We start from the raw sequence: 68,699 nt of genomic DNA, 5'->3' as shown, positions 1-68,699 counted from the left end.
CTACTCTAGCTCAAGTACGTTTAACTCTGGAGTTCTCTCAGGACTCTTAACTGAAAAGATAAATGCACTTTAGTGACATAGGTAATCAATTCTTTTAAACCTCTCCGCAAGTCTCTAAAACCGGGGTGTCACATTTCTATTCTTCTCTCTCAGTCTACTTCTCAACATTTGATTAAATCTAGATGTTGTGAAACAGCTAAAATTCAAATTAAATTCTAGAAAGTCATTTTTTCTTCTTTTCTCGATTCTCTGATAATTTTATGATTTTAGATGGAATCGCAGGAAAGTCTTATATATTTTTAATGTGGATTCTGGAAGAAACACTCGAAAAGGGCAAAGTCTTTAATCGTTTTATTTTTCTAGAGACTACAATACTATTTCTAGAAGAAGAAGCAATATCAATAACTAACGCATAACATACAACCTGTAAATGTTTCAAATTAATGTATATAGTAATCTTTAAAAGCTATAAGCAATAGTAGTCTTTTACATAACGAGTATTTCAAATTAATGTTTTTAAGATTACTATTGCTTGATATGAATTTTCTATGTTTAAGGTGAAAATGTTAAAAAAAAAAAAGGATATTAATACATTCTAGAAAAAAAATAGAAAAAACATTTCAAAAGAAAATTGACTAAAAAATCAATTTGATGGACTTTTTAAATATACATTTCTACCTAGATTGGTGCAAAATGATGATTTTCAGATGGATTCGTAGAAAACCTTCCATATTTTTAATGTGGATTCTAGAAGAAATACTTGAAAGGGAAAAGTTTTAAACAGATCTTCAATCGTTAGTTTTCTTCGAGACTACAATAAATTTTCTAGAAGAAGAAAGAAGTTATTATCGATTTAAGAAACTAACACAGTATGTACCACCCGAATGATGAGTGTTCTAATTAACAAATACATCAAATGTTCTAAAAATTACTTAACAAATACATCAAATGTTCTAAAAATTATTACTGTTTTATAGTATAGTATATTTTATGAATTTCCTATGTTTAAAATATTAAATGAATTTTTGAAATATACATCTGTGGCTAGATTGTTGCATACAAAGAAAATGATGAGTGTTCTAATTAATATCAATATGTGTGAAAAAACAGATGAGAATTAGTAATTAATTATAAAAAGATATATATGATCAAGGTTATTTTTCCAACATGATAATATAGTAGACCTTTGAAAAATTGGTGTCAAGAATGAAAACTGAAAAATAAAGATACGATATTAGTCTGTGTATACCGGCAAATTTTTGTTGATCTGGTAACTGCGAGACAATTTGAACTTCACATTAGTTCGGTGTGGAGATTCGGATCACCTAAAATTAGAAAAACAATAAACTAAAATAATAAATAAATTAGATTACCATTTATTATTGATCTATGATCCCATGATACCCTCGTGGTCGTGTCCATTTCCTAATTTCTCGGGAAATATTTTCATATCCATAATTTCAGCCAATGATTTTAAAATAATTTAACTATATATATTTTGCTATTCCAATAAACAAATGTGTTTCGTGACAAAGTCGCGTGGAATCCAAATATAGTAGGGCATATGGAAAATGAGAATGATTATTGATCTTTGTTATTAAAAAAAATAAAAGTAAAAATCAAATGATCATTGATTAAGTTTAATGATTGTTAAGACTCTTTCCTGTCCATGTAATTTGTAAGCTGAGTGTCTTAAATGTCTTTGTGGTTGAGAGAGAAACATATTGTGCGGCGGTATCTCTTATCTCTGACCAATTCTATTCGATCGCTTATTCCATTTATTTGTTGTTGTCGTAATTTTATCCAGAGAAGTAGCTTCGAATTTGATATTTTGTAGATAACAAAATTAATCAGCAACCAAAAGTATTTCGGCGTGGGTTTTGGATTGTCATATTAGAATTTTCCAATAGCGTTAAAGTTTTGAATAGTAAAACACTTTTTAGATATCCATCACCAAGTGGGGATCTTTTAGTTGCCTTTTGTATAGCTAAACTTATTTAATTAGCAACAATCAAAATTAAATCGTTAGAGATTGTTATATAAATGAATAATCTCAATAAACATTATTGAAACTTGATCAAATGTGACAAAATTGGATTATTATGAAAACACAAGAACCATGATGCATGCGTTATTAAGAGACTAAAGTCATTAATCATGTGTGGTGAAAAAAAAATCCTTTTTGGGGAACTAAAGGGGAAAGATTCTAAATCGGTGGCTAAAAACTTAAATACTGATGGTTGAAGCACTAAAACAATTCATATCTACGTACCACACATTTGCAGGAGCATTTCATATTCGATATTAAGTCTAACTTATATTATTAGTTTTGTCCAGCAGTATTCATTGAACCTTTATGGTGCATTTAGCTTATATGTCCATGTTACTACCTACTCAATCCTCAAGGATTTCTCTTTTCGTCTTTTTTTCTACAATCTTGTTTGATACTTGGACTTGTAAAATCATCAGCTAAGTAGGAACATTATAAATTGATTATTTCCTCTATTATACAAGAAATGTCGTTATGATGTATTAATATTGCAATAATGAGGTTAATTCGTTTAGGTTTTAGACTTTTAGTTTAAGTGAGCTTAATAAAGGCATTAGGCATATAGGTAGGTCCTATTTTTATGCCGTATTGTCTGTTTCATGCATGGGACTATATATCGCAAGCAAACAAATTTTTAAAAACATATCATATTCGACCCATGAGGTTGGTATATAACAAGGAGCAAAAATGTGAATCTTCTCGAGTTTAAGAAACCGGTCCAAACCACGCTTTATGCAATAGCAGCATTATATTGAATATAAGAATCGGATTACGTACTTGTAAATATATGTAACGACTGCATCACTCACACTCAGGTAAGAAAATGAAACGTAGATACATCGAACATACATCAAACGTAGACGCATCCACTAACCGGGATTCAAACACGTACGCAGTTGATCGAGCACATAGGATAGGGAGCTTAGACGACGTCGACGCACGTGACCATGTCTCTTCCAAAGTCAACATAAACGTACCGCATAAGGATAGAGACTACTTTTGTTATTTTACTACGTTTTCTACTTTTACGTGTTTAATTGGTAACCTAATGGCTAAATTAAAATGTCTCTCGTTATTAACCAATTAAACCTACAACCCGAGACCACGAAACGACAGAGAAACCCCTTAGACACTTCGACAGGGACAAGGTCCAATTATTATAATTACTTTGAATTATTGGCTTATATGCCTTAGTTACTTCTTAATTTTGTTGACCTACCAATATTTTTACAAATTTATATAACCGGGCGTTTAATGTTGAAATCCACACTAGCCATAGTTTTTAGTATTATTTTGCGACTATATGTAAATTTTGCAAGTAAATAGCTAATGACAAAAAAAAAAGGTTTGAAAATATCGGGTCTTTGGCTACAACTTCTAAAACCATGAGTACTTTTACCATACCTCGATCTTTTATTCAAATTGAGTTTGTAGTTACATTTTTATATCTTTGGAATATAAAATATCTCAACTCGTAGCATTATTTATATGGAGTATTAAATATTGATAAAATGTAAATGATGCACGCAAATATGTCGTTAAGTTATATGATACAAAACAATTTGCCCCACCCTTGCAATATGAAGTGTTTTTACTTATAATCCAAAAGTTTGGTTGGTTTAATTTGTCCTCATTTAATATCTAACACTTGTTGCTCGGGCCTACTATCACTACGTATATCGAAATTTACAAATTTATACTATGAAAGATGTTATTTATAAGAACTTCAAAGTTCAAAGCATCATCATGTTTGGATTTTTTTTCTTGGAGAATAGAATAACATTAATTTTAACTAAAAAAAAAAAAAATTCTTCATATTATATGAGGTAACATGCTCTAGTAAAAATAAATTTGATAAAAAAATAACGCAAAAATGTAACATTAACCACTTTACTAAAAAAATTCTAATAAAATCATTAATTTAAAGCTTTTGTTATCAAAACGTGGATGAGTAGCCCACTGAAATAATTAATTGTTAAATTAATATGAATAATGATGTAATAAAGGTTTAAAGATGTGATCATTAATTATTATTGGATAAAAGGAACGAACATATGTCAACAATATAAACATAAAAGAACTAAAAATGGAGATGATAAAGAAGGGATAATTAAGTCTTATATAATTAAGAAATGAGATAAATTTAGACTTTTAAAGATATGTTATGGTACTTAATATTTTCTAAAAAATACCAACATTAGCTTAAGCTTATCAAGCTTCTCGACCAGTGATGAAAATTCCAATAAAAGAAATTAAAATATCATTCACATTTGTTTTTCTTTAAAAAAGAAAAAAAGGAGCGGCCGTTTTTTTTATATAAGGAAGATAAGCAATTGGAGGTTGAAACAACGCTTTTTGTCTCATCTCATATCTCTCCTTCTTCTTCTTCTCCATCTCTCTCTCTCTCTCTCTCACAAATCTTTTCAGGCGTAACGAATCGAATCATAAACACTTAAAAAGCAGAAACAAAAACTAAACCGACCATAAGATTCGAAGGGTTCTTCTTAGTTTCGACAGATTCTTACCCGTTTTAGTTGTTACACTGATCTTTCCTTTTTGGTTTTTTATAAAACATCCTCCTTCCTTCTTTAGTATTCTGGACAAAACAAGAATTAGGGTTCTTTCAAAATCTTTGCTAAAGAAAAATGGGTGTTGAGAAAATGGTGTGTTTGGCTTCTCGCACTGGTCGTCAGTTTCAGAGATACAACAAAGGTCGTCGTCAAGTCGTTGGGTATGTTCGTTCATCTTTACATATAGATCTCTGTTTTTTTACCCAAAAAAGGTTAAAGTTTCTTGGTTTCTGAAACGGAAGATTTTTTTGTGGGCATTTGCAGATGTGTTCCGTATAGATTCAAGCTATCTAACGATGGGAAAATAAGTGACGAAGTAGAAGTTCTTGTCATCTCTTCGCAAAAAGGTCACGCCTTGATGTTCCCTAAGGTATAAATATAACAAATAAACAAATTTTTTTTTGATTTTTATGTTAACCCAAAGACAAGATTTGTCATTTAGAGGTTGTATAATTAATTGTAAATTATAAATAATATTATAGGGTGGTTGGGAGCTTGATGAATCTGTAGAAGAAGCTGCTTCAAGAGAATGTCGTGAAGAAGCTGGAGTTCTTGGCAACATTGAGGTATTTAAAAAAAAAATGAAAATCTTGTTTTTTTTCTTGTTTTGTTTAATATTTGTTGTTTTGTTTTGTTCTTAATTTTTTTTTTGATTATTGGCAGCATCAACTTGGAAAATGGGATTTTTTAAGCAAAAGCAGAGGAACATACTATGAAGGGCTAATGTTCCCTATGCTTGTTACAGAACAACTTGAGCTTTGGCCTGAACAACATCTTAGGCAACGAATCTGGGTCAGTTAGCTATAAAAAATAACTAAAATCTCTTTGATTTGTTTTGAAATATATCTTAGGAGCTTTTGTACTGATTAGTATGATTTTTTCGGGGGATTACAGATGAATGTAACCGAAGCAAGAGAAGCTTGTAGAGATTGGTGGATGAAAGAAGCGTTAGATGTTTTGGTTGAGAGACTCTCATCACCAATGAATCAACCAAAGGAAGAGAAGACTATCTCTATCTCTATTGAGACAATGTGCTGATGAAGTCATCCATGATTGCTAAAATTGCTGATTTGTGATGGGGAGTTTTTATAAAACTAATGGATCCTCTGTAGGTATAAAATAGATGATGGGTTTCAACTAGTTATTGAGACAGCTAAAAAATCAATTCGAAAATCAGATACAGAGCAGGAAAAAAAATAGATGGTAGAGTTTTTTCTAGGTTATGGTCCTCTGGAGCAAGTTTTAACATCATTGTGATTTAAGAAGTCTTGTGTGTTTGTGTTTATAATGTTTCTGCAAGAACTTCTTAAGGGTTTGATTAAGTTAAGTAAGAGGGAAGAAGAAGATTACTATAAACTTAGAGTGCAAGCAAAAACCTGTACAATTGTGTTTCCCTCTTGTTTATGTTTCCTCTATCTCTCTCTCTTTCTTGAATTGGCAATGGAGACATTTTGGTTTCAACTTTCATGATGATGCTCTTTGTGATTATAAAATTATGCAAGTAGGTGATACGTGTCGTGATGTGATTGATTACAAGAAAGAAACAAAGCAGGAATAAGTTACTCCAACCATATGCTAATATAGACTATATGAAAAGCAAAATTGTCCTTTTCAAAAATTTATTATGAAAAAAATATAAAAATAATGTTGATGAGTCATCATCATCATCAAAATTGGCTTTATCTTTTTGGAAAATTTTGGTTCACATTGTGAGTAAACTTGTTCTTTCCCCAACTACCTATTCATTGTCACCAACCAACATCTTAGTTTAGGCATGAAGTTAGATGGCAATACATAATTATATAACACAATAACTATTTTTAGTATGATAATTGTTGTTATCATAACAAGGTCGTTTGCATGCTATGTCGATTTTACTACTATTAATTTCAGGAAAATGTGGAAAGTTCATTGTCTTAAAACTTAATCCATATTTGTGGAAGCCTCTTTGATCTAGTGATTGACAAAGAGTTTCTATCAATTATTCATGCTTAATAATCAAAAATATACTGTCGAATTTGTACATTTTTCTATTCGTTAAAGATTTTTTAAAAAACCAATAATATTATACTGTATTTTTTTTTCTGAACAAAGTAATATTATACTCTATTTGTTTACGTATGTGCGTTGAATTCATCAATTTAATATCGGACATTGTAATTTTATTTGAATAAAAAGTTTGAGCTAGCCATGTAGGCCTAGTGACATGCATGCCGTGAGTCCGTGATCAGCTCCATTTGGGTTGGTTGAGGCCCGTAATTTAAAATTTGGGCTATATTGATTCCTCTGTAGCATTTGATCCTCAATCTGATTGCCGATCATAGAGTTATAGGTTAACATCTCGTTGTAAGTCGTAAGTTGTAATGGTAACTATCATTTAATGGATTCAACTATGATTTTGCTAGTGATAAAAATACAATTCCATAATACTCGAATTCTCAATGGTTATATTATATAATCCATGTTAATTATCTTCAAACGAAATTTGATCATCATGAAAAGAAGGGATGAGCCGATGTAAAATTTGGAGCTACTTTGAATCTTCGAACACACAAATTAAATTGTATTTCAATTTTAGATCATGACATAAGCTATATGATTGTTGAGTTCGCTATATGATTGTTGAGTTCGCCCTAGCTGCTCTCTTTCTCTCTGGCACAATCTCTGAGAAACCTCCTTCCGACGGCATCGAATCCGATCGGCGCTGCTGGGAAACTTCATCTCGTTCTCTTGTCCTTTATTGATATCTAAGCTTGCTTTTTACCTGTTTCTACGGTGAATCCACCGGAGGTTCACCGAAGTCCAAATCATCTACTCCGGCCATGCTTCAGCTTCATCCTCTCCCTCCCCCTCCGTCTCTTCCAGTGGGTTCTCTCGGTGAGTCGATTCTCGCGAGTTCCCAGCCATTCATCACCAAATCTGAGATCCCATAACATACTGCTAGCCTTATGTCTCGTCTCTCTCACCGACTCCCCTCGAAGTCAATCCTAACACCTCTCTGCGGTTGGACAGGAGCTCTGTTTTGACACTGGAGTTGTACAAGATATTGACGACGAGCCGTTACCCAAATCTTGTGCTTCAAAAACCCAGGTCTGTTCCAAATCTTTCTTTGTCTATCCATAGCATACCTCTGTGTTGATCCATGGTCTCAATTGTCCGAAGACTGCAATTAGAACCTAATCAACCATTGTTGCTATGTTGTTACAAAGTATTTTTGCAAACCCCTGTCATTAAAATCATCTAGAGCCACTATCTATGATTGTCAAAGGATGAAGAAGCCCAGCATTATGACCCTGTTCCTATGGAGCGAATTTTACCGGAACCTCTTTGATTTATCCTCTATGTTTAACCTGTTTCCTGAACCCTCTCAAGCGTTAGTGTTATGCCCTGAAACCGAAAGACCTAGGAAGTTCGGCATTATGACCTCTTCCTTTTGGAGAGGAGGTTACCGAAGCCTTCCCAACCTTCTCTCCACCTCTTCCATGTGTCCCGAGATTTGTCAAGTGCAAATCAAAAAAGCCAGGAAGATGGTTCCCCCTTGCATAAGTCTGAAGATTATCGGCATTATGACCCCAGCTCCATGGAGTGATGGTTACCGAGACCTCTTCAAACAAGCCTTATCCGACTTTCAACCTCCAATCACCCTCCTCCTTGCCTTTGAGCAGATCAATCCATTTTGTCTCTCGGCTTTGGAAACCCTCTCAACGTCCCACTATCAGCTATCTCCTATGTTCCTGCCTTAGTCTTGAATATGGCATCAACTTCCATTGGAATTGCTTGTGGCTTGGTGCTTTATTGCCCAAGTCTCCAATATCTCTTGGATATGTTGTTGATTTATCTATCTTTCATTTTGTTTCTTATTGTTGTATCAAGCTTTGTTTTTGGAAAACTCTTTAACCTTTATAACATTTTATCTTGTTGTTTGAATGAATACAAGATCTGTTTGTCAAAAAAAAAAAAAAGCTATATGATTGTTAATCTGGTTCTTATGAGGTGAAATCGTATTTACTATAAGTCTATACTTACTAACACTCCTATAGAACGACGCCTCTCATTGCCGTATTAATGTTCTTGTTCATTTTCGTAGATTGGAACCTATACTTTCAACAGAAGTTTCAAAAGGGATCGGAAACACCAAAAAATGGTGAAAACAGTTGAACAAGTCATATTTTTGGTTTAAAGATGAAGGTCAAAATGAGTTATATTGGTGTAAAAACTAGTATGTTACATATTGTGTTATTGGTTTGTTATATAATGGATTACAGAACCTTCTTAAAAATGGAGTTTAATGCTAATTAAATATCTTTAATTAGTGAGACGCTAGTTTTAACTTAAGTAGTAGATTTAATCAACCAAAACGAGTTAGATACTCTCTTTATGTGTTTAACTCCCAAGTCTTCCAATATGAGCGTTATAATTTTGAAGTTTTTTCTTAATGCAATCAATACTGCACCACCACTAACCACTTCAAAGAAAAGAAAAGTAACCAGATCATACTAGAAAGTAGAAAGTAGAAGGAGCAATTACACCCATTTTTAGAAAGAAAAGCTAATATTTCCTCTGTTTTAGTTTAAATGTCGTTTTACCACTTAAATTTTGCTCATTGTAATAAGTATTATTTTAGGCTTTTATGCAAATATTTGATACAATTTTCCAGTTTCGCCCTTATTGTTTTATAGTGTTTTGTAAATTTGTATAAGGAAAAAGTATATGATACAGTATACTAAAAAGTTGTTTTGAGATTTATGTGGAAACCCTTCAAAGACATCTATCTAATCCTAAAGGAAGGAAGAGAGTACTTTAAAATCTTTATATTGGTCAATAAATCTTTATACTGAGTTGAGTAAACATAATTAAGCAAGTTTTTCTGAAAGTAACTTTGTATCTATAACTTTAAGGTATATAAACTATAAACTATATGCAATAAATAATCCATGAATCTTAGCTCACTAATGACAATAGAAGTTCGTTTAGAAATATGATGAACAAGATGTAAGAAATAACAATAAATATAATTAATTTTTCTGGCATAGTTTGAATTAATCTTAATAACCAAAAGATAACAGTACTTACAATTCTGATAAATATGTTCATTTAACAAAAGTCACCTTAGATCGAGAATGCACTCTAGTTGTCCATATTTTTTTTCTCTAGTTGTCCATTAGACGAGCGTATAACTTATATCATGAGCGCATATGACTACATTAGCAATTGTAAAATAATATTGACCGTGTACAGACTACAGTATAGCACAATAGCAATTAGCAAACCAAAAACAAATGATAAGAAGTTTAATATATACACAAAGTGTTTCATAACCATATATTAATGCACCAACGTATTATATATCTCAATAAATAAATAAACAAAACGATAATAATAACGCACCTAGCATTTTAGCAAGCATAAAGAAGTTGCTACGTTCTCATATATTCTTGAATCATTTTAGACCATACTCCATAGTCCATACATACACCAAACAAAAAGAACAATAGGTGAAAGTCATGTTCCCGACAAAAACACTTCTCTTTATCGCCGTCGTGTCACTTCTCGGAACATTCACGTTCGCCGCCGTTGATACTTTCGTCTACGGTGGCTGCTCACAAGCAAAGTACTTTCCGGGATCACCTTACGAGTCCAACGTAAACTCACTGCTCACCTCCTTCGTTAGCTCAGCTTCTCTCTACACATACAACAACTTCACCGTCAACGGTATCTCCGGGGACAGCTCCTACGTCTACGGATTGTACCAGTGTCGCGGCGATCTCTCCTCCGGCTCCGGAGATTGCGCAAGATGCATAGCGAGAGCCGTTAGTCGCCTAGGGAGTCTCTGCGCCATGGCCTGCGGTGGCGCGTTGCAGCTCGAAGGCTGTTTCGTTAAATACGACAACGCGACGTTCCTCGGCGTGGAAGACAAAACGGTGGTGGTTAGACGTTGTGGACCACCGGTTGGTTATAACTCGGATGAGCTGACTCGGAGAGACTCGGTGGTGGGTTATTTAGCGGCGAGTAGCGGTGGTTCGTACAGAGTAGGAGTGGCAGGGGGGTTGCAAGGTGTGGCGCAGTGCACCGGAGATCTCAGTGCGACCGAGTGTCAAGACTGTTTGATGGAGGCGATCGGACGGTTGAGATCGGATTGCGGAGGAGCCGCTTGGGCTGACGTGTACTTAGCCAAATGCTACGCGCGTTACTCGGGCCGTGGAGGTCACTCTCAAGCCAACGGCTACGGTAATGCCCTTTCTTCTTTGTTCCGTTGCTTTCTTTTGTTTCTCTTTTAAGCCTTTAAGGTTCTTATTTGTTTATTTTAAAATTAATTAGTAGGTTTATTTTGTTAATTTTGATTTAGTGTTGGTATGTTTCTATTTTCAAGATTGTTTTTTTTTTCTTTCATTTATCTTCTTATAGAATTTCTAATTTTTTTAAATGTTATGTAACATATTATAATTGTATTGTTAAAATGGTTTGATTAATTTTCATTTATGGGGTATATATATTAGGTGGAAGTCGTAACAATGATGACGATGAGATAGAGAAAACACTTGCAATCATAGTTGGCTTAATTGCTGGAGTTACGTTACTCGTTGTATTTCTCTCTTTTATGGCAAAATCGTGCGAGAGAGGTAAAGGTAAATGAAGTGACCCATCTCCTACTAACTCATCTTTGTTTCAATTAACTATCTAATAATTAATCGAACATTATCATCACAATCAAAAACTTTTTATGATTAACGGACTAATTTGTGATGGACCCTAGACAAGGCACTATATATATATGGATTCCGACGTTTTATTCAATATCCTCTATTAATGTTTTTTTTTTTTCAATATATCAGGTGGCAAGTAATTTTCGTATATTATCAAAAAAGAATTAAATGGGTAAAGGAGAAAGAAAAGCGAAGAGATTCTTTATATTCTCCACTAAAACTCTAAAAAGATGTTTCTTTTTTGACCCACCTTTAATTTATGTTTTTTACTATTTTTCAAAATGTATATAGAAAACTCACGCCGTTTGGATTTGTGATCGTATCTTTTATGTTAGAACATTTTAAAGTGTGGCGCATGCAATTTGTTTTTGATATTTCTGATTACCATAACCATTTAACGTTGTCGATTAATGTTATATGTGTTACGGATCCTGACATTTAAAGCGTATGTTTCTGTTCTATGATGAATCTTAACCATGGCGAGCTATATATATTACTACAAGAAAACAATCAATTTGCTAGGAATATTTGCGAGGGAAATTATCCCTCGCAAATTTGCCTTGGAATTGCGAGACATTTGCTACAAACTTTAAATCCATAGCAAATTCCTCGCAAATTTGCGATGGGATGTGTCTTCGCAAATCCGCTGCAAATTTGCGAGGGATATACGAGAGATTTGTAAGAACATTAATATCCTCGCATATCTATCGCAATATTGCGACAGCTTTGCGAAGATAAAATCTGTAGCAAATTTGCGAGGGATATACGATGGAATTAAAAGTGTCATCGCAAATCCATAGCAAATTGAAAAAAAAATTATAAAAAAATTATAAAATATAATAAAAATGATTTTTAGAACCATTTGCTACAGTCACTCGCAATTATCTTGCAAAATTTCTGTAAAACATCCAAAAAAATTTTATTTACTTTTAAAACATGTTAAATAATAAACATTGGCAGTATTCTTTTTATGTAAATCTATGGATTTTAAAATTTGTTAGCAAAAAGTATGATAATTATTGGATTGTTTTCTTTTAAAAACAAAACAAACTTAAGTGGTAATAATGTTTTAAAAGGAGTTATATGGATTTTATTAACTTAAGAAAATGAAAATTTCCCATTGGCTAATCCATAAAGACAAGGATTGCACTTTAATAACATCATCCACTGTTGATAAGCTTAGATCCAACAGACCAAATCTACTCCTTCTTTTTCACTTCTTCTTCTTCTTCTCCTCTTTGGTCTCGTTTCTTCTCGTTGGTCTCCTTCCCCAGATCTCATGAATCAGTTAAGCCATTTACCATTATCCCTTCTCATTCCACAATTCTCGAAGCTCCATCTGCAACCTTCCGCCATTCAACGCCACCACATCTCGAAGTTCCCGTCGTCGTTCATCGAAACAAATATCGAACGCTGTTCACCACCACCACAGCTCGAAGTTCTCGCCGTCGTTCACTACATATCAAAAGTTCACCACCGTTGCATCTCATCCTCCGTCGTTGCGTCTCATATTATAAGCCGTCGCATCTCATATCCTCTGCTGCTGCCTCTTCTCTCTGCCACCATATTCCCGATCTCCCTTTGCCATCATATCTTCTGGCGCTATTCACCTTTGCCTCCGCCGCAAACCACAATCATCGACAATACATAATATATGTCTATATAAATCTGTATTTTTTTAATTAATTTTTAATAAAAGAAATCATTATTTATTCAATAAAGAAAAATCATTATTTTCTTTATTTTGGTAACATTATCAAATTTTAAATAGATTAACGTAGTTTCTTAAAGATTATTAATTATATTTCTTTTATAATTATTTATGGTCCCTCGCAAATCCATAGCATGAATATAATTTTCTTTTTGGGACAACAAATATATAATTACTTTTAAAAATGTCGTAAATCTATAGCAATTTTTCCGAGGAATTTACTAGACATATTTTGCGAGGGATATGTTACGGAAGATTTTCCTCGTAAATTTTGCGAGGGATTTACGAGATTTTTAATTTGCGAGAAGCGATTTGCGAGGGATTGTCTTTCTTCGCAAATCCCTTGCTATAGGCTATTTGTGAGGGAATCGCTAGGAAAACTTCCCTCGCAAATAGCTTGTTTTCTTGTAGTGTATACGTTTTTTTTTCCAGTATATATAAATTTCTTTCAAAATAGTTACTCAGCGCATTCTCACTAGTAAAACCTAGGAGGTAGTGTATCCATTTCTATTATAATCAATGAAACAATTCTATTTTTATTTTTCGATTCATGTTTTATACAACTAAGTTCTGAAACCCCCTTTCATTTAATCTTAACTCATCACAACGAGTTCTAACATCCACCATGACTTAAAGTAAAATACAATGTCTCAAATGGTAGGTATAGTTGATTGAATTAGATACTAATCATATCATACTATAAAATATGAATATTTAGTATCATTATGTTTCATACAAAAAAGTAGGGGAAACAAAAGCATAATTGGTGGAACAATCGGCTTACGTGACGCACTGTCTATCATCAATTATTCCCCCCTTTTTAGGTTCTAAAGTAGATTAAAATTTGTTTGAAGTATTTAACTTCTTTTGTATTTCTTTTCATTTTATGCGTTCGATATTATCCTAGGCCAGAAAGAAGCAGCAACACTATTTTATTTTTCTGTGGATCAAACATTGTTATATATACTATTTCCTTTATCTTCAACGTTATTTTATGTGAAACAAGGGTTGCTAAAAAAATGTGCCAGTGGCAAATGTGACACTGCATCGTTAGAATCTCTCCGTTGGAATGTTAGAAAAAAAACAGATTCTTTTATATGCCTATATATATCACCACCATTCATCTCTCTACGTCAAGTAATAGCACAGTGTGGATAATAGAAGATAACTAGGTAAGGTTCAGAAGCCATTCTCTTCATGGAATGTTTGGAACAACATCAGGGAACCTAACCCGTTGGTATAACTGTAACATGACAGAAAAATTACCCACAAATTACGCAATAGAAAATTCAACTTCTTCAAAATTAAAGAGTTTTAAAAGAGAGAGAAAAAAAAAAAAAACCAAGGCTAATGGAGAAATATCAAATTAGTAATTTTAACTTTTAAGGCTTTTAGGATGTATGTAGGTATTGGACCAGAAAATTTAGCCCAATAAAGCCCATCAAAGAGTTACGCCGCAGGTTTGATATGAAGAAAAGCAAAAAAAAAAAAAAAAACAGAACACAAATAAAAAGTCTTCAACGACCGGAGAACAAAACAGATCATTCTCTGATTTTTCAGACACAGATTTGTACTTTGTTTTTAGCTTGAGATTACACGGAGAAGAAGAAGAAGATGGATGACGTTAAAGATAAGCTAAAAGGGTTCATGAAAAAAGTGAGTTTATCTTCTTCCTCTGGCAAATTCAAAGGCCCAGGTAGAGTTCTCGGATCTTCTTCTTCTTCTTCCTCTGCACCACCACCCGTTAACCCGATTCATAACCGGTTTAACTCTTCCCAAGCTCCTACCAATCCCACTCCTAGACCCAAACCAAATCCGAATCCGACTCCGACGCCGACGCAGTTGCCTGACAAACCCATATCCTCCGATCAGAAGATTATTAGTGGGTCTACGAAAAACCCGGATCCTGACCCGGTTCGTGCTCCTCCGCAAGACGGGTTCGACCCGTACGGTGCGTTCATAACGTCTTCGAACAGATCTCAGAACGGATACTCTCTGAATATGTTCGAGTGTCCGATCTGTAAAAATGCATTTACCTCAGAGGAAGAAGTCTCTGTTCATGTCGAGAGCTGTCTTGGAAATGGGGACACTAACGGAGAAGAATCTTCACTTGAGAAGGATCATAATAATGATAATGATATATCTGAAATTGAGAAGCTTGTGGTTGTGTATCTCTCTGGGAAGCCAAGTGAGAGCTCGGTTGATGTTTTGCTTAGGTTGTTTAAGAACATAGTTAAAGAACCTGAGAATGCTAAGTTTAGAAAGATTAGAATGAGCAATGCTAAGATTAAAGAAGCTGTTGGTGATGTTGCCGGAGGTGTTGAGCTTCTTGAGTTGGTTGGATTTGAGTTGAAAGAGGAAAATGATGAGATTTGGGCTGTTATGGATGTTCCTGGAGAAGAACAATCGAAACTGATCAGTAAAGTTGTTGGATTTCTTGAAAACAGAAAGATTGAGATGCCTAGGAAAGATGATGAGAAGTCAGTATCTTCAGCTCAGGTTGTGGAACCAGTGGCTCCAAAAAAGATTGATAGAGAGGTAAGAGTTCTTTGCTTAATCACAGTGTTGGTTATGAATCGTTTGAGTCGTTAAGGTCTTTAGATTGGGAAAGAATCTGTTTTTTAGTTTGTGAATTGATCTGAGAGTGTTGTTCTTTTGGTTTCTTGGTTCAGATTCGTGTCTTTTTCTCGGTTTCTGAAAACGTAGCATCGAGAATAGAGGTACCTGATTCGTTCTATAGTCTATCAGCCGATGAAATAAAGAGAGAAGCGGACTTACGGAGGAAAAAGATTGCGGAGTCTCAGCTTTTGATTCCAAGGTCTTATAAGGAGAAGCAAGCGAAAGCGGCTAGAAGAAGATACAAAAGAAGTATGATAAGAGTGCAGTTTCCTGATGGAGTTGTGCTTCAAGGTGTGTTTGCTCCATGGGAACCAACCATTACTCTCTATGAGGTAAAAAAATGATATCTCTTTAAAATGGCACACACAATTCTGGTTTTAGTCTTTTTAGGCAAAAGTTTTTGATGATTTTTGTTTTTTCTTTATCAGTTTGTGAGCTCTGCTTTGAAAGAACCGAGTTTGCAATTCGAGCTTCTGGATCCTGTGCTGGTCAAAAGGCGTGTGATTCCGCATACTCCACCCCCGGGACAGAAGCCGATAACTTTAGAGGACGAAGAACTTGTTCCGTCAGCACTCATCAAGTTCAGACCAATTGAAACTGACTCTATGGTGTACACAGGTCTCTGCAATGAACTCCTTGAGATCAGCGAACCACTCTCGTGATTGTTTATGTTCCACAGAAGATTTGGCTTGAACCGTAGAAAAAAAAAGTATTTACGTTTCTCTCTTTTTAAGTTGTAGTTGATGATGATTTTGTGTTTGTGATTCGAGCACATATTTATGGAAAAATTTGTGTAAGTTGCACAATAATAACAATCAGATTTGAAGACTCATCATCATGTCCAAGGACCAAAATCATGATTTTGTTTTACTACTATAACAAAACAACAAAACAAAACATAAAAGCAACTTATGTCTACAGGACAAGATTAGATTTCCATGGAATCAGCCTTTCCCTTTTTCCGATTCCTTTTCTTGCTCCCGTTTGTGTTAGTCTTCTTCTTTGGCTTCTCTTCCACCGGTGGCTGTTGACTCTGCAAATGCTGAAATATCGAACCGATTGGATCAGCTTGGAAAGCTGGATGGTCTAGAACCTTGTTCAATCTTTCCCCTTCCGTCAACCTACACACACACACACAAGACAATCCTTTCAGATGCAAATATCACAACTAAAGAAAGTTCAAATAAACCACAAAGAAAAATGGAGATTATACACAAGCTTTTGTCGCCTTTTGCAATTCATCTTCAAGTCAGGTGCAGGAAGAGCTGATTTCTGCAAAGCATTGAACTCGGGAAGAAACTCCGAGAGGTTGGAGAGATCATACGCTTTTAGTTTCTTTTGACGACTGCGGATTTTCTTCTTCTGATCAAACCATAATTAGAGTTCACCCTAATTAGCAAATGATATGCATAACAATAGCAAACAAACAACACCATAGTAGAAGTAAAGGTAGCTCATTTTTAGAAATTCCCTGCAAATTGCAGTATTGCTAACAAACAAGTTGTAACAAAGATTTATACTTTCCTCTAATGGGAAAAAATGTTCAAAGCTTTCAAATTTGCAACAAACTAAATTAGTAGAAGTAAGCTCATTATTCGAAACTCCTACAATGCCTGAACAATAACACCAAAGAACTAAACAAACGGACTCAAGTAGCAGAATAGCAAATATTCTCAACAGTTTTAAAACAAAGATTGCAACTTTCTCAAATGGGAAACATTAAGTGATTACCTTGCCAATCTCCTTTTGGACAGCCAAAGAAGTAACTGTATCTTTGACCTCTGCGTTCACAAAACAAAGTTTTCAGAGACATTGCAATTTTGATTTTTTCTTTTAGAAGAACAAAACTTTAATTTTTCGAGACAATCAGGGCTTACTTGTGTAGAATTGAAGCTTCTTATCGAACTTCTTATCAGATTTCGTAGTCACTTCCGATCTGAAAGTGAAAAATAAAGCCAGAAACTAAGCATCGGAAACTCACAATCTCGAATACAAAAACCATTCTAGAACCCAAAAAAATAATGAGCGCAGATGAATAATCGTTGGAACAAGAGAAGACAAAGCCGCACCCTTTGCTCGGTTTGCCCATTCTGTCTCTTAAACCTTCGACGACCTCAAAATTACTCTGGTTAATGGCGAAAGCTGATCGAACTAAGTTTTTTATTAGGGTTTTAGATTTGAACAAATTTTGTGTGACTAAGACATTTTTTTGAATGCCTTGTAATTTCGGATCTTGTGACCCGACCCGGAAAAGAATAACAGTAATGTTGGGCCTTACCAGACTTATAAACCCATTATGAGCCCAAATGATAAGTACACAATAATGCGTGCTAAAAACCTTAAATCTTACATCATTTGTTTAAGCAAATCTAAAATAGAAATTTGTGTTTATTTCTGACTAACGTTTCCTTTTGGCTTTGCATGTTGACTAAAATATTAATGGCTTTGAAAGACTAAAACAACATCTATCAGTTAACATATTAACAAATATCTATTTTTATTTGATTTATCTATCAACATTGATGACCATGTATTCAAGTAAAATTTGTAGAGATACGAACCTTATTTCGACCCAAAATGGCAAGAAGAATATAACAAGGAAAAAATGAGAAAAGATGAGCAACAAAAAAGACTGACAAAAGCAACCAAAAAAAAAAGTTCCAGCCTGTAAATAATTAAGGAATCTCTCATATAAATTCTTTATAGGAAAAAAACACAAAATAGTTGACAAAAGAAAAAAAAAACACATAAAATAAATGATTACTCGTGTGGTATATAAATAGTAGAGACTCAAAATTAAAACTAAAAACGATTTTTTTTAAAAAAATGCATAGATGACCGTTGAACTGAATCAACTGTGAATCACTGCCACTACAGAGAACAATTAAGATTCACAACGACAAAAAAAATCTATTTATCATAAATTTGAAAAAAACAACAAAAGAATCCTATAACATTTATTAAAGGGTGATTGGTAAGTAGGAGTATATAAAAGCTTGTAGTTTCAATTAAACGAAAATATAAGCAATTTTTCTCCACCGAACAAAAAAATAATTGTTATTTAGTGGTACGATACATCTTTTTCAGCAAAAATAAAAATAAAAATAAGTAAATCAGAAACCCACCTTTAGGCTTTAGGCATCAGTTTATATATAAATCTTTTGAAGTGAACTGATTCTTAATTTTCTCTCACTTTTCTTTTGCTATTTCTATTTTTAAATAAATATTTTTTTTTGTCTTGGTTGGATTTTGTTCTCGTGGGTTACTTCAGAGAGAACCTCGAGACCTGTCTTGTCTTTATGCTTCAGAAGCAAAATCAAAGCATCTCCCAAGATTTGAAGCTCCATCAATGGCTTCCCTTCTTCTCCTTTTCCTTTTCCTCTTTGCAAGTTCTGCTCTCTCCCAAGGTATAACAAAATTTCTTCTCTTAACTAATTTCTTCAAAAATCAACTGAAAGAAACCCATTTCTTGATTAAATCTGTTGATTTTTTTCTATGTTTCTTCTCTCACTCTTGCATAGAATCTTCTTCTTCTTCTACTACTTTAGTGGTTAAAAAGTTTGTCTGTTTCTTTGTGTGTTCTTTCACTTGAAGGATCTCTCTGTGGTTAGACTGAATATTTATGGTTTACTAAATAGAAAATGTGGTGCCTTCATTTTGTAAATCTTTCTTTGGTAACAACTCCACAACTGTCTCCCTTTGATGCCAAAACAGTCTGATATTTTCAAGGATTTATTATGTTCTTTTTTCTTTTTAGATGATTCTGGGTTATTCTTCATTTCTGTAAGGGTTTTTACTTTTCCCTAAGTAAAGAACTAAAGATGAAGACTTTAATTGAAAATTTTAGTTTTTTTTAATAATAAGGGGTTATTCCAATCTTGCCATCTTTTTAATGGGAATGAGAATCTCAAGATATTGCATCCCAGCTCATATGCTTCCCAAGTAGTACTCTGCTATCTAACTGGACCAAAGTGTCCTCGGAGCTGGTTGAATCCTTACCCTTCATTCTAAGGGCATTTTCGATTTTTGCGCACAAGCCAATGGCTTCTCTTTTTGTGTTTCCACATACTTAGAATTGATTTTTGACTCTTTGCATTAGCATTTGGTTTTAATGCTTATTGAAAATTGGACCGACCAGTTGACGGATTATCATGTGAAATGTCTCGCAGCATATGCTAAGTTTGTTCTGTCATATATTTCAGATTCTTTAATCGGTGTGAATATCGGCACGGAAGTGACAAACATGCCAAGTCCAACACAAGTAGTAGCACTCCTCAAATCACAAAATATCAACCGCGTACGCCTCTACGACGCAGACCGCTCAATGCTTCTCGCGTTTGCTCACACCGGCATTCAAGTTATAATCTCAGTACCAAACGAACAGCTTCTCGGTATCAGCCAATCAAATGCAACCGCAGCCAACTGGGTCACTAGAAACGTAGCCGCTTATTACCCTGCCACCAACATTACCACTATCGCTGTCGGGTCAGAAGTCCTAACCAGCCTATCAAATGCAGCTTCTGTCCTCGTCTCAGCCCTCAAATACATCCAAGCTGCTCTCGTCACCGCCAATCTCGACCGTCAGATCAAAGTATCGACCCCGCACTCTTCAACCATCATTCTTGATTCTTTCCCTCCTTCGCAAGCTTTCTTCAACAAGACTTGGGATCCAGTCATCGTTCCTCTCCTCAAATTCCTACAGTCCACGGGATCGCCATTGCTGCTCAACGTTTACCCTTATTTCGACTATGTTCAGTCCAATGGAGTTATACCGCTTGACTACGCGCTTTTTCAGCCTCTCCAAGCCAACAAAGAAGCTGTAGACGCCAACACATTGTTACATTACACTAATGTCTTTGATGCAATCGTCGACGCAGCTTATTTTGCAATGTCCTATCTTAACTTCACCAACATTCCAATCGTGGTCACAGAATCTGGATGGCCATCTAAAGGAGGCCCGTCTGAGCACGACGCAACTGTAGAGAACGCAAACACTTACAATAGCAACTTGATACAGCACGTGATCAACAAAACCGGAACGCCAAAACACCCCGGAACTGCAGTTACTACATACATTTACGAGCTTTACAATGAAGATTCGAGGCCAGGACCAGTATCTGAGAAGAACTGGGGGCTGTTTAATACAAACGGGACTCCGGTTTACACTTTGCGTTTGGCGGGCGCAGGGGCTATTCTGGCGAATGATACAACAAATCAAACGTTTTGTATAGCGAAGGAAAAAGTTGATAAAAAGATGCTTCAGGCAGCTCTAGATTGGGCTTGCGGTCCAGGGAAAGTCGATTGCTCTGCATTGATGCAGGGAGAGTCCTGTTATGAACCCGATGATGTGGTTGCACATTCCACTTATGCGTTTAATTCTTATTACCAGAAGATGGGGAAAGCTTTAGGAAGCTGTGATTTCAAAGGAGTTGCTACAGTCACCACAACTGATCCAAGTATGTGAACACTATCATTCACCTCTTTGCAAATGAATATACCTATTGCCTTTGTATCTGAAAATTGACTTTCTGTTCTTTTGATTGTCTCTGTAGGTCGAGGAACATGCGTGTTCCCTGGAAGGTAACATTCTTATTCTTCTTCTCACAAAAGATTAAATTTTAATATCCAAACGAATCAAGCTCACTTCTTTTGCATCGACATCTCTACATTTTGCAGTGCGAAAAGCAATCAGACACTTGGAAACAACACCATGGCACTGGCCCCTTCAGCGAACTCTACAACCTCTGGATGTATCCCAAAGTACTATCATCACCCTCACGCATCTTTCGCTGACTTAACATTACTCTCCCTACTACTGATCGTTGCCTTAGTATTCTTGTAGAAACTCTGAAAGAACAACAACTCTCGATTCTTGTTTCTCTAAAAATTTAACTTCTTTCTTTGCAACACTTGAGAGACAGAAAAAAGAGCTCGGTGGTTTTGTTCTCTCTGTGTCTAGCTGTCTACCCAGTTTTGTTGACCATCTTCTTTAACAAGAAGTTCATGGAGGGTATAGCCTGTAGGTTCTCGGCTTCAAGATCATCGATGATTGTAAACTAATTCCTGTGTTGAAAGCTTGGACTCTTTCTTTTTTTTACTTTTACTCCATGAACGTCTCTGAATATATCACAATCCAAAGCTTTTCATATACAAAAAAAAAAGAGACAAAGTTGCAGAGAGAACAAGTTGCAATCCAAGCTTTTAGATTTGATAGTCAACTTCATATGGGTTTGTACCTGCCCTATAGTAACAAGCTTCACATTCAAACGAAGGTCTCGCCACAGCATCAGTGGTTGCAATCTCATGTCGACGACTACTGTGATTTGTGCAGTAAGGTTTGTTACAGAACCTGCACTTGGGAAGCACAAGCCAGCATTCAAGACACAGAACGTCGTCATTACCACACGCTGCTTCTTGACTCTCAGTGTCAGGTCCAAGGCACACAGAACACTCTGCACATCTAGGGATACAAAGCCAGCATCCCCGGCACTTGCGTTCATTCGTTTGCTTCCGGTTCTTCAACCCAAGAAAACACATGATATTATTAGTAGTATTATAAGAGTCTCAACTCAATCATCTCTAACTTGAGAGTTTTACTTACACATGACTCTCTTGAGCAAGGCGGGATCATCCTTACTTCATCGCATTTGGGACAGACCTCGAGGTCGATCGTTCCTCCCTCGGAAGAAAGGTAAGTCAAAAGTGATGAGAGATGTTGTTTAGTGAAGCCATTGACACCATTGATGTGAAGTGTCTCCAACTTATGATTGTTCTTGGACATGCTTACAACACATTCCATGATTCCTTCTGGAGTCAATCCCGAGCATCCCGGCACAATTATCTGAGAGAAGAGAGTTTCATATTCCAATTCCAGATAGATCTAAAACTCTAGGGTTCTAAATTTGGTTACCTTAGAGATGAGAGGATTCGAATCCACCACACGTCGGAGGCCCTTGTCGGTAACCCTAAGACAACGGCGGAGAATCAGAGTCTTGAGCTTTCCGGCGGATTTGGAAGTGATTTCCGATAGAATATCATCGGTAAGACGAGAGCTCAGCGGTGGTTCAACGGCGATGTTTGTCCACAAGGCGGTTTCATCTCTGATCGCGTCTCTGAGCGATCGCGAAACGCGAGTCATGGAGAGAAGCTCGAACAACGAAGGAAGATAAGGAAGAACTATCAACAAAACCTCGCGAGCTGATCTCCATTCTTCTTCTTCTTCTTCTTCCTCTGTCTTCATCAGTTTTGCTCTGCGCTTTTTTTTTTTCTTATCCTTTGAGCGACGATCAGATGAATCAATGCCACTCACTCGCAAACTTCTTACAAATGTTTGAATTATGTAATAATACCTCTTTTACTCGCCGAGAAGAGCTATTTGGGCTGCTTTGCCTTCAGCCCAGTTTTTCTTGTGGATTATAACACGTTGGGCCTAAAGCCCATACATAATTCTGCAAGTGATTTGATTTATTGTTTAGGAACTTCAAAACTTCCAAATTTGTGGAAGTAAGTAAGGTTTACTAGGGAGTTTTCCGCACACTTGTGCGGGCAAAAACTTTTTTAAAATAATTGTTATCTAAATTTTTTTTTGTGGTAAAATACATTACTAATTAAATTCTTTTATACGTTTTTGTGGATAAATATATTTTAACAAAATAGTTCAACTAATTTAACAAACCAAAAAGTACATTAATTCTAAGACTAAAAAGAATTCTAACAAAAATGTAAATGAAAAAAAAATTGACCAAAAGAGACGCTATGATTTAATTTTCAATAATAAGAAACGGAAATAGATTTTCTAATATAAATATAAAGTAATATAGTTAGGGGAGTTACCCGCGAGCATTCGCAACCAAATGTAATTAACAAAATTAATTTAAAATATATGTAGGTTAGCATCAGATAACTTACCATTCGTGGACATTATATTGGGGTATAACTACAATAAAAATAGGTTTATATTCATGCTAAAATCAGTTTAAAAAATAATAATATTTTAAAATTATAAATACAGTTAGAAATTCAATTCATGAAAACAGTAAAGCATATCAATAGCATCTCACCATAGATAAACAATCAAAATCACATAATAGTAAATTCGATTCATTAGAATCGAATGTTATGACTGAGTGCCTCTATATTGATAACAATTTTAAAAATAGAAATTTTCTCGAAACAAATATTTATAATAGATCATAGTATTTTTTTCATTTTTTTAAAATGGTAAATGGGATATGAATATTTGATTTCCAATTTTTTTTCTAATTTTTGTTTAAAAAAAAATTATTTGTGTTTATTTTCATTAGTTTTTTTTTTCTAATTTGTTTTCTTTGATCCTCCTCCTAATTATAATTGTCAGGATCTTCTATCTTATTTAGAGTCTTTGTTCATCCTTTTAGTGATGGAGATTTGTAGCAACCTTATGAGATTTTTTCGGGACTATAGAAAATTGTGCCATATCTTCAATTTAAATAGATATTTGTAGTATATCTTCTTGAGTTTTTTTAGTTCATTCTATCGAAGTCCAACTTTAATAATTATCTATAAGAATTTAATATTTTCAAAAATATAAAAATTTTTCGAAACAAATATTTACAAATATTCTAATATTTATTTTATATTTTTAAAAATTTTAAATGGGATATGAATATTTCGGCTTCTTGAGTTAACATGAAATTTGGCAACCAAATGCCTCGATAGTTCTACTATTTTCTGATCTGCTTTCTTCCCAACTGGAAATGTAGATTGTATACATTCGATAAGCCTCCACACATTTGTTAATAGAGACATTTGAAAATTTCCTTGGGATGTAATCATCACTTTCCACTTTGGAAATGTAAAAAAATATATAATGTGTTAGGGTTGAAATCGTGCAACCAACGTTCTCCGATCAATTATATAAAGCTTGATCGGCTGATAGTTCCATATTTTAGTTTGGTTACGTATGTTACTTATTACTGATTTATTTGAAATATTTTCAAAACATGGGTATGAAGATGATATGCTATACGGTCAACTTAATTATAAGTCAACCGAGTAAATTATTTTTGATCGGAAAAGAAAAACGTCAAGTCTGGTTTAGGGGGAAACTTATAATTTTAGTGAACAACATGCAAATTAACATTTCGTTCTAGACAAAGACGACTTCTTAAACCAAGCCAAATGGGTGACACAGAACCATGTTATAATTTTGAGAGAAGAGAATAACAAAATAGAGTAAGAGACCTTTGTCTCTTTTAGAAGATAAGAACAAATTTAAACTTCGATCAACTGAAACTTGTTACATACATCAACAACAAATCTGTTTTATATAGAAAACAAACAGACACTACATCATAATGAGTTGTGTCTCTTAGAACTTGTGACTCTTGGATGAAACGTCACAAACCAAAACGTCACGACTTAAATGTTTATTAAAATAATAAGAACACAAAGTAGTATCAACCAACACTCTCTCTTAATTGAGTTTCCCACTAACTCCAATCTTGCTTTAACGTTTTTCAGACCTTGTTGTGCTTAATGAACTTCTCTATTTCCAGGTAATTAATGACATCTCTTCTCCATGACTCCATCTGGTTAGAGCTAACTCTTTTTCTTTCAAACAGGCTGTTGCACCGTGTGAATTTCTTTCTCAAAAACATCAAACCTTTTTTGCTAAGAAGCCTTCTTCTGTTTTGTACAAATAGACGATTTCTCACGTTGGAACCTTTGGTTTTTTTTCACTTTTTTTTTTGTTATGTGCAAACCTTCTCCAAGTATTCTTCAAACTTTCACCATGTGAGTTACGTCACGTGTTTTCCGTGATCTTCATCGGCTGATCTTGCAACCTTCTTCCACTCTTTATTCTCTAAGTGAACTATTTTCTTATTGCCTTTTGCAACTGGCTGCTTCTCCCTTTTCTCTCTTACGTAAGCAGCTCCTTTCTTGCTTGATGACTTACTTTGATCACCATCACATTCACGTCTCTGTGACGTCTCGTGCGTGAAACATTTTCATATCTTCTTCGGTTATCTTATCAACCGGTTTATGCTCCATTTTTCTCTGAGGTAAGCATCCTCCTTTAGTGCTTGGTGTCTCCTTTTGATGAGCATAAAGTGCTCCATTTTCTTTTCTGAGGTAAACATCCTCTTTTGCTCCATTTTTTCTATGAGGTAAGCATCCTCCTTTATTGTTTGGTATCACTCTTTGAACACCATCACGTCTCCTTTCCTAAGTGGTCTTGCTCTGTTCATCCAACAGGCAGCTTCTCTGTGTTGACGTCTTTCTTTCAAACTCAACACCACTTTTTGCTAATTCGTCATACTCTGTCTCTTCAAAAGTGGCTTCTCCGTCTGGTTCCGTTGAAGAAATCTTCTGATTCTCAACTTCATCGAGTGATGTCTTCTTTGCATCCTTGTGATATACCAAGACATTGTTGAACAAAGTTTCAGAACTCTCCATTCACAACTTCATCTCCACATCTATGGTCTCCATTGCCTTTTTGAGAAGATTTTTTATCTCCTTCATCCCTTTGGAGCTTCACGTACTACTTGTGAAAATAATGGTGCTGTTTGTGAAGGTTGATAGTACTCTCTCTTGTCACCACCATCTTTTCCTATTTTGATCTTCGTTTCTTCTTCTTCTTCTCACCCTTGGTTTGTTGTCTCCATCTTTCTCTTCTTCTTGCAACATAATGTTTCTTATTTTTGTTTTGCTTGGACAGGCTCCAAGACCAACATAAGCTCTGATACCATGTTCTAATTTTGAGAGAAGATAATAATAAAACAGAGTAAGAGAACTTTGTCTCTTTTTGAAGATAAGAACAAATAAAAACTTCGATCAACTAAAACTTGTTACATACATCAACAACAGAACTGTTTTATATAGAAAACAAACAGACACTACATCATAATGAGTTGTGTCTCTTAGAACTTGTGACTCTTGGATGAAACGTCACCAACCAAAACGTCACGACTTAAACTTTGCAACTCTGAAACTCAATTATCAACCAACAAACCAAATCTAAACCAAGCACAGAGCAGCACCAAACCACACTATCTTCAATTACCAGCCACTGCCACCGTCACCGCTTCCTCCGTAGCCACCATCACCTCCTCCGTAATCGCTACCGCCTTCACGGTGACCACTGTATCCACCTCGGCCACTGCCGCCTCCACCAGATCCGTAACCACCGCTACGTCTCTCGTAACCACCACCACTATGGTAACCACCACTGCCGCCACCACGGCCTCCTCCACCACCGCCGCTTCCTCGGGACTGTGCCTCATTCACAATGATGGTACGGCCATCAAGCTCTTTCCCGTTTATTTTTTCAATAACATCCCTCATGGATTTCTCGTCCTTGAAGGTGACAAATCCGAATCCCCTTGACCTTCCAGCCTCACGATCGTTAATGATCTGTAAACAAAAATCAAAGAGAATCACACAAATCAGCAAAAAACCAGTCGAAGACGACTTATTAAAAAACCCTAAACCCTAAACCCTAAAACCAGAATCAAACCAAACCAAAAGGGTGACACAGAACCAAATCTAAACCAAACACAGAGCAGCACCAAACCACACTATCTTCAATTACCAGCCACTGCCACCATCACCGCTTCCTCTGTAGCCACCATCACCTCCTCCATAACCGCTACCGCCTTCACGACGACCTCCGTATCCACATCGGCCACCATCACTTCCTCCGTAGCCACCATCACCTCCTCTGTAACCGCTACCGCCTTCACGACGACCACCGTATCCACATCGGCCACCATCACTTCCTCCGTAACCGCTGTTGAAGTTCTGCTCTTGTATTACACCAGAAGCCATTGCTTCAAATACAGAGCATGGTAGAGAAAAAACTGAGAATGAAAAAGTGAAAAACTTCTCAATTATTCTCGACAACTTTTAAAATAAGAAAAGATCCACCTTATGTAGTTTTCCTAAAGACACAAAGCAACCGTTGCAACTTCCTACACTAACAACGCTTCGTAACATTTCACGTTTTACACATAACATTTGACTTTACAACAGTCCCTCTTAATTGAGTTTTGCTCTTCACTACGTTTCTTTTTTAATTCGTCACAACTTTGGTCTTCAAAAGCGTAGAGTGGCATCTTGCCTCCCTCTTGATCGAATGCTTCCCACACTTCAATTCTTCTACTCATTCATTCCATTTTTGTTTCAAATTTCCTATGACCTCTTTCACGTTGTGTTTGAATTCTCCATGACCTCTTTCATTATGTCTGTCCCATGATCTTCCATCATGTCTTTGTTGCTGTTCTTGCAACCTTTTTCCGCTCACTTTTCTTTAGATGAGCTTTCTTCTTCTCCCTTTTTTATAACTGGCTGCTTCTCCCTTTTCTCTTTTAGGTAAGCTTTTTCCTTTCTTGCTTGGTGTTGAAACGACCGACCCTTTTTTTTTAATAAATAATAAATAATATATATATAAAAATAAACTACAACTAGTGGTCCCATACCCACTAGCCACCTAACCATATTCACAATCAACAGCGGAATAACATAAATCAATATCCAATAATAAACCAATAATAACCAATAACAATCCGATATTATAGCAAAGGCAATATCCCAATACCAAACAACAAGAAACATGAAACAGCAACCTAGAAATGTTTCTAATGACTCAACTCTAGCAACCTAGTAATGTCAGACAACATCCAATCGAGTCCCTAGAACATCCTCCTCTTCATTGCCTTGATTCCACAATCACACTTTGCCTTTACCTGCACCACAAACACAAATTGAGATGCATGAGTATTTGATAAACACTCAGTGAGGCAATCCTCCCATCTACTGGGCTACATTCAATCGTTATGTTTATACTCACGTCCTAGGAATTTGTTGCTCCCAACTCTTCCACTCTTAGGTCGCAACCTTCGAGTCATACCGATCTCACTCTCAGACCAGCGTCTTCGAGTTATACCGTCTCACTCTTGGACAACAATCCTCAAGATCCCGGTATCAGGGGAACTACTCATCCCCTCAGGAGAACAACATCCCCTCTGCCACTCTCGGAGCCCTCAGCCCCTCGAGCTATCGGTATTCAGGGGAATCACCATCCCCTCAGGAGCAACAATCCTTAACGACTATAAACATCTCTCGACACAACTACCTCATGTGGTCCGAGTATAACATTGCAATGTTACACCTGCCCACTCAACTTATATCCAACTAGATTAACCACCAAGCAGAGAAGTATCTGCTCCAACTGCATATGTCCACCTAGCCGCCTCTCTAGGCCCGATACCTCTTGAGAATAATCTCATACCGGTCATCTACAACCGCTCCATCCTCTTAACATAAGGTGGAAAGTCCTCAACATCCGTAGCCCTCGACTGCACCCCGCCACATGCGGCATAACTGGAGCCTACACTGGTACCCCTCTTGGTAACCGCTCCAACAGCACGCCAACAGATCCGCCAAGCGATCATCTCGACCCTGGGCTCCACCTGCTGCAACCCCACACCTGGGTTCCCAGCACCCCCGGCACGCTCACCGGCTAATCCCCTCTGGTCCCTCCTGATACGCTTGCGACCCTCTGACGTACCTCCTCGTGGAACTCTGGACCACACACTCGCTGGCCTCGGGACCCGCCCGACAATGACCACGACCACGTCCCCGTCCACGACCAACTACTCAAACACCTTAACCACTGATCTTCCAAGAGCAGAGGCTAACAAGCAGAAAACAAATCAATACCACACAAAGAAACATAACAATAACTCACCGTGGAATCTCATTGAAGGCTCGAAGAGAATGTTCTAAGACTCCATGCCACATACAATTGACTAACTCACATAATCAATTCAAGCATGCAAATCCCAAACATCTACAGCACAAAGCCTAGTGAACCCAAACCTAGAACCGTAAGGGCTCTGATACCAAAATGAAACGACCCAACTCTTTTTTTTTAATAAATAATAAATAATATATATATATATATATATATATATAAATAAACTACATCTAGTGGTCCCATACCCACTAGCCACCTAACCATATTCACAATCAACAGCGGAATAACATAAATCAATATCTAATAATAAACCAATAATAACCAATAACAATCCGATATTATAGCAAAGGCAATATCCCAATACCAAACAACAAGAAACATGAAACCAGCAACCTAGCAATGTTTCTAATGACTCAACTCTAGCAACCTAGTAATGCCAGACAACATCCAATCGAGTCCCTAGAACATCCTCCTCTTCATTGCCTTGATTCCACGATCACACTTTGCCTTTACCTGCACCACAAACACAAATTGAGATGCATGAGTATTTGATAAACACTCAGTGAGGCAATCCTTCCATCTACTGGGCTATACACACAAGCAACAATGATTCCAAAGTTCCAAAACAAGCAACAAACAAACACACAAACCAGGAAATCAAACATCGTCTCGCCGGAAGGGAGGTGTCGACCGACACCAGCCTAGTGTCGACCAACACTGGCTCAATGGTGTCGACCGACACTACCCCACAGTGTCGATCGATGCCCAATTTGCTGGTGTCGACTGACACCAAGTGGTATCGATCGACACTCCCTCTGCAACTGCGATCCGCGCGAAGTCGAGAGTCGAATCTCGATCTCAAATCTCCTCCAAACGCCCAATACTCAATACCCAAGGCTTATACCTCCTTAGGAACCTGTATCAACCAATCTCAGCAAGAAAAACACACAAACAAGCAACAACAAGCAAGAACAAGGGAATCAAAGGCTTAGATTAGCCATGGTCATGCACTCACCTTCTAAAATGAAAATGAACTGTTAACTATCAAATCCCTCCGGTGAAAAGCTATTCCTAGGCGTCACGAAGCTTCCCACAAAATTTCAGCCCGATCAGATCTCAGATGAAACCGCAATCGATCCCGAGACTCCCGCTGGTCTCAATCCGCGACTGAGAAGAAACGCCTCACGAAACTGCCGATATCTCCTAGAATATTAACCCAAATTCACTTCTGTAAAAAGGAGAGTGTACGAAAATCTCTTAGCTGCAACCCTACCAAAACTCAATACCTTTCAAAAAGATTTGAGTATACAGATCCTCCTTCTCCCAAAACCTGACTATTCTGTTCTTTTTTTGCTTTGAACACCAAAATCAAGTTTACTCTTCCTTCTCCTCTTTCTCTTTGTTTTCAGCGGCTAGGCAACAACAAAACATGACCTAGGTCGTTCTCCCACTTAAATATCACGGTTTAATGGTTTTCCCTAAATCAAACCGGTCCAAATCGATTAAAAACTCAATCTGGTCGAACCAGAAAATCAGTAGTGTCGACCGACACCCCCTTGGTGTCGATCGACACCCTCACCCAAAACACTCAAATTGGTTTGCGGGTGTTACAATTCTCCCCCACCAAACTGGATTCGTCCCCGAATCCCGCAGTACCGTCCAATCTCCAAGGATCCCCCGTGCCACCGTCAACACGGCCCGCACGTCCCCAGACCGGACTAAACACCGTCAGCCAAGGTTCCCCGTGCCACTGTCGCAACAGCCCGCACACCTCCGACTGACCCTCGAGGTCTCCCTCTAGCCAATATACTCGCATCATAACCCTATTTGCTCACAACTCAGTGCTTCCCCCGTTCGTGGTCGTAACCAACGAATCATGCCGGCTCGCTATCAGGCCAACTGCCTTAAGCTACGGCATCCAGGAAGTCACTCACACACACTCCCCCCGCTCTCGGGTCGCAACCCTCGAGACATACCGGCTCACTGCCGAGCCTCGGCTCAAGGCTACGGTATCCAGGGAGCCTCACATATCCCGCTCTTGGGTCGTCACCCTCAAGCGCGCTCTCGGATCATCATCCGAAGCAACATACCACTCCCACTCTCTGGCCACAAAGTCCATCGAGCTATCGGTATCACATGAGTTGGGCCCACACGGCCTTGAGCAAAACAAACCTGATGCCATCGAGTATCTCCTGGCTAGATCTACCTCAACACTTCCCACAAAAATTTTCCCCTTTTAAAAACTTTCTAATTCTGGAAACTTTCCTTTTGTGGAAACTTTCTATTTATGGAAACTTCCAAAAATAGAAACCCGAGCTGTTTTCTCTTTTTCCCATGACAACAACAGTCAAACATAAAGAAAAATACTCATCTTATTAATCTCAAAAATGTCATAATCGTTACAACCTCAACGAAATTACAATAGAATAAATAAGACAAAAATACATCAACCGGAGCCATCAACCCGCATCCCGAGCACCACCTCATCTTGATACTTAGTCGCACAACCAACCACCCCTAAGCGACCAAATACCAAGAGAGATGGGCTGGAATACTCCGTACCCGCTCCAGCCACGGACTACAACTCGGACCCGGCTAGACAAGCTCAAGTCGCGGTCTGCTTCTCAAACCACTTCTTAAACCTTGCCTTCATCCTCGCCTCGGGCTCCCAAGTCTGCTCCTCCGCTCCGTCACAGTCCCAAAAGACTCTCATCAAAGAAATCTTCTTCTTCCGAAGTTCCTTGACTCTCCTCTCGAGCACCCTCAATGGCCTCACCTCTAAAGTCATGTTAGGCTGAAGATCCTCAGGAATCTTAGCCAACAACTGATCACCCTCGTGAAGACACTTCCTCAGCATCGACACATGAAATACCTTGTGGAACGCACGCATAACCTCAGGCAACTCCAGCCGATATGCCACTGGTCCCACCCGCTCAACCACTCTGCACGGACCCATGTACCTCGAACTCAACTTAGTCTCTGACAATGACCTGTTCGGACCCCGCAACATAGCCATCTTGAGGTACACTCTATCGTCAACCTGAAACTCAAGATCCTTTCTCCTCTTATCAGCATAGCTCTTCTGCCGATCCTGAGCCTCCCTCATGTTCAGCCTCAGAACCCGAATCTTCTCTGAGGTCTCCTGAACAAAATCCGCACCATATATGCTCCTCTCCCCCACCTGAGTCCAACATAACGGTGTACGACATGGTCTCCCATACAAAGCCTTATAAGGAGCCATCTTAATACTTGCCTGATAACTGTTGTTGTAAGCAAACTCTACCAGGTTCAGGTGATCTGCCCAATGGCCACCCCAATCCAACACACAAATCCTCCAGCGTCTGGATCGTCCTCTTAGACTGTCCATCTGTCTGGGGATGATAAGCTGTACTCATATGCACCTTAGTGCCCATCTCTGCCTGAAATACCTTCCAGAACACCGAAGTGAACTTAGAATCCCTGTCAAACACAATGCTCGCTGGCACCCCATGCAATCTGACTATCTCTCTCACATACTTCTTAGCCAAGACCGCTGCTCCATCAATCTTCTTAATGGATAGAAAATATGCTGACTTAGTCAACCGGTCCACAATGACCCAAATAACATCAAAAGTTCGTGACACTGGCAATCCTACCACAAAATCCATCGTGATCATATCCCACTTCCACTCTGAAATGGGTAGACTCTTTAGTAATCCGCTTGGAACCTGATGCTCAGCCTTCACCAGCTGGCACACGTCGCACCTCGCGACCCAACTAGCTACAACCTTCTTCATCCCGACCTAATGATAGTACCTCTTGAGATCACGGTACATCCTAGTCGCTCCTGGATGAATAGAAAAACATGCTCGCATGAGCCTCCCTCAAGATCTCTTATCTCAAATCCTCATCCTTGGGCACACAAATCCGACCGTGCACCAAGATAGTACCATTGGTTGAGACCTGATACTCTGAATCAACATCCTTAGAGACATTCACCAGCCCCAAATCCTTCTCCTGAGCCAACCACACCCTGCTCAGAAGATCCGCTCCATAAGCCGCCTCCTAACCCAATGGTTCTCGAGGAACCACACACAAGCTCAACGCACTGAACTCTCCTACCAGAGACTTCATCTCATGGTCCTGTAGTAACCTATCAAACCAAGGAAACTCCTGATCTTAGTGACATTCTGTTGTCTAGGCCAATCCCTGATAGCCTGAATCTTCTCCGGATCTACAGAAACTCACTATGCAGAAACAATGTGACCCAGAAAGCCCATCTCACGCTGCTAAAAACTGTACTTGCTCCACTCAGCAAACAACTTCTGCTCCCGCAACTTCTCCATAACTGCCTTCAAATGCACTGCATGCACCTCAGGACTCTTAGAATAAACCAGGATATCGTCGATGAAAATGATGACATATACATCCAGAAACTCCTGAAACACACTGTTCATCAATCTCATAAACGCTGCTGGCGCGTTAGTCAATCCGAAAAGCATCACCACAAACTCATAGTGCCCATACCTCGTCCTGAAAGCAGTCTTCCTCACATCTGCCTCATCTATCGGTATCTGATGATAACCCGACGCCAGATCTACCTTAGAGAACCGAGTAGCACCTCCCAGCTGATTCAACAACTCATCAATCCTGGGAAGAGGGTACTTGTTCTTGACAGTGACCCGGTTCAAACCCCATTAGTCAATGCACAAGCGGAAACTCCCATCCTTCTTCTTAATAAATAACACCAGTGCTCTCCACTGTGATACACTAGAACGTATAAATCCCTTGCTCCATAAATCCTCTAGTTGCTTCCTCAGCTCAACTAAACAAATACTCAAGTATGCCGACATCAACTCGCCGCCACTTAAATATCAACCCTCTTGTTCGTCCAAGAACCTCTAGTAACTTGCCACTTAGGGAAACTTCCCTAAGATAACTTATTCCAGAAATAGCTTTTCCACTTGGCAATTCTCCACAGTAAATCATCAATACAAGCGTAATAAAACAAACAAGTACCATACTTTCGCATATTCTGATTCACCGCGTCAAATGCTTTGCAGGCAGGTAACTCAAACCACTTGACTTATTCCCTCCAACAAGTTTACCAAAACCTTGGATCTAGCAACCCTGTCCAACTCCAATGATCTTCATCCAGCATCGTTACAACGATTAGTTTATCCTGCCATGAAGGCTTTTCGTGAACTTATGTATCTGGCAAACATGCCTCTCCTGGCTCAATCCTGCTGTATCTCCCCTTCCCGGGACTCCGGCACCACCGGCCTCACAATCCTGGCACACAACCAAACATTCATAAACGCTATGGTCATAAAACCTTGTCCCAAAAGTTAACACATTCAAAACCCGAGATTAAACCACCGTCAATCTCTCAAGGTCTACATTCAATCGTTATGTTTATACTCACGTCCTAGGAATTTGTTGCTCCCAACTCTTCCACTCTTAGGTCGCAACCTTCGAGTCATACCGATCTCACTCTCAGACCAGCGTCTTCGAGTTATACCGTCTCACTCTTGGACAACAATCCTCAAGATCCCGGTATCAGGGGAACTACTCATCCCCTCAGGAGAACAACATCCCCTCTGCCACTCTCGGAGCCCTCAGCCCCTCGAGCTATCGGTATTCAGGGGAATCACCATCCCCTCAGGAGCAACAATCCTTAACGACTATAAACATCTCTCGACACAACTACCTCATGTGGTCCGAGTATAACATTGCAATGTTACACCTGCCCACTCAACTTATATCCAACTAGATTAACCACCAAGCAGAGAAGTATCTGCTCCAACTGCATATGTCCACCTAGCCGCCTCTCTAGGCCCGATACCTCTTGAGAATAATCTCATACCGGTCATCTACAACCGCTCCATCCTCTTAACATAAGGTGGAAAGTCCTCAACATCCGTAGCCCTCGACTGCACCCCGCCACATGCGGCATAACTGGAGCCTACACTGGTACCCCTCTTGGTAACCGCTCCAACAGCACGCCAACAGATCCGCCAAGCGATCATCTCGACCCTGGGCTCCACCTGCTGCAACCCCACACCTGGGTTCCCAGCACCCCCGGCACGCTCACCGGCTAATCCCCTCTGGTCCCTCCTGATACGCTTGCGACCCTCTGACGTACCTCCTCGTGGAACTCTGGACCACACACTCGCTGGCCTCGGGACCCGCCCGACAATGACCACGACCACGTCCCCGTCCACGACCAACTACTCAAACACCTTAACCACTGATCTTCCAAGAGCAGAGGCTAACAAGCAGAAAACAAATCAATACCACACAAAGAAACATAACAATAACTCACCGTGGAATCTCATTGAAGGCTCGAAGAGAATGTTCTAAGACTCCATGCCACATACAATTGACTAACTCACATAATCAATTCAAGCATGCAAATCCCAAACATCTACAGCACAAAGCCTAGTGAACCCAAACCTAGAACCGTAAGGGCTCTGATATCAAAATGAAACGACCCAACTCTTTTTTTTTTAATAAATAATAAATAATATATATATATATATATATATATAAATAAACTACATCTAGTGGTCCCATACCCACTAGCCACCTAACCATATTCACAATCAACAGCGGAATAACATAAATCAATATCTAATAATAAACCAATAATAACCAATAACAATCCGATATTATAGCAAAGGCAATATCCCAATACCAAACAACAAGAAACATGAAACCAGCAACCTAGCAATGTTTCTAATGACTCAACTCTAGCAACCTAGTAATGCCAGACAACATCCAATCGAGTCCCTAGAACATCCTCCTCTTCATTGCCTTGATTCCACGATCACACTTTGCCTTTACCTGCACCACAAACACAAATTGAGATGCATGAGTATTTGATAAACACTCAGTGAGGCAATCCTTCCATCTACTGGGCTATACACACAAGCAACAATGATTCCAAAGTTCCAAAACAAGCAACAAACAAACACACAAACCAGGAAATCAAACATCGTCTCGCCGGAAGGGAGGTGTCGACCGACACCAGCCTAGTGTCGACCAACACTGGCTCAATGGTGTCGACCGACACTACCCCACAGTGTCGATCGATGCCCAATTTGCTGGTGTCGACTGACACCAAGTGGTATCGATCGACACTCCCTCTACAACTGCGATCCGCGCGAAGTCGAGAGTCGAATCTCGCTCTCAAATCTCCTCCAAACGCCCAATACTCAATACCCAAGCCTTATACCTCCTTAGGAACCTGTATCAACCAATCCCAGCAAGAAAAACACACAAACAAGCAACAACAAGCAAGAACAAGGGAATCAAAGGCTTAGATTAGCCATGGTCATGCACTCACCTTCTAAAATGAAAATGAACCGTTAACTATCAAATCCCTCCGTTGAAAAGCTATTCCTAGGCGTCACGAAGCTTCCCACAAAATTGCAGCACGATCAGATCTCAGATGAAACCGCAATCGATCCCGAGACTCCCGCTGATCTCAATCCGCGACTGAGAAGAAACGCCTCACGAAACTGCCGATATCTCCTAGAATATTAACCCAAATTCACTTCTGTAAAAAGGAGAGTGTACGAAAATCTCTTAGCTGCAACCCTACCAAAACTCAATACCTTTCAAAACGATTTGAGTATACAGATCCTCCTTCTCCCAAACTCTGACGATAAAAACTCAATCTGGTCGAACCAGAAAATCAGTAGGGTCGACCGACACCCCCTTGGTGTCGATCGACACCCTCACCCAAAACACTCAAATTGGTTTGCGGGTGTTACAGGTGTCTTCCGTTGATCACCATCACATTCACGTCTGTGTGACATCTCTTGCGTGAATCTTTTTCACGTCTTCTTCGGTTATCTTCTCAACCGGCTTATGCTCCATTTTTCTTCGAGGTAAGCATTCTCTTTTTGTGTTTGTGCTTGGTGTCTTCCATTGATCACCATAACGTGTCCTTGACGTTGTACACGTGAATCTTCTCCACGTCATCATCGGTTACTTCTTTTAAACCGACGACGTTTGCTAATCAGTTTGTCTTCACCATGAACTCTTATTTTTGTTGAGTAGCTTTGCCTTCTTTTCCAAACAGGTGACTACCTCCGTGTTGTAGTCTTCCTCACAAACTCACCCACCACTTTTTGCCACTGAGCCTTGCTCTGTTTTATTCAACAGGAAGCTTCTCCTTGTGAACATCTTTCTCACAGAGTCCACACCACTTTCTACTAATAAGCTTTGTTTTGCAACAGCGGTGGCTACACCAAATTTTGCCATAGTCTAGTTTAAAGCCAGAATCCTCTCTTTTGGGCCGAGCAATGAAAACACCATCATCTGTAACCTAATTCCATGAAAAGACACGATTGCCATGTGCTTGGCAGAGTCGTAAACGCCTCCGTTGACGCTTCCTCTGTTTTTTTTCAATTGCGCACCCCTTCGCATGACGCGTAGGATTGCGTTGATTTGTTTGGAACATCGTCTTCACCAATACCACAATTATCTCTTGATTAAGATGGCCTTCCTCTTAATCCACACCCGATTTCATCATTTCTCCTTCAAACATAAGAATCACTTGCTGAATGATGATGCCGTGATCTTTGTTTTTGGTTGAACTTTTTTGCAGGTTTTGTTATGCTTCTCTTTGTGCTTCCCACTGGCCCTTGAATCAATAAAGCTCTGATACCATGTTGAAGTTATGCTCTTGTATTACACCAGAAGCCATTGCTTCAAATACAGAGCATGGTAGAGAAAAAACAGAGAATGAAAAAGTGAAAAACTTCTCAATTATTCTCGACAACTTTTACAATAAGAAAACATCCACTTTATGTAGTTTTCCGAAAGACAAAAAACAACCGTTGCAACTTCCTACACTAACAACGCTTCGTAACACGTCACGGTTTACACATAACATTTGACTTTACAACACACTTAATAATATACTTATATAAAATAACATAAGCCTAAACTCAATTATTACCAACAACCGCTACCGCCTTCAAGACGACCACCGTGTCCACATCGGCCACCACCGCTTCCACCAGATACCTAACCACCGCTACGTCTCTTGTAACCACCGCCGATACGGTAACCACCACGGCCTCCTCCACTGGCGCCGCTTCCTCTTGACTGAGCCTCATTCACAGTGATGGTGCGGCCAGCAAGATATTTCCCGTTCATCTCTTCAATAGCATCCCTCATGGATTTCTCGTCCTTGAAGGTGACGAATCCGAATTCCCTTGAACGTAAGAAAAAGCTTACAAAGATAATTTGGATTGTCTAAATTTTTGTATGGTCAAATATATCACTAATCAATTCTTTTATAAGCTTGTATGGGCATATATATTTTTAAATAATAGTTCAACTAATTTAATAAACCAAAAAGTAAATTAATTATAAGACTAAAAAGGATTCGAACAAAAATGTAAATGGAAAATAATTAACCAAAAGAGAAACTATAATTTAATCTTCAATAATAAGGAACGGAAGTAATTTTTCTAATATAAACATAAAGTAATATAGTTAGGAGAGTTATCCGCGAGCATACGCTAAATGTTTAAGCATAACAAAGCTGACTTATAATGTTGTGATTGAGCGCCTCTATATTGATAGCTTAGTATCCAAGTCAAACCTTCATAATTATTTATAGAAATTTCACATTTCTAAAAATAGAATTTTTTCAAAAAAAATATTTACAAAAGATTTTAGTATTTATCTTCCATTTTTTAATAATTTTAAATGGGATATGATTATTTTAATGCAATTTTTTAATTTTTGTTTTAAAAAAAAAATCATTCATTTTTTTAAAAATGTTACTTTTAAAAGTGAAAGAAGAATTATTCTTTAAAATTACTCGTTTGTATTTTCAATATATATTCATTTTTAATTGTTTTATTTGTTCATCCACCTAATTATAATTGTTAGAACCTTTTGTCTTATTAAGAGTATTTGTTCCTCCTTTTGGTGATAGTTTTGTATCCAGCCGGAAAAACATGGTTTTTTTTCCGGAGATTTGCGACAATCCTATGAGATTTTGTCGGGATAACAAAAGATTATATTATATCTTCAAATTAAATGGATATTTGTAGTATATCCTCTCGAGATTATCAGTTCAAATCGTCATAATTATCTATAGAAATTTAACATTTTAGAAAATAGAAGTTTTCTTGAAAGAAATACTTACAATAGATTCTAGCATTTATTTTCCATTTAAAAAAAAGGATATATAAATATTTGATTTCCTTTTTTTTTCTAATTTTCATCTAAAAAAAATTAAAAGTGAAACAAATAGTCTGTAGAAATTTAATATTTTTTAAAACAGGGATATTCTCAAAGAAATATTTGCAATATATTCAAGTATTTATCTTCTGTAACTTTTAAATTTTAATTGAGATATAAAATTTAGATATCTGTTTTTCTTTTTTATTAATCAAAATGAGAAATTTACAATTATTTTATATTGTTTATCCATCTAAAGCAATTTCAAATAAACAATAATTGTAATTTGTAAAAAAAACTCTTCCTAATTTCCTTAATCTCTTTCGTTCTAGAAAAACCTCTGAGATATGAAGTCCTGAATTTTTAATTCATATTTCTTTATTCTTCTTCCTATCAATTTAATAAAAAAAAATGTCAGTCACAATTATTCTGTTTTTCAAAAAAAAATAAACAGAATTATAACTGAGATTTCATCTTCTTTCTATTTATTTAAAAAGAGTAAATAATTTATTAGGCACAAAGATTATATTATATTTATCCAAAAAACAGAATTATAATTTAAATCTATTTGTAAATAGAAAGAAATCCAATTTTTTAGAAGATTACCATAAATTTTCCCTGAATAGAATCCATATGTATAACAAAACTATAGTGATGGCTCTGCATGGTCATGTGAATAAAAAAGCCTAAGCTATATGCAAATCAAAGCACGAATTCAAAATTTATAGCTTATGGTAATGTAAGTAAAGATATATTTATAGCTTACAGTAGTATGGATTGGATTTAATACACAAAGAGCTAGTACGTCGAGTAACACCTCGAAAAAAACATCAATTAAACTGTATCAAAAACTAAATAATACTAATTTAAATTACTTATTGATAATTGATACAAAATATCTAATTTAACATCACCTTATTTGTTGTGTATACCTCTAATTCCTTGTTTGTTTGTTACTCTTCGTACTACGCTAGCTCTTTGTGTGATTATTCGTAATTTTGTTTGCATATTGGGGTTTCTGAGGTATGATATATGATTTAAATAAATGCATGCACGATCATATACATAAAAACTGCAACGTAAGGTACTGATCAAATCACATCACAAGAATCACTCGACGCACTAGTAAAAAACACTTGTATAGTTACAAAATAATTCGTAGGTATAAGGAGGTATTCGTAGCGAAAAATAATTTGTTACTGGACTGAGACAAATTTGACTTGTAACTATTTGGTCATCGCAGAATTATGCGTTGTATCAAATCCCAAGCAAATCAAACTAAGAACATTTGGTATTTTGATTGGTCTCATATATATAATCAATCATGCAAGGCGTCTACAGAGAGTGACACCATCACCAATGGAGACTTGAGAGAGCTCGATGCGAGGGTCAGCAGCAAGCCGCTTGTTCAATTCCATAATGGATGTTCTGTTCTGTTCTCCCTCATATGCTCTGGCACGCTTTCTTCTTTCTCCTCTGCCACAAACCCAAACCACAAAGTGTTATCAAACGCTATGATTCCTCCTACCTTCACTTGCTTCATTAGTCTATTGTGCATGTTGGGTTAGTTTGGTTTATGAGCGTCAATAAATGCGAAATCAAACTCCTGTTTTGGATTCTCCTATATATGCCCCATCATCATTCATAAACCAATGTCATCAGATTAAAAGAATATGCCAAAAGAAAAGAAAGAAAATGGATGATATATAATAATAATAAAAAATGACTGCTAATAATAATGGATTACATACGGTCAACAACTTGTCTAAAGCCTGAAAAACATCAGATTGGATGAAATTGATCTTGTGATCAACTCTAGACCACCTCGTAAGCTTCTTTGTCGATGTCTATTGCAGTAATATGTGAGAGTCATAGATGTTAGCTAGCCCTATCATTTTTGCTTATTTGATTTTGAGTAAATCAAGGAGTACTGTTGGGTACATACATGTCCATCATGAGGCAATGCAAGAGCCATCGTGAGCAACGAATAACGCGTGAAAACACCAAGCTCACAATATTATTATAACTATTAGAAATTTTTCTGAGCAACGAACAATTTTTTTATGCGTTCAGAGCTCATAAAAGCAAGAACATGAACATACGTTGGGACAAAATTATTCAAGAGGAGTAAATAATATATTAGATACAAAGATTATACTATGATCCAAAACAAACAGAATTATAATTACAATTTCTTATTCTTTCTATTAATTTAAGAGAAAAAAATTTATTAGACATACATATTATGTTATTATTCAAAAAAAATAAACAAAATTATAATTTAAATCTATTTGTAAAAATATGTAAATCCAAATTTTTAGAAATTATCATACATTTTTCATGAAACCCACCATAATTTTTCTGAAACTATAACTATTAGAAAAAAAACATTAGCATCAATATTATTTTTAAAAATTAAGGATTCAGGTTAATAAAGACTAATACCTGAATTTCATTATATTCAATTTTGTAGATCCACAATTATGAGCAATAATCGTCCATGAATTCAACTGAAACAAAAAAATATGTATTAGGTTACATATAAGAGTTTATTTCAAATTACTAAACTACAAAACAAAATATAGAAAATAATACAACATAAATATTTTAAAAGATGGAGAAACCATAGACAAAGTCTATGATTGCTTGATCTTGACTTTCAAACAACCACTAAAAACAAAAATACAAAAATTAGAATCTGATGAACTATATAAAGGACCAAGATATATTACCAAAAGTTGTCTTTGCTCCTTTGTTTGTAGAAAAAAACATGTTTAACCAAGAAAATAAAATTAAATAACAATCACCACCAAAAAAAAAACAAAAAGCAAATAAACATAATTACTTTACCGATTTGATTTTTCCGCTTGCTTCATAAACTCATTCGTCCAATCTTGTTTTTGATATACAAAAAAACACCATGGTCCATGACAGGTAGACCTAAAACACAAACAAACAGTACAAGATGAGTAAAATTTTCGATATGATTCAACATAATAATTAAAATTTATAACAGCATGAAATTTAATTCATGCAAAGCACCAAAGCATATCGATAGTACATCAACATAAATAATAAAAAATCAAAATCATACAATAGTAAAGTTGATTCATTAGAACCAAAATAATACAAAAAAATTATACTCTCAAAACTATATGTTTAGCTTAATGAATCCGATTTCTACTGTTTTGGCCGATTTCTACTGCTTAGAAGGAAAACCGTCATAATTATCTTTACCATTTTAATATTTTTAAAAACAGAAATTTTCTCTAAACGAATATTCATATATTCTAATATTTATTTTCCATTTTTCTAAAGAGAGATATTGCATATAAATATATTAGATTTCCAATTTTGTAAGACAATTTTCGTTTTTTATTTTTAATTTTCGTTATTTATTTATTTTTTAAAAATTAAAACATAGAAAAAGGGTAAAAGGATCCAGTTTTGAATCTCACTAATGACAAATTAGTAACTTAAGTCTAAGGATGAATGTGGTGCGTTTCAGCAACCTAAATAGAGAACAAAAGCTTGTCCGAAAAATTTTCAGAGGTATTTTTCATTAAGGGTAAACGACGTAATTTTTTGTGAGAATGGCTGTGAGCTCTCTCGACTTCTCCTTTAATATATTAGATTATCCACAATATCAATAAACCTCTGTAAATTTGGTCCCAAATCCTATTGAATTTGGTAAAAGATGCACATCTAAGTTTTAGCTTTGTAGAAACACACATTCATAAATATATATATATATATATATACTAGATTTACACCCGCGGTATACCGCGGGGCAATTTTTTTGTTACACAAAACATAAAATAAATGAATAATTTATTTGTCTATATATATATAAACGATCCTTTTTTAATTTTTTAAGCTTTTAAATTTATAAAATCTAATATATTGTGTAATTTTGATTGTCTGAATCGATTTTGTAGTAAATCAGGTTAATGGGTGAATATAATATTGTTGGTCATATGATTCCATTGGATTAACTATTAGTTTAATTTTGATTCTTTGTATTTTGTATTTGTATTTATAATGTATATTTAATATAATTTTGATACTGTTGTTTAATATAAATAGATGAGTTGACCATAATTTGACATCCAAATTTTGATTTGTGGGAATAATTTTTTTTTGTGCATAGAAATATCTGTTAGATTTTGCAATATTTGTTGTAATTTTTTTTTGTCAATCCTTAAAGAAAATAATAATGGACCAGAATACTGTAATCCAAACATTTAAACTTGATGGGTTTTATTAATGTCCAGGCCCATTCAGAAATTGTTAACATTTACCAACAACAATTTACGATGGCCAGGAAAAAAAAAAGACAACATCAAAAGAAAAACGTACAACAAAAAATATTTGTTGTCTCGAGAGAGAAAGTCGACTCGACAACATAGATCAGAAAAATAAGGATCTGGATCAGACAATCTCTATTTTCCAATTCTGAAAACCCAGAGTAAGATCCATCATTTATCGAGATTAATCGAGTTACCGATGTCTTCTTCGATTGATAAGTGAGGTAATCTCGTAAAAACATTTTAGATTCCGATCAATTATTTCTATTTCTGATTACAGCTCAGAAATTGTTACGATTCCTGCTTGACTTGTTTTTTTTTTTTACTGATTCCAGCGTTTTAGTAGAGTTTGAAAATCTACAAACGAATATGGGTCTTTTAGATATTCATCCGCGGTACACCGCGGGCCTATATTTTTGTTTAAGAATGCATAATATAATAGAATTATTATTGTATCTATATATGTAACTATTATATTTTCTATTTTGTAAATTTTATAATTTTAAAAGTCTAATATATTGTATAATTTTTATTGTGTATATCTACTGTTTAACCGCGGATTAATAATTAAAATTAAAATTATTATTCATATAATTTACTTTTTTAATCTATTATACTGTTTTTGTTTCTTTGAATTTTGATTTACAATGTATTTAAAATATATTTTTAATTCTATTATTTTTTATAATTAGATGAGTATACTATAATTTGACAACCATAATTTAGGTGGTTTAACCTATATATATTTTAACAGTTTTGTATTTATAGATATTTACTTCGATTAAAATGGTGGAGTGTTTTGTAATTGGATATTTGATTTATTTTAATTTTGTTACTTATTAATATAGATCAAATGTTTGTATAATAATCTATTAGGTATTACAACACACTTCTTTGAAGATGGTAGAATAAATTAATAATTTTTGATAGTTGGGGGGCCTTTTGGCAAATATTTTTGCTTCTTATCTTTTTGCATTCCTATTAGTAAAATATTATGATTTGTTTTGTCTCCACCGATTAAATGTGATTGTCTCCAAAAAAAAACGTCAATTGTTTTATTTCTTATCATCTTCGACCTTCTGGTTTTTACAAATATGAGAAATCAAAAGTTCTTTGTTATGATTCTTCCATATTTAAATCAGATATAATAGATTCATTTAGATTTTAAATTTAGAGATTATCTTCGATTTGTTTCTGTCCATATCGTTTTCATCTCCACGATGCCAGAACTATGCAAATTATCGAATAGTTCCAGATAAATAAATATGTTCTTTCTGTTGTTGATTTTTTAAAATTGGTTTCGATTTTGATGTTGGGTTTCTCATGTAATCTCCTAATTGAACTTAAATATGGTAATATGGGGGTTTTTGATCACTTGTAGCTAATCGAATTTGGAAACATATTTGGGGAGATTTGCGGCTTACAATAAAGTCAGCAGTGATTCCATCTTATTAGAACTGGACAGCCATATATGATGTGAGATAGGTATGATGTGTTCAGGATAAATTAATCTGGTCTTTCTGTTGTTAAAAAAATTAATTGTTTTGATGTTAGTTTACTTTGCATGTTAGCTAATTGTGTTTTCTTTCTTCAGGTTGAAGTTCATACATGTAACAAAGTACTGCTATCATCACTAAGTGTTTTCCAGGTAATTTGATTGAGGTTAGTATCTATATATACATTCACTACAATTAGTTTTAATATTTTTTGTGTGTTCACCGCATTGAGTTTTACAAATTTAAGTGATTTGCAAACAGTTAAATCACTTGGCTCTCAAACAAAAATAAAATAAATTGATACCTAATTTCTTTGGTTTCGGTGTTTCAGAAAATAAAATAATATGAAATCAGGTGTAACATCCGTGAACCAAAATCCCGGTTTAGGTTCTGCATCGGTCGATGCAAGTTGTGCATCGGTCGATGCAAGGTTGTTTCTGTGCGTTTTTGACTTAAGTAAAACGCTGCGTTTTGGGTTAGGGAAAAACCCTTAAGTCGAGTTTTTGTTCCATTAGTGTTGTTTGGCCGTTTTTGAGAGAAAACGAAAGAGAGGAAAAATTCTTGAGAGTTTCTGGAGATTTCTTGGAGTTTTGGTGCGTTCCTGTAGAGATCTGTAGCTGGGATCGTTGTAGGAGCTTCCTAGAGGCTTGTTCTTGCTTGTTTATTGTTCAGTTTCGTCTTGGCACAGGTAAGTGCATGACCATGGCTTATCTAAGCTAGAGGAACCTTTAACTTGCCTGTTTGGTGTTGTTAGATGCGTTAGATCGTAGTTAAGGACGTTAGGAAGTTTTCTTGTGGCTTGGGAATGAGTTTCTGTGGTTGTAGGAACGAGATCCGGCGAGAAGCTTCGGGGAAATCACGGTGCTCGACGTTGCGTCGATCGATGCATTGCTTGCGTCGGTCGATGCAAGTGCGAGGACGGCGCGACAAACTTTAGGGTTTTCGTGTTGCGTCGAGCATGCGTTGGTCGATGCAGACTGGGTATTGGTCGATGCAAGTTGCACTTGCATCGGTCGATGCAGCTTCTGCGTCGATCGATGCTTCCTCAGTTGGCATCGGTCGATGCATGTTGGCATCGGTCGATGCTGAGTCCTGGTTCGTTGATCGTTGTGTGTTGATTGTGGTGTGTGGTTATTGGTTACTCTATTGCTTGTGTGTATAGCCCAGTAGATGGGAGGATTGCGATGAGGAAGGGATGTTCTAGAGGCTTGATTGATTACGGTCTAGCTATTGTTAGGTTGCTAGATTAAGTCAATGGAACATTGTAGGATGTTAGTTGTTGGCTATTTCTTTATTTGGATTATGGTATTGGTTATTGTTTTGGATTGTTGGAATTTTATTGGTTTAATGGGAAGTTGCTATTTGATTATCCGCGGTTGTTGATTGTTGATAGGATGTTAGTGGGTATGGGACCACTAGTAAATTAAGGTATTTAAAAAAAAAAAAAAACGGGAAGGGTTGTTTCATTTTGGTATCAGAGCCCTTACGGTTCTAGGTCTAGGGTTCATTATGCTTTTGCTGTTGATGTTTAGGATTCCATGCTAAAATTGATTGTGTGAGTGGGTCAATTGTGTGTGGCATGAAGTCCTAGAACATCCCCTTCGAGCCTGTTTGTGATTCCATGGTGAGTTGTGTTTTGTGTATTAGAATTATTGTTTGCTTAGCCTTCTGTTCTTGGATGGCACAGATGGTTAGAGGTGAGGATGCTGTTGGTCGCGGTCGTGGTCGTGGGCGTGGTCGTGGTCATGGTCGGGGACGAGGTCATGTTCCTGAGGCCAGTGTGAGTGTAGCCCAGAGCATGGCCAGTGAGGAGGTGGCGGAGTCACAGGTTCATCCTAGTGTGTCTGGAGACCAGGCTGGTTTGGGTGACGGCAGGGCGGATGGGCCCGGTGTCGGTCACGGTGCTGCCCCGGGTGTGGGGGTTGCAGCAGGAGGTGCTCCAGGCAGGGAGGATGTCTTGATGGACTTGCTAGCTCAGGTTTTGCAGCGACTTCCAGCAGTAGTGCCGCCAGTGGGTGGTGGTCAGGGTCCAGTGGTGCCGCCAGTGGTTGGTGGGCAGATTCCAGTAGTGCCGAGAGGGGTTGGTGGGCATGTTCCAGAGGTGCAGCCTGCGGCGGGTTTGCAGGCAGGTGTGCAGCCGGGGGCCGAGGCAGTGGATGCTCAGTATGTGCGGATGATGGAGCAGCTGCGGCATGTGGGAGCAGGGTATTTCTCAGGAAGTACCGATCCGAGTGTAGCGGATGAGTGGAGAGAGCGGATGGAGGATATTTTCCTTTCGCTTAGGTGTCCCGACCGGTACAGGGTGGATCTGGCAGTGTTTTACTTGTCAGGAGATGCACGTGTGTGGTGGAGGTCGGTGACAGCACGGAGGGTGCAGCGGGGTATGTCTTGGGGAGATTTTGTGGGGGAGTTTAACTCCAAGTATTTTCCTCAGGAGGCTCTTGATCGCATGGAGGCACGGTTCTTGGGGTTGACTCAGGGAGACCGTACAGTGCGGGAGCTGGATGCAGAGTTCAGTCGGCTTGTGGGGTATGCAGGCAGGGCTTGGGAGCCAGAGTCAGCTCAGGTGCGGAGGTTTTTGTTGGCTCTGCGGGATGATTTGAGGACTCGGTGCAGAGTGAGGAGTTATGCTACGAGAGCGGAGTTGGTTGAGGTTGCAGCTGGGATAGAGGATGACTTGAGGGCACAGGTTGTTGTGGTCAGTCCTTCAGTGCAGCCACAGCAGTCTCAGCCGTTTTCTGTTCCTAGCAAGGGCGGCAAGCCTGCGCAAGAGCAGAAACGGAAGTTTGATGTTATGTAGAGGTCGAGGCACGGTGGTGCGAGATGCTTTGGGTGTGGTAGCAGGGACCACAAGGTGACTAGTTGTCCACAGAGAGGTGAGCAGCGGGCAGTGACAGAGCAGCGGGCGGTGACGGAGCCGCGGATAGATACTCGAGTGTGTTACTACTGCAGAGAGACGGGGCATATCAAGCCTCGTTGTCCCAAGTTGCAGCAGAGGGCAGTAGCAGTGTTGTAGGCTGGAGCTCAGCCAGGGGTGCAGCAGGTTGTGCAGCACGGTGTGCAGCCGGTGTGGATCGAGCCGACGTCTCAGGTGTACGCGACTCAGGAGCCCGGTGGCACTAGTGCAGGAGCGATCACAGGTATAACTTCTGAGATTCGAACTTAGTCAATTCAAAAGTTCAGATTATATTTGTTTTTGTTTGTGGTCAAGTGTTAGGTTCTCAACACATGAGGTTTGTGTAGGGACCTTGTTGGTGGGCGGGTTTAAGTCCCATGTTATGTTTGGTTCTGGAGCTTCTCATAGCTTCATTACTCCGGGGTGTGCCGAGAGTGCGGGGATCAGAGGGGATTCTGGAGAGCGTTCAGGAGTTGTCAAAGTTGCTGGAGGCAAGTTTTTGAGGGTTATTGGACGAGCTGGAGGAGTTGATATTCAGATCGCAGGAGAGTCGTGGCCAGCGGATTTGCTTATCAGTCCAGTGGAGTTGTATGATGTTATTCTGGGTATGGATTGGTTGCATCGGTATAAGGTGCATTTGGATTGCTATCGGGGTAGAGTGGAGTTTGAGCCTTCAGGAGGGAAGTTGGTTTTTCAGGGTATTAGACCGACTTCGGGGAGTCTCGTGATCTCAGCCGTTCAGGCAGGGAAGATGATCGAGAAGGGGCGTGAGGCCTATCTGGTTACCATATCTATGCCAGAGTCAGTGGGGAAGTCTACGGTTAGCGGTATTCCGATTGTGGAGGACTTTGAGGATGTGTTCCAGTCATTGTAGGGATTACCACCATCTCGGTCGGATCCTTTTACTATTGAGCTGGAACCGGGAACGATGCCGTTATCCAAGGCTCCTTACAGGATGGCTCCAGCAGAGATGGCAGAGCTGAAGAAGTAGCTGGAGGATTTGTTGGGCAAGGGTTTTATCCGTCCTAGTTGTTCACCGTGGGGAGCTCCGGTGTTGTTTGTTAAGAAGAAGGATGGGAGTTTTCGGTTGTGTATTGACTATCGGGGTTTGAACCGAGTTACTGTGAAGAACAAGTACCCTCTCCCGAGGATTGATGAGTTGTTGGATCAGTTGAGGGGTGCTACTTGGTTCTCCAAGATCGACTTGGCTTCAGGTTATCATCAGATTCCTATTCATGAGGCAGATGTGAGGAAGACAGCCTTCAGGACGAGATATGGGCACTACGAGTTTGTGGTGATGCCGTTTGGGTTGACAAATGCGCCAGCTGCATTTATGAGATTGATGAACAGCGTGTTCCAGGAGTTTCTGGACGTGTCAGTCATCATTTTCATCGACGACATCCTGGTATATTCTAAGAGTCCTGAGGAGCATGCAGTACATTTGAGAGCAGTGTTGGAGAAGTTGCGGGAGCAGAAGTTGTTTGCCAACCTGAGTAAGTGCAGTTTCTGGCAGCGTGAGATGGGGTTCTTAGGACACATTGTTTCTGCAGAGGGAGTTTCAGTGGATCCAGAGAAGATTCAGTCCATCAGGGAGTGGCCGAGGCCGCAGAGTGCCACTGAGATTCGGAGTTTCCTGGGGTTAGCAGGTTACTACAGGAGGTTTGTTCGGGGTTTTGCGAGTATGGCTCAGCCGATGACTAAGCTTACAGGGAAGGATGTCCCGTTTGTGTGGTCACCAGAGTGTGAGGCAAGTTTTGCAAGTCTCAAGCAGATGTTAACTACCACGCCGGTGTTAGCATTGCCTGAGCAGGACGAGCCTTATGTTGTGTATACAGACGCTTCTAGAGTGGGGTTGGGTTGTGTACTTATGCAGCAGGGGAAGGTTATAGCCTATGCTTCGCGGCAGTTGCGGAAGCATGAAGCTAATTACCCTACTCATGATTTGGAGATGGCAGCAGTGATCTTTGCTCTTAAGATTTGGAGATCCTATCTGTATGGTGGGAAGGTGCAGGTATTTACAGATCACAAGAGTCTGAAGTACATTTTTACTCAGCCTGAGCTGAATTTGAGGCAGAGGCGTTGGATGGAGTTGGTAGCGGATTATGATCTGGATATAGCTTACCATCCTGGTAAAGCTAATTTGGTTGCAGATGCCTTGAGTCGGAAGCGGGTGGCTTCTGCTCAGGAGCAGGATATGGAGGCATTGGTAGGGGAGATTAGTGCATTGAGTTTGTGTGCTATCTCACAGGAACCTTTGGGTTTGGAGGCAGCTGATAGAGCGGATTTGTTGAGCAGAGTGAGGTTAGCTCAGGAGAGCGATGAGGGGCTGATGAATGCCTCTAAGACTGCGGGTGCAGAGTATCAGGTTTCGGTTAATGGTACTATCCTTGTGCATGGTCGGATCTGTGTGCCCAAGGGTGAGGATTTGAGGCAGGAGATACTGAGAGAGGCTCATTCGAGCAAGTTCTCTATTCATCCAGGGGCGACCAAGATGTACCGTGACCTCAAGCGGTATTATCACTGGGTCGGGATGAAGAAGGACGTAGCTGACTGGGTGGCGAAGTGTGATACTTGCCAACTGGTGAAGGCAGAGCATCAGGTTCCTGGAGGATTACTTCAGAGTTTGTCCATTCCTGAGTGGAAGTGGAATTTGATCACGATGGACTTCGTGGTAGGTTTGCCTGTGTCGAGGACGTTTGATGCTATTTGGGTCATTGTGGACCGTTTGACTAAGTCTGCACATTTTCTGGCCATCAAGAAAACTGATGGAGCAGCGGTTTTGGCCAAGAAGTATGTGAGGTAGATAGTCAGATTGCATGGTGTGCCTGCTAGTATTGTGTCTGATTGAGATTCCAAGTTCACTTCGGTGTTCTGGAGGGCATTTCAGGCGGAGATGGGCACGAAGGTGCATATGAGTACAGCCTATCATCCTCAGACGGACGGTCAGTCAGAGAGGACGATCCAGATTTTGGAGGATTTATTGAGGATGTGTGTGCTGGATTGGGGTGGTCATTGGACAGATCATTTGAGCTTGGTGGAGTTTGCTTATAACAACAGTTACCAGGCTAGTATTGGGATAGCTCCTTATGAGGCTTTATATGGGAGGCCGTGTCGTACACCTTTGTGTTGGGCTCAGGTGGGGGAGAGGAGCATTTTTGGTGCAGATTTTGTTCAGGAGACCTCGGAGAAGATTCGGGTTTTGAGACTGAACATGAAGAAGGCTCATGATCGGCAGAAGAGCTATGCTGATAGGAGGAGAAAGGATCTTGAGTTTCAGGTTGGTGATAGAGTGTACCTCAAGATGGCCATGTTGCGGGGTCCGAACAGGTCATTGACAGAGACTAAGTTGAGTACGAGGTACATGGGTCCGTTCAGAGTGGTTGAGCGGGTGGGACCAGTGGCATATAGGCTGGAGTTGCCTGAGGTTATGCGTGCGTTCCACAAGGTATTTCATGTGTCGATGCTGAGGAAGTGTCTTCACGAGGGTGATCAGTTGTTGGCTAAGATTCCTGAGGATCTTCAGCCTAACATGACTTTAGAGGCGAGACCATTGAGGGTGCTCGAGAGGAGAGTCAAGGAACTTCGGAAGAAGAAGATTCCTTTGATGAGAGTCCTGTGGGACTGTGACGGAGTAGAGGAGCAGACTTGGGAGCCCGAGGCGAGGATGAAGGCAAGGTTTAAGAAGTGGTTTGAGAAGCAGACCGCGACTTGAGTTGTCTAGCCGGGTCCGAGTTGTAGTCCGTGGCTGGAGCGGGTACGGAGTATTCCAGCCCATCTCTCTTGATTTTTGGTTGCTTAGGGGTGGTTGGTTGTGCGACTAAGTATCAAGATGAGGTGGTGCTCGGGATGCGGGTTGTTGGCTCCGGTTGTTGTATTTTTGGCTTTTTCTGATGTATTTTCGTTGAGATTGTAACGATTATGACATTTTTGAGATTAATAAGATGAGTATTTTTCTTTGTGTTTGACTGTTATTGTCATGGGAAAAGAGAAATAGTTCGGGTTCTATTTTTGGAAGTTTCCATAAATAGAAAGTTTCCACAAAAGGAAAGTTTCCAGAATTAGAAAGTTTTCTAGAAAGGAAAGTTTTGTGGAAAGGATGAGGTAGATCTAGTCGGGAGATACTCGTTGGCATCAGTATTTGTTTTGCTCAAGGCCGTGTGGGCCCAACTCACGTGATACCGATAGCTCGATGGACTTTGTGGCCAGAGAGTGGGAGTGGTATGTTGCTTCGGATGACGATCCGAGAGCGCGCTTGAGGGTGACGACCCAAGAGCGGGATATGTGGGGCTCCCTGGATACCGTAGCTGTGAGCCGAGGCTCGGCAGTGAGCCGGTATGTCTCGAGGGTTGCGACCCGAGAGCGGGGGGAGTGTGTGTGAGTGACTTCCTGGATGCCGTAGCTAAAGGTGGTTGGCCTGATAGCGAGCCGGCATGATTCGTTGGTTGCGACCACGAACGGGGGAAGCACTGAGTTGTGAGCAAATAGTGTTATGATGCGAGTATATTGGCTAGAGGGAGACCTCGAGGGTCAGTCGGAGGTGTGCGGGCTGTTGCGACAGTGGCACGGGAAACCTTGGCTGACGGTGTTGATCTGGTCTAGGGACGTGCGGGCCGTGTTGACGGTGGCACGGAGGTCCTTGGAGGATGGACGGTATTGCGGGATTTGGGGACGAATCCTTATTGGTGGGGGAGAATTGTAACATCCGTGAACCAAAATCCCGGTTTAGGTTCTGCATCGGTCGATGCAAGTTGTGCATCGGTCGATGCAAGGTTGTTCCTGTGCGTTTTTGACTTAAGTAGAACGCTGCGTTTTGGGTTAGGGAAAAACCCTTAAGTCGACTTTTTGTTCCATTAGTGTTGTTTGGCCGTTTTTGAGAGAAAACGAAAGAGAGGAAAAATTCTTGAGAGTTTCTGGAGATTTCTTGGAGTTTTGGTGCGTTCCTGTAGAGATCTGTAGCTGGGATTGTTGTAGGAGCTTCCTTGAGGCTTGTTCTTGCTTGTTTATTGTTCAGTTTCATCTTGGCACAGGTAAGTGCATGACCATGGCTTATCTAAGCTAGAGGAACCTTTAACTTGCCTGTTTGGTGTTGTTAGATGCGTTAGATCGTAGTTAAGGACGTTAGGAAGTTTTCTTGTGGCTTGGGAATGAGTTTCTGTGGTTGTAGGAACGAGATCCGGTGAGAAGCTTCGGGGAAATCACGGTGCTCGACGTTGCGTCGATCGATGCATTGCTTGCGTCGGTCGATGCAACTGCGAGGATGGCGCGACAAACTTTAGGGTTTTCGTATTGCGTCGAGCATGCGTCGGTCGATGCAGACTGGGTATTGGTCGATGCAAGTTGCACTTGCATCGGTCGATGCAGCTTCTGCGTCGATCGATGCTTCCTCAGTTGGCATCGGTCGATGCATGTTGGCATCGGTCGATGTTGAGTCCTGGTTCGTTGATCGTTGTGTGTTGATTGTGGTGTGTGGTTATTGGTTACTCTATTGCTTGTGTGTATAGCCCAGTAGATGGGAGGATTGCCTTACTGAGTGTTTATAAAATACTCATGCATTGCAATATGTGTTTGTGGTGCAGGTAAAGGCAAAGTGTGATCGTGGAATCAAGGCGATGAGGAAGGGATGTTCTAGAGGCTTGATTGATTGCGGTCTAGCTATTGTTAGATTGTTAGATTAAGTCAACAGAACATTGTAGGATGTTAGTTGTTGGCTATTTCTTTATTTGGATTATGGTATTGGTTATTGTTTTGGATTGTTGGAATTTTATTGGTTTAATGGAAGTTGCTATTTGATTATCCGCGGTTGTTGATTGTTGATAGGATGTTAGTGGGTATGGGACCACTAGTAAATTAAGGTATTTAAAAAAAAAAAAAACGGGAAGGGTTGTTTCATCAGGTCTCAAACAAACCATATTTTTAAACTTGTAGGATTTTATCTTCACAAATCTGAGAACACAAATGATGATGCTTCCATCAGAATTATGACATGATCTAAAAGCGTGTGCAGCCAAGGAAGCCCACAAGGTACATGACATTCTCTCATCTCTATCACATAAAAAAACAAAATTTGGCTTAGTGATTTCAGATGTTATTATGCACACGTTTTATATAGTTGTATTAGCAGAAAATACTTACGTTTCGTCCCTTAGCTCTAATAATAGTTTTTTGGTAGGCTTATTGGCTTCGAGTTCCTCCAATTCACCCAGACTCACAATTTGACCAATAACCTCTGCAAAAATAAATAATATAATTAGGTAGAATATATTTAATTACAATCGTAAATAGATACTTACCAACAAATATGTGGGGATTAACTTCCCCAGTTTGAATATTCTTAAACTTAGCCAATGTCAAGAAGCTAGCATCAGAAACAGGGTCACTGTCAATGACCGACGAACACGTTTTAGGTTAGTATTATTTATAGGGCTATGATTAGGTCGATGAACACGTTTGGCTCGATAACAAAAAGATCAGATGAAGCGAGTAATTAGGGAGATAATAACGATATTTGATTTTTATGGTATGTTTATGTGATATGATATATTCTGAGTTTTAATTCTGTTTGGCTTGATTGATTTTTAAGATACGTAATTGGTGGAGGAAAATATTGGAAGTCAATGAGTTTCAACACAAATCTCGCATAGGATCAGAATGGAAGGCAATAAAATCTCTATTTATTCAGGATTAAAAAAGGTATAACTGAAATGGACTTGGATTTACATGTTATTTTTCGAGCCCAAAGCATGTGTTGTAAAATATTAACCCAATGGCATCCCTGTAAATAAGTACCAAGTCCAGGATTTATTCTATAAATGTTTCTGAAAATGTATATATAGATATATATATATATTGAAAACATACATTCTAAATACAAAAAAAAAAAAATGCAAGTATTATACCTCCATGATTACCCTTCATGGGTCAGCCCAAACTGTTTTCTATGTTTCCAACAAAAATCAGTCTAGTAACTTCGTTTTTCATGCATGTGCATATCAACATCATTCTGTTATACACTAGAATAGTATCGTCGATCACACAAAAGGCACTGTTCAACAAGTATTCGTTTTCTAAAAGAATGTTAGAATATAACGAGACGAACGCTACTTATTATATTTTTTCCACTAACTTTTATTAAAATCACATTATACAATTTATAATACATTGTCCATTGCAAAAAAAAAAAAAAAAATTCAAGTTTGTGATTCCACTGATTTTTGAGAAATTTGTGTTTGTACCTATACCATTTATTATGTATTTAGTTGAAATCGAAAACTTGAATCATCTGATTGTGAAAAGATAAGGGAAATGAAATGATAAAGGGGGAAAACAACAAAGAAGAAGACAATGATATGTTTTGTAGATATTATAGTTTATATATAATGTATCACAATGAAATGAATTACCTGATTAATCTCTTAACTAAATTTGTTTTGTTATTCATGCTAATTTCACTATTACAAAAAAAATTTGTATTTGTTTTGAATTGAAACGTTTTAAAAAACTAAAGATAGTAATAAAACTATTATTAAATCGAAAATATGAAAATAGCTTCTTAAACATTAGTAAAACATTAGTAAATATTAGAATGAGATATATGCACAATTTCTCTCTTTCTCTTCAATATTATAGTTATTAAAAATAAAAACAGTTCATATGTATAAACTGTTTTTTTCTTTTGGTTAAAATATATATAATGTTTTTGCCTTTTTGGTTTTCTAGAGTCAATTAAAGGTACATGGCAAAATTTAGACAGATACATATTTACATACTTTTACGATATTGTTGTCATCTTTTTAATATGCGCCCCATAGTTTAGATATTTCCTTGGGTTAGTTTCTCAAACGTAAAGAACTACAAACAACATCACTTTTAAACTTTGGATTACGGTGATCCCCTTATATCCCTTTAAAATAAAATCCCTTTATAATAAAAGGGAAGTACACAACATTGTTTTGGTAGACTTTATAATTTTAATAAATGGTTATAAATAGGTTATATATAAGTTATAAATTAATTCATATATTAATTATAACAAATAAAAACTTAATTGTAACCGAAAATCTTAAACGGGATATTCCAAAATGATAGTTCATGGATATTCCAAACTTTATTTTCGGAAGATCACATATATATGGGTCCAAATATCTAGAATCACAATATTACCAATTTATTTTCCACAGATTTTATTGATAATCTACATTAATAAAAAAGTTATTAAAGGGATAAAAATTTACTTTCAATCATAAAAAATATCAAATCTCGCTAAGTTAACAATATTAATAGTGATCTTTGGGATCGTATTCAGAAATTAAAAATTAAACCTTAATGCTATATTAAGATCCGTGCTAGAACACGGGTTGAAATTCCTTTTATTTATATTATAATTTTAGAATAAAATATAATTTATATGATTGTTTTTAAAAGTTTTTAAGGTCCTGATCTAGCATTAGTTGTGATCTTTAGGATCGTATTTTATTCTAAAATTATAATATAAATAAAAAAATTTCAACCCGTGCTAGAATCATTAACAATATATAACTTACCAGATATGTGTCTTTTTTTAAGTCATCATATTTAGTATATGATTTTATTGCATAATTTTTTTTCCAAAAAAACTTTTAAACACAATCACATAAATTATATGTTATATAAAAATTACAATATAAATAAAAGGAATTTCAACCCTTGCTATAGCACGGGTCCTAATATAGTAAAATAATAAAGAGGGAGGTATTAAACTTGTATTTGGTAGGATTTGGTAGGATTTGGTAGGATTTTAATATTTTAGAGTTTTGAAAGATTTGATTGAGTTTTTAGGAAATTTGATTGTTTTTTAAAAAGTTTTTTAAAAACAAGAAAATGAACGTGATTCTATGAGATTTTGTTATTAAACTTTAGGTGATTTTAGAATATTTCACAACACGGACAAAAAAAAATTTTGTTAATAAATGGCACGACTACAGATTTTATGCTCGACTGATAAAAGACACGACTCACAACATATGTTTCTGTTGAAGATTTTATGATAGTTATAATAAAAAGCAAAGTGATCATGCTCCGATGAGAATGGTCAACAAGATCAATTTGCTAACGAGATCACATTTGATAGTTGTGGTGATTGATGAGATTGGCCGTGACATTGGTTCAGAGCAGATGGCTGAGTTACTTGGGGATGCAGGAAATAGTGTAAGTTTATACTTTTCTCTCTGTTCTCACATCAGCTAGAATCGTCTTGGAAACTAATCAAATTGATTTGAAGCTCATGTCATCTTTTACTCTGGCTATCTCTGTTTTTAGGGAGCTTCGAGGGTATCGTTTTGTATAGGTGGAGCTTATGGACATGGAAGAGAAGTGAGGAAATGAGGAAGCGAGCTAATGTGACTATTAGACTGTCCTCTATGGTTCTGAATCATCAGATAGCTCTTGTGGTACTGATGGAACAGCTTTACAGGTGAGAACATTGATGCTTCCGTCTCTGCATTCAAATCACGCTTTCATATGCTGAAATGGGTTTCTGTTTTCAGGGCATAGACTATTCTCAAGGGACAAAATTACCATCATTGATGATGCATGAATCTGTTTTTTGGGTTCCTCTGTTGCTTTCTCCTGTATAAAGAAACTACATTACCAAATAGCTTATTTGGTGGTAGTTGTATCAGAGATTGTTTATTGAACGTCGAACTTTTGCAATCCAAATTTGCTTGCTTCTTATTTATTTCAGATTCGGCTCATTGAGTGGGACTTTTATTCTTGTCTGTTGTATTACTATTTTTTTGGTCATATAAATAAAAAATGAATGTAGAAGCAACAGTGATTGTTCAACTTATGATTCTGATCCATGCATCTCCAACTAGTGGAAGGTGAGACGATCCCCTTCATGGTATATAAATATAATACTCTGCTTCTGCAGGTTTAGCGCCAAGAAAGTACCTAACAGCCCAAACACAAAGAAAGTAAGTTCTTGATTCCATTTAGGTAACCCTTTGTGTGATGTGATGTCAGTATAAACTTACACTATTTCCTGCAAAATTTCTCACATCTTGAAATCAGATATAAGGGAGAGAGAGAGAGAGAGAGAGAGAGAGAGAGAGAGAGAGAGAGAGAGAGAGAGAGAGAGAGAGATAGAAAGGAGATGATGAAGGAGAGAAGAAGAGGAAACCTGTAGACATTCCAATTGCCGAGAGACGACAGAGGAAGCCTTGTAGTAACTGAAAATCCTTTAAAAACTACCTCAGAATGTGTGATTTTTTTTTTTTCAACCAAACAATAAATTATTAAAGGTGACTCCCAAATTGGTTGCCCAAATTGGAGGAGAGGAGTTTACAAAAGAGAGTTCTGAAGTTAACGACCTAGAAGAGCGGGCCAAGCAGTCTGCTCGCATGTTTGACGTCCTTGGAATCTGGGTCAAAGTGAAGGATGAGAAGGATGATCTTAGAGTGTGGAAGTCTACCAGTAGATGCGAAAAAGCTGGCCAATCATCGGGTGCCTACACCATTGCCACCAAATCAGAGCAATCAGACTCAAAAAAGGACAATCGATCCCCACCGCCCGTAGAGATTCCATAGCCCATAACAAAGCTTGCAACTCAGAATGAAGAGGAGAGGGACTCCGTCGCAGACTACGAGCTCCCATAAGAATCGTCTCATCATCGTTATTACCATACCACCAACCCAAACCTTCTAAAGAATCCATACCTTTCCATGAGCCATCAAACTGACAGCAAGGCGAAACAGTTCTTACCTCCGGTAAAGAGTGGGGAACCCAATAATTCTCAGAAACAGACTTTGCCTCCTCCCAAAGAATTTTATCCGTTGACGCCTGATTTATAATATTAATTGGCTCTGCCTCTATTCCTTGAAACACCTTCTTATTCCTATCTTTCCAAATTGTCCACAGTATCCAAGGCATCATATACATGCCAGAACCCCCAGACCGAGAAAAAGTCTTGGAGTAGAGGAAATCTAAATTCGAATACACAGATCCAAAAGGGAAATCAGTCAAAGACAACTGGACCGGGGATAGCTCCCAAACCGAACGCGAACGTGGGCACTCGAAGAGAGCATGATTGATAGTCTCTACCGCTACGCCACACCGTTGACACGTAACATCACACCGAATTCCCTGATGAGCAATCTGTTCCATCACAGGAATAGACCCAGACGCCACCTGCCAGAAAAAATGTTGGACCTTTGAGGGAACTCCAAGCTTCCAAGCTTGTGTCCGCAACACTGTGCACGACGGCCCGATTACAACTTCCTTTTGTAACTCCCGTGCTAACCTGTAACCAGACTTAACTGAATACCTACCAGATTTAGTATAGTGCCAAATCAGTCTATCCGAACTCCCTGGCTTACTGACCGCCAAACTCCGAATGAGCGGAATGTCCTCTAGATCCATAAACGCCTCTAAAATAGGCAAATGCCAATCCATTGTACGAGAATTAATGAGTTGATTGACCATCAGATTAGGAAACAAATCTCTCCCCCTACCCTGCGCTGGCCTGGGCTGATGATCTGGAATCCATGGATCCCTCCATACCGAAATTTCACGACCCGAACCTACTAACCACCTTGCCCCTCTTTCCACTAATCCCTTAGTTGAAAAAATACTCCTCCACGCAAAGGATGAAGAATATGGTTTAGTTGCCGATAAAGGATGTTTTCTCCTGAAATATCGACCGCGCATCACCCTAGCCATTAAAGAGTTCGGGTAATGAATCAATCTCCAATACTGCTTAGCCAACATTGCGTCATTAAATTCTTCTAGGGCACGAAAACCCAGGCCCCCATCACATTTTTCCGCACACATCTTATCCCAAGCAACCCAGTGCATACCTCTAGCCTTATCATTAGACTTCCACCAGAAATTTGATATTGCACCCGTTAGTTTAGACGTTAACGCCTGGGGTAACTTATAACATGACATCACATGAGTCGGGAGAGCGACCGCAACTGATTTGATCATAACTTCCTTACCCCCCTTTGATAGAGTTTTCGCCGACCAGCCATTAACTCGCTCATCTAAACGGTCATTCACATAGCTGAACACCTTAGTCTTCGAACCCTGAATATCTTCAGGTATGCCCAAATAAGAACCCATCCCACCCTCACTGGAAATACCCATCACTGTTTTTATCCGAGACCTCACATCAGGCGGCACTTTCTTACCGAACATGATGGATGATTTTTCTAAGTTTACCTCTTGACCCGACGCTCTCCCGTAGTTGCCAATAATATCCATGACCACTCTACATTCCGACTCCTCTGCTTTACAAAAGAACAGACTATCATCCGCAAACAACAGATGCGAGATCGATGGACTATCCCGAGCAATCGAAATTCCGGTAAGTCTCTCCTCCCGTTCTGCCTTTTTAATATTCGCTATCAAAACCTCTGTGCAAAGAATAAACAAATAGGGGGAAAGAGGATCGCCCTGACGTAAACCCCTCTTCGGTAAAATGGACCCCCGAGGTTGACCATTTAGAAGAACTTGATATGAAACCAAAGAAACACACCACATAATCCATGCAATCCACCTCCTATCAAAACCTAATTTACTCATGACCGCCTCCAGAAAGTCCCATTCAACACGATCATACGCTTTACTCATATCCTTTTTGAAAGCCAGGAACTCCGACTTGCAACGTTGGTTAGTATTTAACCCATGGAACATTTCCTGGGCAACTAAAATATTATCCGTAATCAACCGACCCGAGACAAAGGCCGATTGTGTTTCTGAAATCAGAGACGGTAAAAACCGCTTTAGCCTAAAACATAAAACTTTTGAGATAATCTTGTAACTCACATTACAAAGACTGATAGGCCGAAACTCCGTCATACGTTGTGGTCGATCCACTTTAGGAATGAGACAAATATTCGTCTCATTCAATCGAGGATCAAAACGACCCGTTCTAAAAAATTCTCTAACCAAAGCCACTAGGTCACCTTTCAAAGAAGGCCAGAACCGTTGAAAGAATAGATCCGTCATGCCGTCAGGTCCTGGAGATTTCTCCGGGTGCATAGCAAATAAGGCTTTCCGAACCTCTGCCTCCGTAATCTCCCTAGTTAGACTGATGTTCATAGTATCTGTAATAATCGGTGAAATCTCCTGAAGAATATCCGAAATTCCACCTACATCAGATCGATTAAACAATTCCTCAAAATATTTGGATGCAATATTCTCCATTCCCAAGGGTGACTCATCCCAGACATTATCCGAACCAAATAAACCAACAATTTTATTCCGTGCCCTCCTCTTTTTAGTCGAAGCGTGGAAATATTTTGTATTTTTATCACCCACACGTAACCAGAATTTCCTACTCTTCTGTTGCCAATATAACTCCTCATCCCGATAGGCCTCCTTAAGTTTTCTTTCTATGTCTCGAATCTCTTCCTGAGAAATCAGATCATCCATCTTGGCCTCCTGCAAGGCCGCCTTCAGCAAGGAGATCAGAGACGGTCCAAAAACCACATTATTTTTTCGCCACCACGAAATCGAATTTCGGCAGTTCCTAATTTTATCCACAAAAACCGGAGTCCTAAAATTATTTGTGCGCGCCCAACCCGACTCTACCGCCCCTAATAATCCATCCTTCCCCAACCAACGCTTATCGAAACGAAACTGCCTATTCCGTCGTGGGGCTGTTCTCAGACAAGTTGCTAAAATAGGACAGTGATCAGACCCAACCATCTCCAAATAATCAACCTTCGAATTTGGGAAAAAACTTTGCCAATCTTCATTCCCTAAGGCACGATCTAAGCGGCACCTGACCACCTGATTATTACAGCGATTACCTCTCCATGATAACTGCTCCCCATAACATTGAAACTCAAGCATACCGCAATGCCGAAGCATAGATTGAAAATGAACAAAAGAAGAAGCTGGCCGTAAAGCCCCCCCCTCTTCTCATGATTCCCTACAAGTTCATTAAAGTCACCAATCATGAACCAAGGATCTATACGGAAGGAACCGATATCCATTAACTTCTCCCAAACAGTAGCCCGATGTTGCGGAATTGGATCCCCATAAACAAAGGACAAAAATACCATTTGTTGACCAAAAAAAGCTTGAACATCAATAATTCGGTTACTCTCATATAAAATAGAAAGTTTTATTTCATCCATGAAAAATAAAGCTAAACCACCACTAGTACCGTGGGGGTCAACAGAGTACAAATTATTATAACCAAATTTCTTTTGAAATTTTTGTAAATAGGAAAAACATTTTTTAGTTTCTGATAAAAATAAAATGTCTGGCCGATGCTGCTTCCACAAGTCTCCCAAATATCCTTCTGTCAGATCCACCCCTATGCTCTGACAGTTCCAACTTAGAATCTTCACGTTCTAGCCGACGGTTTCGGGAGAGCCCCCATCCCTTTCTTACCGAGACGTCCCCCATCCGAAGGTATACCGCCCGCTGTATTATTACCCTGTTTTCCCGCCTGCTTCTGTTTATTCCCATCACCTGCAGGTTTAGATAAAGCCTTAGCAAGTAAACGTTTCCCAGGAGAAGCTAAAGCCAAAGAAGGTATCCTAGAACCACTAACGCCCTTCCTACCATAAAAAACTAAAAATCTTTCTTTTGTGACCACCTGTCACATCAATTGAACAAGCTGCCATAGCATTATTAACCACCCCCACAGCTAACTCAACCGAGACAGGAGGAAAGTTTATACCTTGAGGATCATTGGCAGAATCGCCCTGAGGATCTGTAACGTGATCATCTTGAATTTCATGCCCTTGATCCGTAAGGCCCATAACACCCTGAGTTGCAGAAGAAACCCCCTCCTGGACCGTATTGTGATCAGACTTGCTAATATCACCAAACTCACCATCCTCAAGCAGATCATCATTATCAACAGCAAAATCCATAGCTAAGAAAGCACCCTCGCCATCCTTGACAACGTGAGGATCGCTAAAACTAGAATCTCCCCCAATGTTAACCAACTGCATCGAACCTTGCTTCTCAAAAGCAGTCTGCTTCACCGGAAATAGAGGTTTGGGCCAAGCCGGACCTTTACCCTTTCTGTTTAGAGAGAAACCGGAAGCCTTACCCGAAACTTCCCCAAGCCCTGGTTGCGAACCCTGACGAAACCCTTCTTCACGACCTGAAGCCTCACCAAAACTCCTCTTCTGCCCCCAAACCTGGCCGTAAAAACGATCTTGATGACGAGGACCGTGAGAACCAGAACCATGAGGACCGTTTCCACCAAACCGTTGTTGAGGAAAATATCCATGCTCGCTAGACTCCACAGAGTAAAAATCTAAAGCCCTCTTAGCATGCTTCCTGGGCTTTTCCCAACCCCCAACATTGTGTTGCTGCTCTTGCTTCACTACTGGAACTTGCCTTTGACCACCCCTATTATCCCTCTTCGCCTCCGCACCTTGAACTGAATTCACCTTAAGGACCTCTGGGCAAACATTTGAGGCATGTGTAATCCGGAAACAGTGATCACAAACCCCATTCAGCTTCTCATACTCAAGTGAGACCATAATCTCATCACCGGTTGCAAAGGGGACCACCATTTTAAAGATCAATGGATTGAAACCATTGACTGAAACACAAAGACTACCCGTTTCTTCATCTACCTCTTGAATTCTCCCTAGTTTCTTACCAATAGCTTCGAGAGTAGCAACCTCCCATAAATGCATGGGAATCCCTGCCACTTTCACCCAGAAATTAACAGCTGAAGGATAAGATGAGGAGATGATTGGCTCCCATCGGACAAGCGATACCATCCAACCATCAAAATGGTATGGACCATTCTGCAAGACTGACAAGATATCCTCTTCTTCCTCAAAGTTGAACTGGAAAACCCCCTGTCCGAGATCAGCTCCTACCACTTTCTCCTCTAATTTCCAGATTTTTGGAAAATTAGCTAACAAAGAATCCATACTCTGACACACCGAGTTCATCAGCCTTCCGATAAGTGTCTTTGAGAACTGCTGAATTCTCTGAGCCAAGACGGAGTTGGAGATTGACACTGTATCAGTACGAACCAACGATGCCTTAGACTTACTAAATGCCAGCTGAGCCATAACTCTCTGTAAATAAAAGTTTCGAGAATTGAAGAAAAGAACAGAACCAAAAAAGCAAGGAGCAAGAGACGATGAGACAGAACCAAGCCTCAAACCCACCCATAAATACCTCAGCGGCCACTATTACCCCATGAAGAAAATCAAATCGAGGCAAAGATATTCCAGCCACTGACCAGATCATATCCAATCTTAACATTAATGCACCAACCAGCCTGAGAAATAAATTTACCAAGCAAAGATCCCGTGGACTAACATAATGCAAGATCGCAAGCCACGATATGAAAATCACAAACTCAATCCCCAACCAGATCAGACGACATTGGAATCCAGCTTCATAACACATAACCAAAACCAGAAACATAATTCCACCAACCAACAAATCCATCAGAATCGACCAAACGAAGGCTAGATGATCCTTGCAAAATCCCGAATCTAGCAATGAAGAACCAAACCTACGCAAATCAAGTGAAAAAGATCCACCCCATCCCCATCCCAACCAAACAGAGAAAGAAGATCTTAAAAACACCTCATTCGAATCCCCGATTGAGATCACCGCCAATAACACCCACAAATCCCTACCCGATAGCAAAACCATATCCTCAATCTCTATTTCTTCAATCCCCCAGATATGGGTATTCAGAAAAAACCAGACCGAATCATAGAAATCCGAAGACTCCATAAAATCCTCACAAAAATCACGATCTGAATCCAATGGAATCAGACATGGGCCGGATAAAATCAGACTTCCGATCTGATTCCTATCATCCTTAACGAGAAGAGATCGAATGAGATCCGCTCCTCGCCCCTCAAACGCAACAAGATCGAACATTCAAACCGAGAAATATTTTTCATTAGACATATGTGATTTTATTAGACATATTTTTCAACTAAAAAACAGAAAAAGTCTCATAGAATCATGCAAAGTACCAGTTTTTAAAAAGTTATGAAATTTTGAATAACAGTAGATTTCAATTGATTGAATAACAAGAGATTCTATAGTAGTTTAAATAAGTTTACATAAATCCAAGTTGAATAACATAGGATTTTAAAAGATTTTTTAAAATCATCAATTGAATAACATAGGATTTTAGGAATACTCTAAAATCTTTTAAAATACCAAGTTTAATACCCCCCTCAAAATTCATCGTGATGAGCTCAAACGCGGAAACCCCCTAACTTAATTTATTGCAGAAACCTCTATTTTGACATGATTTTATGAAATTATGGTCCACGCATATTCCTTACATGTTAATAAGATTATATCTAAATGTATTATTGGATTCTAATTTATAAAGAATTTGGAAAACTTTAACAAAATCATCAAAAATGAACAAGTGAAAGATTTTTAAGGATTTCTAGAGAGTATTATATAGTTTTACTGATTAGTTTTCTAAAATCTTGTAAAGTAATCCAAACAATCTCTAAATTTTTGTGATATTTTCCATGATTTTATTTTGTAAATAAAGTGTGTAAAATCATGAACCAATAGCATAATAATTAGATTCATTAACAATCCTAAATTCTTTTGTTTTAATTGAATATCACAAAACTTTTAGGGGGGTATTGGTTTAGGATTTAGAAAGAATTTTAATGACTTTGTGTTTTTAAAAATCTTGCTGATATTTAAAATCATAGAAAATTAGAAAGTAAAAATGAAGGATTCTATAAGAGATTGTTTAGGAAGTTATTTTAAATCTTGCTGATTTGTGTTTCCTAATCTTGTAAAATCTTTCATAAAATCTTAAAATCTTTCTATTTGATGAAAAAGTTTTCATAACTTTTGTTATGAAGGAAATGATATAAAATCCTAAACCAATAACACAAAATTTGAATTCATTAACAATCCAAGATTCTTTTGTTTTAATTGAATAACATAAAACTTTTAATGACTTTATAAGATTCTTAATCTAATAACACTAGATTTATCAAGATTTTAGATAACTTTTTACAAATCCACAACCAATAGCACCAAATTTTTAAAGAGTTTTAAAAAGTCTTGATTGAATAACAACATATTTTACATAACTTTTAAAGTCATTAAAATTCTTTCTAAATCCTAAACCAATAACCCCCTTATTAACTTTATAAAAGACTGAATCCAATAACTCAAATTTATTAAGATTTTAAATGATTTTTTACAAATAACACAAAACTTTAACACAAAACTTTAACAGAGTTTAACAGAATCTTGATCAATAACAACAGAATCTACATAAAATTTAAAGTCTTTAAAAGTTTATTAAAATCTCATACCAATAACCACCACTTAATAAGAAAGCATGGTCCTAAACTTTTATTACCTCCACATGAGATATCCGACGTGCTATATAAACATCCATACCGTCAGATTCATAACTCATACCTCTTGTAGCAATAATTTTTTGAACTCTCATATGGGAAATAATACCTCCCGAAATAAAGCTTCATCTTCGTCAGAAGGTTCATTTATACCTCCCGAAATATGGGAAGTAATATTTGGTAGTGTTCCAGCCGAAGCTTTAAAACGATTCAAGTTGACGTGCAGAAGTTGGAATGCTCTGTTGAAAGATAAGAGATTCATCTACGATCATCTAGAGCAGGTCCAAGAACATATCATACGAATCACTGATAAGGTTCAGATCATTAATCCCGCGTCCAACGCCGATCATTCCTCTTTACCACTCCCGAATGAGTTTCAAGGAAGCGGTAAGCTGTCTGATATTGTTCATTGCGATGGGTTATTGCTATGCATCTTTCATCATCCCAAAAGACTCGCTGTTTGGAACCCTTGTTTTAACCGAGTTAGATGGGTCACCAAACCTAGGAAATCTTATGCAGTTGATGATTTTTACGGCATTGGATATGATGGTGTATCTCGTGATAACTACAAAATCTTGAGAATTTACAATAAAGATATTTTTGAAGACAACGGGTTCCCCACGGATAAGTATGACCCACCGGTTGAGATCTACGACCTCAAGTCAAATTCTTGGAAAACTCTTGACAGTCCTTTGGATTGGTGTGTATACTCACCGTGCGCTGGTGTGTCCTTAAAAGGAAATATGTATTGGATTGCTGGAGAAAATCATGGCCCACCATTTATCCAAAGTTTTGATTTTTCCACGGAGAGATTCAAGCATATGAGCATAATTCCTTTCGGCTGTGGTGCATATGATAATGTAGCCTTATCAGCTTTTAGAGGAGATAAGCTTTCTTTGCTTCGCCAACCCATAGACGAAGAACATTATCAACTAGGGGAGATTGAGGTATGGGTCACAAACAGTGTCAAAGATAGGGTTGTTTCTTGGACCAAATTGTTTGTTGTGTGGAGACCTGATCTGCCACAATTTAATCTCGGGGAAGATCCTCCTCATTCGATGTTTTTTATTGACCAAAAGAATAGGATTAACGTTACATGTTCTGAAAGATTAGTAACCAGTGGAAGCAACTGTATTTGCGTCAACTTATACATTATTGGAAAAGATGGATTCAAAAAAAAAGAGATGGAAACACATAGGGAGGAAAAGGAATGGACATATTACTCTGGTTATATATATCTTCCAAGTCTAGTTCCGGTTCCATAGTATGAGGATATGCATCTGCCCTCAAAAAAAAAAAAAAAAAGCATACCGTTAAATTTAATGTTTTGTGATATATTTTATGCTAGCTCTAACTAAACTAAATAATTTATAAATATTTTGTCAAATCCCGTGGCATCATTATGTAAGGATATAAATATATTTCTGTTCAAGGCTTAATGGTCGTTGTTTTGTGGATTAATTAGTGCATGTTAGCTCATTACGGGGAAAAAATTATTTCAGAACATAAAATGTCTAGGTTTTGGGCTTTAGATTTTCGTATGGCCTTAAAATAACATGGTTTTGAATTTTGTGTCCTAATTTCAACTTTTGTTGACCGTCGTTCATTTTTTTTTTATCCCAAGAAGAGGGAACTCTAGTTGTTCTCTCCGTACCCTAGTTTCTCTAAACTCCAATTAATGGCCTCTTTATTATCCGATTGAAAAATACTTAGGTTCATCCCTAGGGGTGAACTTCTCCATTCACCTCCTCTTCTTACAGTCAATCAGAATCTTCCATCTAATATTTCATTTAAAAAATAAATCAAAATTAAATTAAAAAGCAAACCAAATTAAGAAAACAAATTCAGTATACTTTTAATTAAGGAAAGTTAAATATTGGTTTGATTTAGATTTTTAAAATTAAAATAAAATTATATGTCAGTTTGGGTTTACAAATGAAGTGGTTATGGTTTAGATTTTACAATTAAAACGAAATTATATGTCGGTTTGGGTTTACAAATGAAGTGGTTAGAGTTTAGATTTTACAATTAGAACGATATTATATGTCGGTTTGGGTTCACAAATGAGATGGTTAGGGTTTAGATTTT

General features: G+C 38.0%; 10 protein-coding genes and 2 pseudogenes across 30 annotated transcripts; 6 read left to right on the top strand and 6 right to left on the bottom strand.

Annotated features, from left to right (window-relative positions):
• Nucleotides 1-4,240: 4,240 nt before the first annotated feature.
• On the top strand, nt 4,241-6,087 carry LOC104710096 (nudix hydrolase 17, mitochondrial). The gene is made up of 5 exons (XM_010426639.3): nt 4,241-4,781; nt 4,885-4,990; nt 5,103-5,186; nt 5,284-5,412; nt 5,515-6,087. Exons 1-5 carry the CDS (start codon nt 4,696-4,698, stop codon nt 5,656-5,658), a joined length of 549 nt encoding a protein of 182 aa, XP_010424941.1. The 5' UTR covers nt 4,241-4,695; the 3' UTR covers nt 5,659-6,087.
• Nucleotides 6,088-9,753: 3,666 nt separating this feature from the next.
• On the top strand, nt 9,754-11,698 carry LOC104710095 (plasmodesmata-located protein 6-like). 2 transcript variants are annotated; one of them, XM_010426638.3, is made up of 3 exons: nt 9,754-10,848; nt 11,118-11,246; nt 11,454-11,698. In XM_010426638.3, the coding sequence occupies exons 1-3, from the start codon at nt 10,125-10,127 to the stop codon at nt 11,462-11,464; spliced, it is 864 nt and encodes a 287-aa protein (XP_010424940.1). In that variant the 5' UTR covers nt 9,754-10,124; the 3' UTR covers nt 11,465-11,698. The 2 variants fall into 2 exon arrangements, with proteins under 2 accessions (XP_010424940.1, XP_087322814.1); XM_087466688.1 differs by lacking the exon at nt 11,454-11,698 and having other exon boundaries at nt 9,924-10,848; nt 11,118-11,349.
• Nucleotides 11,699-14,504: 2,806 nt separating this feature from the next.
• LOC104710094 (plant UBX domain-containing protein 2) lies at nt 14,505-16,486 on the top strand. The gene is made up of 3 exons (XM_010426637.2): nt 14,505-15,573; nt 15,708-15,986; nt 16,083-16,486. The coding sequence occupies exons 1-3, from the start codon at nt 14,650-14,652 to the stop codon at nt 16,314-16,316; spliced, it is 1,437 nt and encodes a 478-aa protein (XP_010424939.2). The 5' UTR covers nt 14,505-14,649; the 3' UTR covers nt 16,317-16,486.
• On the bottom strand, nt 16,431-17,906 carry LOC104710093 (uncharacterized). 2 transcript variants are annotated; one of them, XM_010426634.3, is made up of 5 exons: nt 17,724-17,906; nt 17,532-17,590; nt 17,386-17,435; nt 16,868-17,016; nt 16,431-16,775 (listed from the first exon to the last, which is right to left on the bottom strand). In XM_010426634.3, the coding sequence occupies exons 1-5, from the start codon at nt 17,741-17,743 to the stop codon at nt 16,583-16,585; spliced, it is 471 nt and encodes a 156-aa protein (XP_010424936.1). In that variant the 5' UTR covers nt 17,744-17,906; the 3' UTR covers nt 16,431-16,582. The 2 variants fall into 2 exon arrangements, with proteins under 2 accessions (XP_010424936.1, XP_010424937.1); XM_010426635.3 differs by having other exon boundaries at nt 16,868-17,013; nt 17,724-17,875.
• Nucleotides 17,907-18,674: 768 nt separating this feature from the next.
• On the top strand, nt 18,675-21,751 carry LOC104710092 (glucan endo-1,3-beta-glucosidase 3). Of its 2 annotated transcripts, XM_087466685.1 has the most exons (4): nt 18,675-19,061; nt 19,857-21,110; nt 21,207-21,234; nt 21,331-21,751. In XM_087466685.1, exons 1-4 carry the CDS (start codon nt 19,004-19,006, stop codon nt 21,494-21,496), a joined length of 1,506 nt encoding a protein of 501 aa, XP_087322811.1. In that variant the 5' UTR covers nt 18,675-19,003; the 3' UTR covers nt 21,497-21,751. The 2 variants fall into 2 exon arrangements, with proteins under 2 accessions (XP_087322811.1, XP_087322810.1); XM_087466684.1 differs by lacking the exon at nt 18,675-19,061 and having other exon boundaries at nt 19,766-21,110.
• On the bottom strand, nt 19,828-22,976 carry LOC104710090 (F-box protein SKIP28). Of its 3 annotated transcripts, none has more exons than XM_087466686.1 (4): nt 22,565-22,976; nt 22,256-22,495; nt 21,891-22,170; nt 19,828-21,793 (listed from the first exon to the last, which is right to left on the bottom strand). In XM_087466686.1, the coding sequence occupies exons 1-4, from the start codon at nt 22,892-22,894 to the stop codon at nt 21,711-21,713; spliced, it is 933 nt and encodes a 310-aa protein (XP_087322812.1). In that variant the 5' UTR covers nt 22,895-22,976; the 3' UTR covers nt 19,828-21,710. The 3 variants fall into 3 exon arrangements, with proteins under 3 accessions (XP_087322812.1, XP_087322813.1, XP_010424934.2); XM_087466687.1 differs by having other exon boundaries at nt 19,828-21,771; XM_010426632.3 differs by having other exon boundaries at nt 19,828-22,170.
• A 3,471-nt stretch (nt 22,977-26,447) lies between these two features.
• Nucleotides 26,448-27,536, bottom strand: LOC147937540 (uncharacterized). Of its 2 annotated transcripts, none has more exons than XM_087464020.1 (2): nt 27,227-27,536; nt 26,448-27,048 (listed from the first exon to the last, which is right to left on the bottom strand). In XM_087464020.1, the coding sequence occupies exon 2, from the start codon at nt 26,977-26,979 to the stop codon at nt 26,695-26,697; it is 285 nt and encodes a 94-aa protein (XP_087320146.1). In that variant the 5' UTR covers nt 26,980-27,048; nt 27,227-27,536; the 3' UTR covers nt 26,448-26,694. The 2 variants fall into 2 exon arrangements, with proteins under 2 accessions (XP_087320146.1, XP_087320145.1); XM_087464019.1 differs by having other exon boundaries at nt 27,176-27,535.
• A 13,364-nt stretch (nt 27,537-40,900) lies between these two features.
• Nucleotides 40,901-41,934, bottom strand: LOC104714874 (putative caffeoyl-CoA O-methyltransferase At1g67980; annotated as a pseudogene).
• Nucleotides 41,935-43,903: 1,969 nt separating this feature from the next.
• On the top strand, nt 43,904-58,084 carry LOC104710089 (uncharacterized). Of its 14 annotated transcripts, none has more exons than XR_015567367.1 (7): nt 43,919-44,111; nt 45,269-45,372; nt 45,482-45,535; nt 54,205-54,300; nt 57,386-57,462; nt 57,574-57,727; nt 57,801-58,084. XR_015567367.1 is itself a non-coding variant. In XM_087467794.1 (4 exons), exon 4 carries the CDS (start codon nt 47,071-47,073, stop codon nt 48,181-48,183), a length of 1,113 nt encoding a protein of 370 aa, XP_087323920.1. In that variant the 5' UTR covers nt 43,919-44,111; nt 45,269-45,372; nt 45,482-45,535; the 3' UTR covers nt 48,184-48,324. The 14 variants fall into 14 exon arrangements, 2 of the variants coding, with proteins under 2 accessions (XP_087323920.1, XP_087323921.1); XR_015567366.1 differs by having other exon boundaries at nt 45,482-45,549; XR_754916.3 differs by lacking the exons at nt 57,386-57,462; nt 57,574-57,727; nt 57,801-58,084 and adding an exon at nt 54,860-55,101 and having other exon boundaries at nt 43,904-44,111; nt 45,482-45,549.
• Nucleotides 58,085-58,722: 638 nt separating this feature from the next.
• On the bottom strand, nt 58,723-61,965 carry LOC147937539 (uncharacterized). Its single transcript, XM_087464221.1, has one exon. The coding sequence runs from the start codon at nt 61,963-61,965 to the stop codon at nt 58,723-58,725; it is 3,243 nt and encodes a 1,080-aa protein (XP_087320347.1).
• A 402-nt stretch (nt 61,966-62,367) lies between these two features.
• On the bottom strand, nt 62,368-66,043 carry LOC104714873 (uncharacterized). Its single transcript, XM_087464349.1, has 2 exons — nt 62,951-66,043; nt 62,368-62,739 (listed from the first exon to the last, which is right to left on the bottom strand). Exons 1-2 carry the CDS (start codon nt 64,311-64,313, stop codon nt 62,612-62,614), a joined length of 1,491 nt encoding a protein of 496 aa, XP_087320475.1. The 5' UTR covers nt 64,314-66,043; the 3' UTR covers nt 62,368-62,611.
• Nucleotides 66,044-66,592: 549 nt separating this feature from the next.
• On the top strand, nt 66,593-68,050 carry LOC104714872 (putative F-box protein At3g22650 pseudogene; annotated as a pseudogene). Its single transcript, XR_015565574.1, has one exon. The product of XR_015565574.1 is annotated as a putative F-box protein At3g22650 pseudogene (transcript).
• Nucleotides 68,051-68,699: the final 649 nt, after the last annotated feature.

This window comes from Camelina sativa, chromosome 9 (genome assembly GCF_030686135.1).
Source record: "Camelina sativa cultivar CO46 ecotype springtype chromosome 9, ASM3068613v1".
NCBI lineage: Eukaryota > Viridiplantae > Streptophyta > Magnoliopsida > Brassicales > Brassicaceae > Camelina > Camelina sativa.
Note: the sequence above shows the minus strand (reverse complement) of the source record. Positions and strands in the feature narration are given on the sequence as shown.

Bases quoted from the DNA above. Each gene is read 5' to 3' on its own strand.
- LOC104710096 (XM_010426639.3), top strand. From the start codon at position 4,696: ATGGGTGTTGAGAAAATGGTGTGTTTGGCTTCTCGCACTGGTCGTCAG. The intron at 4,782-4,884 runs GTATGTTCGTTC...GGGCATTTGCAG, and splicing joins GGTCGTCGTCAAGTCGTTGG to ATGTGTTCCGTATAGATTCA. The intron at 5,413-5,514 runs GTCAGTTAGCTA...GGGGGATTACAG, and splicing joins ATCTTAGGCAACGAATCTGG to ATGAATGTAACCGAAGCAAG.
- LOC104710095 (XM_010426638.3), top strand. From the start codon at position 10,125: ATGTTCCCGACAAAAACACTTCTCTTTATCGCCGTCGTGTCACTTCTC. The intron at 10,849-11,117 runs GTAATGCCCTTT...TATATATATTAG, and splicing joins CTCTCAAGCCAACGGCTACG to GTGGAAGTCGTAACAATGAT.
- LOC104710094 (XM_010426637.2), top strand. From the start codon at position 14,650: ATGGATGACGTTAAAGATAAGCTAAAAGGGTTCATGAAAAAAGTGAGT. The intron at 15,574-15,707 runs GTAAGAGTTCTT...TTCTTGGTTCAG, and splicing joins CAAAAAAGATTGATAGAGAG to ATTCGTGTCTTTTTCTCGGT. The intron at 15,987-16,082 runs GTAAAAAAATGA...TTTCTTTATCAG, and splicing joins CAACCATTACTCTCTATGAG to TTTGTGAGCTCTGCTTTGAA.
- LOC104710093 (XM_010426634.3), bottom strand. From the start codon at position 17,743: ATGGGCAAACCGAGCAAAGG. The intron at 17,436-17,531 runs GTAAGCCCTGAT...TTGTGAACGCAG, and splicing joins GAAGCTTCAATTCTACACAA to AGGTCAAAGATACAGTTACT. The intron at 16,776-16,867 runs GTATAATCTCCA...GTGTGTGTGTAG, and splicing joins AAAAGGCGACAAAAGCTTGT to GTTGACGGAAGGGGAAAGAT.
- LOC104710092 (XM_087466684.1), top strand. From the start codon at position 19,766: ATGCTTATTGAAAATTGGACCGACCAGTTGACGGATTATCATGTGAAA. The intron at 21,111-21,206 runs GTATGTGAACAC...TTGTCTCTGTAG, and splicing joins AGTCACCACAACTGATCCAA to GTCGAGGAACATGCGTGTTC. The intron at 21,235-21,330 runs GTAACATTCTTA...TACATTTTGCAG, and splicing joins ACATGCGTGTTCCCTGGAAG to TGCGAAAAGCAATCAGACAC.
- LOC104710090 (XM_087466686.1), bottom strand. From the start codon at position 22,894: ATGAAGACAGAGGAAGAAGAAGAAGAAGAAGAATGGAGATCAGCTCGC. The intron at 22,496-22,564 runs GTAACCAAATTT...CTCTTCTCTCAG, and splicing joins CGAATCCTCTCATCTCTAAG to ATAATTGTGCCGGGATGCTC. The intron at 22,171-22,255 runs GTAAGTAAAACT...CTTGGGTTGAAG, and splicing joins CTTGCTCAAGAGAGTCATGT to AACCGGAAGCAAACGAATGA.
- LOC147937540 (XM_087464020.1), bottom strand. From the start codon at position 26,979: ATGAGGGATGTTATTGAAAAAATAAACGGGAAAGAGCTTGATGGCCGT.
- LOC104710089 (XM_087467794.1), top strand. From the start codon at position 47,071: ATGGTTAGAGGTGAGGATGCTGTTGGTCGCGGTCGTGGTCGTGGGCGT.
- LOC147937539 (XM_087464221.1), bottom strand. From the start codon at position 61,965: ATGGTTGGGTCTGATCACTGTCCTATTTTAGCAACTTGTCTGAGAACA.
- LOC104714873 (XM_087464349.1), bottom strand. From the start codon at position 64,313: ATGGCTCAGCTGGCATTTAGTAAGTCTAAGGCATCGTTGGTTCGTACT. The intron at 62,740-62,950 runs GTATAAACTTTC...CTAAACCTGCAG, and splicing joins TTCTGCCAATGATCCTCAAG to GTGATGGGAATAAACAGAAG.